The sequence below is a fragment of the Brassica napus genome, chromosome A3 (assembly GCF_020379485.1).
Source record: "Brassica napus cultivar Da-Ae chromosome A3, Da-Ae, whole genome shotgun sequence".
Classification (NCBI taxonomy): Eukaryota; Viridiplantae; Streptophyta; class Magnoliopsida; order Brassicales; family Brassicaceae; genus Brassica; species Brassica napus.
In genome coordinates, this window is record NC_063436.1 from 3,398,667 (window position 1) to 3,462,471 (window position 63,805).

Consider the following 63,805-nt stretch of genomic DNA (forward strand, 5'->3'; position numbering starts at 1 on the left):
TTGTAGCATTTGATTCATAACCAAGAAAAGAAAAGTTAAGTGTACTATGAATCATGGATTCATCGTTCTTTCTTTGGACCGTGGCCTAATTTTGAATAAAACAAATGCTTAAAAGTTATACTAACCACGCAAGCTCTCCATACCAAAACATTTTTATTTCCTTTTAATCACCAATAACAAAGCATTATTAAACCCAATATGAAATACTAAAGCAACTTTTACGTCGTTATTAGTCAAATAACATCTTTAATCCTTACGGCGGGAAATAAACTAGAAGGTAAAAAGAACTGCCAAATTCATTAAATCGTAAAGTACTAAAACATTATATAATTCAACAAAAAAAGTTTTCGAAAAGAACAAGCCGACTCTGTAAATATCCTTATATTAATCCACCAAAAAATCAATTTCAATCAACCCCTTTTATAGCTATGCTTTTTAAAGTGACTCATGATTCATGGAAGTAGGCCAGTCACCCAAATTGATTGCAACATACAGAAACAAATAAAGTAGGTAGGTATTGTGGATGTCACTATCAAGTCCTTTATTGATACCAACCCAAACCGGTATAAGCAAACCATATGCTTAATCGGAACAAAGTTATTGATCAGATAAATAAGTTTTAATTAAATAGTTCCATTTTAAGACCAAAAAATGCAGAAATTTATATCAGAACTGGAACAGCATCTCTGGAGAGTAACCAAGAGCTTCAAGGTTTGCAGCCATGGCCTTGTTCATGGGAGGTGGTCCACATCTTAGGATCTGCAATTCAAACATAAACCGTATTATAAGATTGCAACACCATCAAAGTTACTTTTTGTCACTGTTGGTTTTTGTTTCAAAACATTGAAGAATTGAATTGGTTGAGAAACAGTGATGATGGGTAAGTTCAAGATCAAAAACAGAGGAATTTTACCTGAATATCGGAGGCAGGTGCAGGGCAATGAGCCTGAATCATTTCCTTGGTTACAAATCCAACACCACCATCCCATACTTCCGGAGGCTAATCAAATTGCCACATAAGATATACCAAACACACAAAAGAGAATAAAGGTATCAGAATTAGTTTTTTCTTTTTGAAGGAACACCAAAACATTTGGATTATGTGGCTCACCTGGTTCAAAACATAGTAGATTTTGAATTGATCTGGGTAATTGGAGGTAAGACTATCCAACTCATCCTGAGAAAAAAAAGATAGTATTGTGACTCACATAATAAAATTAAGAGTTTGAAGAAAGTCTATGGAAACGCAAAGCTTGTTCTAGGCTCTCATAAGAAGCTTGTGTACCTTTAAGAGAATGTCATCGTATGTGACATTAGCATAAACGAGGTGCACCTTTGTCTTGTATGTTGGGTTTTCAAGTATCGCTCTTGCAACCTTTCACAAATGCGAGTCAAAACGAGTTTTAAACATATGCATTGGCTTTAAATAAATAAATAAAAACTAAATACAATGCAAATGTAAGAGACATACTTGGAACATGGGAGTGATGCCTGAACCTCCAGCAAGCATTCCAAATGCCCTAAACTGACCTGGCTGATACTTGAACCTTCCCTGGCAAGTAAAAAAGTAACAAAACAACACAAAGATTCAAGATTGAAGAAGTATTTAAATAAACATCAAAGTTAAAAAGTACCTTTGGTCCTTTAACAGCAAGATGGTCTCCAACAAGCATCTCCCTGAAATGATGAGACATCCTTCCTTGCGGATACATCTACTTTGGCAACGGGAATTTCCAGCAATTTTTAGTTGAATTAGTGCTAGTAATATATATATTTTTTTTAAAAGAAGAGTCAAGTAAAGCTGAGAGAGTAAGCATAGAGACCTTAATAACAAGTTCAAAACGTCCAAGGTCAGAATCTAAGGTTGTAGGAGTGTAAGGCTTAATAACTTCCTCTCCTTGAGCATCCTTTCCCCTGTGGATAAAATAAATTCATTATATTTCATCAAAGCATCCATCTAAGCTCTCTAAAATGAATTTCAACACAGGAAAAACCTAACCTAAAGTTTACAAAATGAGTATATGTTCATAGGTTTACAGTATCTAGCAACTTGCAGAAAGTTTAAATTTTGATACGAAAGTTCAGACCAAACCTGCAGCTGATGTGTTGACCAATGGGAAGACCCAAGACGGAGGTAGGAGTAGGAAGCTCAAATACGAACTTAGCCACATTGTGACTAAGTTGCTGCTTCTTAACTAGCTTAAATTCCTTGAACTTCTCTGGATCCAAACACCCTGTGAATCAACAAGGTTTAATTAAAAAAAAAAAAGGATCAATCTTTCATTTGATGTGACCTTCTAAACAGATTGAATTCTACACAATTTTTCCTAATTTCATACAAAATTCATGAATTTTTTTTGTAAGAGAATGATAATCACTCAGTCAGCTACGCATTGTGAGACTGGAACACAGAGAGGAGAATCGAAAGGTTGTGACTTTATGATCGAACCTCTGCGTTTCTTGGAGGAGGAAAGATAGTAAGCAGCACCGGCACCGATGGCGACGAGAGCCACGAAGACACCCAAGAGAATCTGAGGATCTAGTGTTCGGAGAAACTCAATATCCATGGCTCTCTTAACCCAAAATGCAATTGAAAGGAATAAAATAATCAAAAATAGCTCAATGAGAATTGACTAGTGTAAGAATAATATATAATACAGGAAGAAGAAGAAGAAGTGTGTTTGGTAGCAGATTCACTTCTTGTCCGAGTAGTCTCTTTCCCTTGTTGTCTATGGTATGTGATCTGGTAGACCTCACCTAACTCCCACCAGCACGTTATACTTGCCTTGTTTGCAACACTAAATCATTTATCCCATAAAACTAATCATATTTTATGTTGATCAAAATTAAAAAAAATTCTCTGTTTTAAAGTGAACCATGTTTTGATTTCATATATATTTTCATCACAGGTATAAAGTGTGTGGTTCTGTTTCTGATGCCTTGAGTAATTTTTTTGGTTAAGATGTTATCCCAAACTTAGAAGAGTAAGGACTGTTTGGTATGTGACTCATTCTTCTAAACTGAACCATACACACATGCTTAAATGGTATACTAGCTTCAAGAGTTAAGAAGGAAGCAGATGCCTTCTTCTAAGTTCAGCCTTACCTCTTTGTTTTGTGCAAGAGGAGAGATAATTCAAGAAGCACATCTACTTCTAAAGCATGCTTTCATTGCTTTTTAGATGCACAACAGAGTTTCTTAACCATCTGTGGAAGTGAAACTAAAAAACAAATAACAGAAATGGTATTGTAAGAATATTACTCTCAGCAAAAAATGTTATGCTACAAGGTTCATGTATCTCCTCTACGGGCTGGATCATGGTCCGTGATCGGAGGAGGATTTCTCTGCTGACGTTGAGAAGCTAGACGCCGTTCCAATGGAGTCTTCCTTTTGCTGATAACAAACCTATTCACTCCTTTCCTCATTGGCATTATCGACGGGAAGTCTTCGTCCGGGATCTGACTCAGCTCTGATATGTTTTTGATCTCAGCCACTCGCTTAAACCATCTCTCCGCTTTAGCTTCCTCTGACATGTCCAGCAAGTCAGGCTCCTTCACTAACGAACCCTCTAAGCTCTTCCCTGCCATTGGTTCCTGATTGTTGCTTAAAGGTTCTCTTGGTTCTTCTTCTACTACCTGAGAAGCATTTTTTGAAGCTGGGACTGGAATAGTATCTGCTGTTGTTGTTTCTTCCGGCTGTTTGCGTTTAGCGAAATAGTCAGGTGGGAAAGGGACAAAAGGGATAAAGTCTGAATCTTTTGTTTCAATGGAGATGCGTCTCTTGTTTGCTGGAGAAGTCAGTGAACGGTCTTTCTTCCTGCTCACCACAAACTGATTCTCTCCTTTCCGCATTGGCATTTTCTCAGGAGAAGTTTCTTCCTGTAGATCTGGCACGCTGTGCAGTTCTGTAATCCTCTTTAACCACCTCGCAGGTCTCTCCTCTGATTCCATCTCATCTCTTTCAGGTTCATCTGTTTCTTTGCCAACAAGACTTGCACTTGACCTGTCCTCTGAGACACCGGCCATCTGGTTGTTGGCGGTCAGTGATTCCTCCTTATCAGGCTTCTTGGCAAACATATCAGGCGGTAGTGGCACGAACGGGACAAAACCAGAGTTAACTACCTGAGAAGAAGCATTCTTATCATCAGATCGAGAAGCAAAAGAGGATGTAGAACCAAGAATCTCATTCAGGCTCCTATTCGTTTTAGTTCCATCTGTCTCAGCAGCATTAGACAACCTTCTCTCAAGAGGTGTTTTTCTCGTGTTCACGACATATCTGTTCACTCCTTTCCTCAAAGGCATAATCTCTGGAAAGTCTTCATCTGTATCAACACTGTTTGCATCAGAACCACCTTGTGCTACTTTACTAAACCACCTCTGTGCTTTCTCTTCATTTTCCACCAGTCTTCTCTCAAGTTCAGGATCCTTCGCAGAGTTGGCTGAATTGAGTGAGACGTCCCCGGGTCGCTTGCAGTCGCATCTTAAGCAGGCTATGTTCCTCCCATAGTTGTAGAAATCGCATCTGATGGGTGAAACAAACTGTTAAAACTCACTATTTGCGGTTGTATTGAGGATAAAGCAGCAGAGAAAAAAACATTAGTTGCTTACTGGGGACACTCCCATTCACTGCCAGTTAGCTGTCTTTTTGGTCTTGCTTCATCACACTGGAAACATTTGACATTTCTCGCAAAGTTCATACCACTGCACCTGTTTCAAGAAGTTCCCTCACCATATGAACAAGATGAAACAAAGACAGTTACAATTTACTGACTTCTAGCTCTAACGATACAATCTAACAACCCCAATTATAGCGTACAGTCAATCATACACCAACAGCAATCAAAAGGCTACTGAGAATCCAAGAAACTCATTCATACCTTGAGCAAATCCAGTCACCACGTTTCATCTCATTGTTCTTCTGAAAGGAACCGAGTCCTTGTCCATTTCCACCTGAGAACTGATGTTGCCTCGTACCATGAACATTAGACTCAGGAGTACGGAAGCTCATCTTCGCTATCTCTCTCAAAAGGTTTCGAACCGACGACTTCACATTCTCTCCCTCATGATGTTTCCTTCCCTCAGAAGAAGCAAAATCCACAACACAACTCAAAAGAAGCCTCATCAAATCCACCGTACTCGCCTTATCCACATCAAGCATCTAACACGCACAATCCCAACATCATCAACACGAGGTTATATTATATCTAAGCTGCCACGTCACCAACAAGTAACTAAAAGAGTAAAGCTTCTTCGCCAGGATATAGAACTTACATTACCACTTGTTAAGTAAAGACTCATCCTTTTGAGTGAATCTTGACCTTTCCTGAACAAGAACGGCTTCCCACTCTCCACCAACACTTCAACGTCTCTCCTCGAAACCATTCTAATTAACATCCACAAAAGAACTTGAATTACAGAGAGAGACATCAAGGACAAAATGGGAAAGAAGCTAAACTTACTCAAGTAACTCGGGCCGATCACGAGCTAGAGCTAAGCAGGCGAGAGCTGGAGTGATGAGTTCATCTGGAAGAAAACCAGGAAAGAACTCTTTTTGAGATTCGGAAGTTAGAGCAGAGTCTGTGAAGTAGCCAGCTTTGGAGAGAGATTGGAGCAGCTCCGCCCATTCAGGTAGTAGCTGGTTGTGATGAGAAAGGGCGGAATCGGAGGCGGAGAGACGGACTCGGTGAGTGTGGAAGCGTCCGAGAGGTGTCGTGTGGATAAACGGCGGCGGGGACACGGGGAGGCTGAGAGAACGGAGATTGGGCGAGGTAACGGAGGAATGAGGAGACGCTAAGCGGTGGAAGCGACGGAGATTGGTTAAGCGGAGGCCACGGAGGAGGAAGAGAGGAGGAGGAGAAAGAAGAGAGAGGAGTCTGGTGGAGCTGTTCATCGTCTCCGCTCTTCGACGGTGGCCGTTCTCCGCACGGCGGAAGATAGAGAAAAAAATGGGAGATGAAATTTTCAGTTGGGCCTATTTGGGCTCAGATAAGTTTAATGGGCTTGTCGTTATGTATGTTTGATTGCTTATTAGTCTTTTTTATCATTGTGAAGGTTTTAATTCAGGTAATCTGACTTTTGAAGAGCTCTTTGGACTGAACAGCATTACTGTTTACAAGTTATTGAAGGAAGCTGTGGGCATACACTTGATGCTCGGTGTTTATTAATAACCACGATCAATAAATGTGGAATCATCTAATTAGAATCCAGTGGGTACAACTTATACAGATTTTTTTCATAAATGTTTTAGAGAAACAATGTACGAAAACTTAGACCATCATTAACCGTGAACCTTAGTGGGTTTCTTAGGGGAAAAAGTGATTAAAATTAAATCAGAAAAAAAAGAAAATAGATATTACCGATCCTTAATTTGGGTGTTTGGTGATCGATTATTAATGGGGTTTTATACCCACGTGTCAGCGTCCTAGATGAAGTTTTTTTTTTCTTTCTTTTCTTCTCTCACTTCCTCGCTCTGTCTTCTCTTGTTCTCCGTTGGAAGGGAAATGGCGAAACCCATCGAAACCACCACCGCTCCTCCACACAGATCACCACCGATCGATCCTACACCGATCAAAACCACCACCGATCCTCCAAACCGCCACCGATCTTCCACCGATCCTTCTTCCATGACTATCTCCAGAGGTGGAACCCTCCCCTTATGCTTTGATCGAATCTGTTTGTTATGGTTTGTATAATCTGTTGTGAGTGAGATTCAAAAAGTTTTAATTTTTGTGTCTTTTTGTGGATCTTTTGTGGTTGAGATTCAGTATATAACAAGTAAACAGATCGAATTTGTTTGCTCGTTGAAAGCTGGTACTTATTTAATCATCTCTGGTTGAAAGCTTTGATCTTTTTGTGGCTCTGTTTACTTATTTCTTCTCTTCTTCTTCATGATATAGTTTCTGAAATTTGATTTGATGCTTTAAACAGGTTCAGGCGGAACGTGGTGTCTAGGGCGGCTGAGCTGAAGCAAGTGAAAGGCTGTTTAGTTTCTCAAGAACAATTCTTTGTTAACAAAAGCCTTTCTAGAAAAGTAAGCCCCTTTTGTTTATTCTCTGATTGTCTTTTCCTTTGGATTATGTCTTTGTTATATGATTTGTTCTCTTTGGTTTATTTGTTTTTTTCTTTGGATTATGTCTTTGTGGAGTCAACTATTATTTTTGTTTTTGGTTTCTTAGGGTAAAGGCTTCATCTTTGGTTTTAATGTTTCAATGTGGCATGTTAAGTTTGTATGTTTCAATGTTCATGTTTTATGTTCAAGGTCGTGTGATCGTTTGTTGTATGTTTCATGTTGTTGTTCTGTTTTGGTAATGAAATGCTGTTTTTGTTTCATGTTCTTCTTCTGTAACGACAAGCTGTTTCTGTTTCATGTTATTGTGTTGTGTTACCATTGTGAAGATATACCAAAGATTATTTTCATTGTTGTTCTTGTGTTGTGTTGGCTTTGGTTTCAGAGTGGAGAATTGGGAGCACTGGGCGTGATGATCACGGAGCATCTGTGTGTTGTGTTGTCTTGTGCTGTATTCTTGTGGTGAAGTCATAAATCATTACTTGTCACATGTTTTATATTCTTGTAGAAGTGGTCTTGTGGTCTAGTTTTATTGTGTCACGGAAGTGGAACAACGCTTGATTCATTGCAATGTTGATTTTAACAAGTTAATTTTTTGCTTTTTTAAGAACCCTTAATTAAGAAACTACCATTGAAACACAAAATCTAATAGTTTCTTAACTAGAGTTTTTAAATATAATTAATTATTTAAATAATCATTAAGAAACTCAAATGGGGTTATAGGGTTAATCATGCTCTTAACTCGTTTATATACTACTAGTAATTTGTTAGTTTCAGAACGTGTAAAATACTGTACTGTATAAGACTTTAAATTGATGATAAAAAAAATAACTTTAAACTGAAACATATCGTTTAAACTAAAGTAAACACTAGATATCCTAATACCCTATTTAAAATGATACTTTTATAAAACATCAATGATTCAATGGTGGTAATTAAAACGGAGAGAATAATTCTATTTTTCGACTTGGGAATCATTCTGGTGTGGATTAGTTGCCGATCACTGCCGTCAACTTTTGACTAATGTTTATTTTGATTTATACTTTTGCATACATTAAACTATTTACATTGGACTAAAGTATTGGTGAGTGCGTGGACAATTAACTACTTCGATAATGACGTTCAATATAGTCAGTAAGGTATATATATAACCTCATTAATTCGCAAAAAAAAATGTATTTTATCATAACGAATTACTATATATATTCACTCTGAATTAATATGTTTCTATGCCACAAGTGCAATAGACCAGCTAACAACTTTGACATTATTTACAATTAACTTATACAAAGAGAAAGACTTTATGTCATCACCTCATGAGATAAAGCCTTAAATTCCTCAAATTAGTTAAAAGTGACCTCTTTATTATTAATGAGGAAACTTTCTCTAAGTGAATGTAATTAGTGTAATTTCTCATGATTACTCAAACTTTAATTATATGATTTGTAGTTTCGAATTATCCTATCTCTGTTTCTACCTTTTGTTTTATTATGGTTCTGTAAAAAGATTTGTTAGGCTTCTAAGATAATATTTAGTCGATCGGTTTGTGATACCATGGTTCCTAAACATATCTTTATTGATCCATTTTGTAGTTTTATCTTTCATATTAGTAATTATTTTTACCCCATGTATATCAATATTCCAAATTACAGTTCCAAAACTTTCATGGTCATTGGACAAAGTTATTCCATGGTCGAAATTTTTATTTGTAAAATGTCATGAAACAAGTTTCTGAGTACTAGTATTATTCATGATTAAAAAAAAAGTTGAACTGGTCCATAACGGTTCAAGGATCTCTTTGAACTGGAAACAGAATTACGTGACACATGTTAGGTAGGAACACGATCCGCTCGTGTGTAACAGTTCATGATGTCGTCATTCCAGGTCGATACTAGACTCTCTTTTTTTGTTTGTTGTCAGCAGAAAGATTTTAAAACTAGCGAAACCGTTCCCATAACCGAAACTCACATAAAACAAGACACTATACTTTTCTTTTCGTTTCTAACGTTTCTTTGTACTATGTTTATTTTAGTCTTTGTTTTTTTGTTGAATTTAATTCCATGTTGGGCTTCAGTTACGGATTCCCCTCCGTTTTAATATTTTAAACGTACTGTTTTGGTTGCATACTCGTTCTAAACTGCTATGAAAAGTTATCGGGAGATAAATTTGTATAGAATTTGAGAATTTTAAGAGTTGATAGATTTTAAAGCTATGTGGATTATGAAAATTTATATACATTGACTTATAAAACTTGATCATAATTTTTTAGATTGGTACAAATTTTCATGAATTTGTATTACCTATTTTCTATCATTTTTTTGTAAAGTAAATATATATATTTTTTCTTTTAAATCATACAAAATGATTATTTATTTTTTTTCTTTCAAATTAAAATAATAATAATAGTGATACATACAAAATTAGACAATTTTCTTAAATAGTTTCTTTTAAGATCTATGCTATTAAAAGGGAAGTCCTAAAAAATCTACTTAAACAAGGTTGTTAGACTCTTTCGTTAGACTATTAATATTTTGGTCTTACTTTAAATTTAGACTAACAATATATTACTATATATTTCTCTAACAATAATATAGTCAATACTTTTATTTTAAATCTTATGGAAACCTTAGAAAATCTTAAATAATAGTTATTTAATATTTAATAACATGATCTATTGGTACATGTGTAGTCCAACTATTTTAATATAATAGAGTAAAATCTTTTATTAATCATTTAAGAGAAACATTATACAAAAAATATATATAAATATGCTAAAACACAAATATAAAAATTAAATTTCTAAAAAATGTAAAACAAAAAATATACCTGTCCTTTAAGGGCGGGTCTGAATCTAGTGTTTCATTAAAAATGTAAAGGATTATTTTACCCCTTGATTTATATATATATACATATAATAAAAATATTTTTTTTAATTTCGAATTATTTGTTTTTAAATTCAAACTTCTTATAAATTTTTTTAAATAATTTTCGATTTTTTCATAATTTTGTCAAATTATCTTTTAAAAAAATCAAAAATGCTTTTTGAAACTATTTTAAATTTTAAAAAATTTCAATATTCATAAATATAATTATATATTCAAAAATGATAAAACGATAGAAAATAATTATATATTCAAAAATGTAAAAGTATATAAAATGTAATGAATTATAGTTTTGGACATATAATTTGGATAAATTGCAATAGATGTTTGGTAAGTATAACTATTTTGTTTTCTAGTTTTTTTATTACATGGATTTTGAAAATCTCATGGATACAATGATATTTTGAAAGTTGAGTCTTATGAGTAAAAATAAATAGAATTTATCTCCTAATAATACTAGATTTAGTTAGAATTAGAAAAACAATAATAACTAAATTTTTTGAATAACAAATGATTTAAATGAATTTTAAAAATTCTTAAACCAATAACATTAGATTATTGTTTTGTGTCGACGACATATATATCAAGAATAGAGTCAGATTGTTGCAAAAGAAAAAAATTGAGTCAGCTGTGGCGCATAAAAAGACTTACATTCAAATATGTGACCATGCAGTTCTAATATATAACGAATTCTTTGAAACATGCGAGTATATAATATATTATATACACATTTATAAACGTTATAGAGAAAAGAGAAACTGAGAAAGGCAATTTATTTCTCGCCCTTTAAGATATTTTCTTGCTTTGTGTCCGAAACAGACAAAAATTGATTATGTTGTTTTCCCCGAAATTAACTCAAACACAGACGTTCGTACGATGAACACGTGCAATATATGTATGTATGTATGTATGTAATGGTAGAGCTACACGAGCGGTTCAAAAATGTTTTTGGAGTTTCCGAGACTGTTGAGCCTGTGGGGCCTATAGTCATCGAACCCTCAACATGCACGAGCGGTTCTCGTTTTGCATGCAACAACACCACACGTACCCACCGACTTTTTCAAAGCCTTACTTTTGCACGTGTGGAGAGAGTGTGTACTAACTAAATTTTCGTATCATGTTAACCGAAATTTTCGTTTTAAGTAGAAAATAAGATATTGATGAGAAAAAAGTGAGCATAAGTTCTTTCTAATGTATAATTTACAAGAAAAAAATTTAGCAAGCAGCTCCTAAAGATATTGATGAGAAAAATTTCATACTGCAAACGAATTTTCAAAACCCCCAACGACTAGAAGTATAGTACTTAAAATGACAAATCGTACGTAAATTATGAGGTCCATAAAGATTATAGAAAATACAACATTTGATTAATTGTATAATATGTGATAAAAAATTTCCTCTACACCTTTTGGTATGTGAATAAACCCGCTATTAATTTTCTTTTGTCTCAAGTGCTTTAAGAATAACAACTTAACGTCCATTGTTTTACCAAAAAAACTTAACGTTTTATTGTTAAAGTATTCTTATCTATTTTTTTTTCGAACAACAAAGTATTCTTATCTATATGATGTAAAAAATTGTATATTATTAACTTGTAAATAAATGTCACTCAAATTTCAATAAAAAATAGAGAATCTATCTTTCCTCTTCCACCATATAAACAGTGGAAAGCCATTCAATTGCTCTCACTCTTTCTCTCATTCTTGGTTTCTTTTCCTTTAATCCCTAGCCCCAGAAAGAAAGAGAAAAAAATGGATCCAAAACTCATTGAGAAAGTTCTAATAGGTAACAAAACCATCAAGCTCTCAAGAAGATTTGAAGAAGCAAACAACTTCGGATCTCCACCAAACTCGCACACTAACCTCTCTCTCGCTAGAAACCATCTCCACAACAAATCCTACTCAGTCTTGGAGAGGGGTGAAAACGAAAATAGTTTAAAAAGGAGGGGCAATAATGGAATGAACAAAAAATTATGCTCAAGAGGACACTGGAGACCAACAGAAGATGCTAAACTCAAGGAGCTTGTTACTCAGTTTGGTCCACAAAACTGGAATTTGATTGCTCACCACCTTCTTGGTAGATCAGGTACATTTATTTACTTTTATTTATCTGCTTATCATTACTTTCACTTTCTCTCAAAAAATTCCGTGAATGTAAGTATTTATATATTTTTTAGAATTGGATGAAATTAATTTTTGTAACAAAAAGTCCTGTTTTTTTTTTACAAATAAGTAGTTTTTCCACTTGACAAAAAGAAGATTTTCTCCAAAATTAATGATATTGACATTTTTTTAATGACTAGGAGCTAACGTCAGTGACATATTTGAAATTAACTAATTAAGTTTTTAAAGGGTAATTAATGTTGCGTATTTGATTTTAGGCAAGAGTTGTAGACTGAGATGGTGTAACCAATTAGACCCAAGGATTAACAAGAAAGCCTTCACAGAGGAAGAGGAGTCTAGGCTTTTAACTGCTCATCGAGCCTATGGCAACAAGTGGTCTTTGATCTCACGTTTCTTCCCGGGTCGGACCGATAACGCCGTCAAGAACCATTGGCATGTCGTCATGGCTCGACGGACTAGAGCAAGTGAACGACAACAGGCTCTTCATGCACCGTCAGGAAACGCAGAAATGACGGTCTCGTCTGTGTACCGCTATAATCGTGGTGGGTTCTTCGGTAGGGTTGCGGAGGGTACTTTGGTCAACGAAGCAGATGACGACGATGGTTCAGCTGTCTCTACTTGTACGACCGAGCTCTCTCTCACTCCGCCTTCTTCAACTCACCAGCCACGCTTCTTGCACGATGATAATACCCTTGCATCAGGTAACAATTTTATGTATTTGTTTGCTTGCTTTTTATTACGTTAGTACTTTGTCTGTTTTTAGAAAGAAATTATCTTATGACATTCTTGAGATATGAAAAGTATAGAAACTTTTTTTTTTTTGCAAAAGGAAAAGTATAGAAACTTGGAATGTTTTTTTTCGTGTTTTCTTGAGAAGCGTTTTCGTGAATCTAATTATCATCGATTATGATCGACTTATATACTTTAATCGATATCACTAAATGATAATTTGGCATACATGCTATACAACCGACAACGAGTGACCACTTCGATAATTTTCATGTATATGGCAATAATGCCAAATTTGAATGACAATAAAGAAAGAAGCAGTATTTTACATCGTAATAGTACCTATATATTAATATAAGAAACTATAGTACAATGTCAAGCTGCTATTTCAATACAACAAATTCACGTGGGGGTTAATAAGAAAATTATTTTGATAATCTTACAGGTAAAGATGGTCAGTGTGTGCAGAGAGCAGAAGTAAATGGCATATATAGTAAAAAGATGGACCATCAAAATCACCACACAACCACAGTCAGTGAAAGGGAGGTGGAGATGAAGACGAAGAGTGGCTTTTACTTCTTTGATTTTCTTGGAGTTGGAGCTTCTTAATTAATTATATGAAGAATTAGGGTTCATGTTAAGGGAACTAATTGTGCGATAAAGAAAATGGTTTAGTTTCTTCTGTTTCACCGGGTTATTTCTAGCCATGTTTGTTTAAATTTGAATTTGAGCTTTCGAAGAAGTTAGCTAGGGTAAGAGGGAGGGTGAAATCAAAAGCTCTGCTGCTTTACTAATTAAGTACTATCATTAACCCATTACAAAGCCTATATTTCTTAATACCCACCAAAATGCCCCTTGTCTGTTCGGCTTGGTTACATGATCAAATAGCTACTCTCAGACATGGCATATTCACATACTTCAAAATGTTCAACCAATGGAAGGGAACAACTAAGGGCATCTCCATCCCTACTCCATTTTTTCCTCTAAAATGGAGTAAAAGTGAATATGGAGTAAGTAATGCTCTAACCCAACTTCATATCTCACTCCATAATAAAATTTACTCCATAAATGGAGTAAACTATTTTTTGTTTGTTCATCACTCCATTATGGAGTGGAAAATAGAGTAGGGTTGGAGCAATTTTACTCCATTTTCACTTTTACTCCATTTTGGAGGAAAAAATGGAGTTTTATATTGGAGATGCTCTAAGGAGTTTTAGAATTCTGTAAATTGTGATGAAAAAATGGATACTATGTTATCATGCAAAGAAGTATGGTGCAGTTGTTCACCTGAAGGATGATAGACCTCAAACTTCTATCGTCACTTTGCATTGGCAAGTAGAATCAAGACCACAAACTTATCTGCCTTGCTTTGTGTGGGACCTCTTAATCTTTCATTTATTTATTGTAATTGCATTGCAAAACAAACAAACCAAATATTGAATTTTTATATATGTTTAATGATGACAAAGATACTTGACCAATATTGTCAATGCCACAAAATAATCGCATGAGAATAAGATACATCCTCCATATTAGACCAGCATATAGTTATGTTTTTCGAGAATTAAAACCGTAAATCCAATCCACGAAAAACCTTATTTAATCAGAAAAACCCAACAAAACAAAAAAATATTTAGAAACACAAATAAGATTTGAAACAATATGTTTCATATATTATAATGATCTCCACACTTGGTAGTAATTCATCAAATTCATTAGTTGAATCTCCTGCAGTTTCTCCTGATTTGACCAGCACTACCGGTAAGCACATCAACGGCTCCCATCTTTATCATTGCTCTAACAAACTGACGTTTGAAGTAAGCATTGTTGTTTGCATATCGAGCCACAACACCACGAGTCTGTCGGTCTGTCGCGAGACGCTGGTCAACCTGAAACACTCCTCTCTTTTTACGGAGCTGCTTGAAGAATTGGTTGTCGAACCTTAGTGGAGTCGACTGGTCTAGAGAAGCTGTCGCGCTGTTTGCACATGTGTTCCTTAAACTACATTACAAGAACACATTATGATTAGTATTTCTATGAGTTAAAATAATAATTTTTGTTTTGCATGCAAAACTAGCTTAAGTTACTTTTCAGGCAAACGTGCCAAACTAATTGATCAAAGAAAAACATGCAAAACTAATTTGCTAAAGTTTTCATGGAAAATTTAGTTTTCTAACTTTAATGAAAAAGATGTCCTTCAATTAAAGAACAACTATTTTATTACTTTACATATATATTATATAATGTCAACCACAGAAAATTACATATTTTAAAAATAATTAAAACTGGGTACATCTTGAAGATTTCAGAAGTTATAAAATTAACATTTTTCAACAATTAAACTGCTACATAACAGGATCAAAAAAATTAAAATCTTCTCAAAGTTAGAATTATGCTCCTTCTTATGTAATTTATTTATATTTTCAATAAATTCAATCTTTAATTTATTTCTTGTCAATACACTAAACTTAGTTATGGTGGGTAAATGATTGAACTGAGCTGGTTTAAAAAGTACCTGGAAACCAAAGCTGGGTCCATGGCCGGGTCAGGTCGTCCGGTTCCTTGGAAATTCGTGAACCTGTCACTGAACAGACCACAGTTTCCCTTACCAACGGTATGTGCACCTATAAGAGCCACAGCGTCGAACACGTTCATCCCTTTGTCCGTAAACAAACTGACGGCTCCGGCAACGGAGATTGTTGGACCCGGAAGGGCGACGTCAACATCGTTTGAGACCAAACCATCGCGCCTTCCCGTGGGAATGCTGTAGCTCGGGCCTCCGGCTAAGGCCACGGAGTCACGTGTCGCTAGTGTGATGATGTCAGCGCATGAGACCGTGGAGGGACATGCGGCCTCTAGCTGAGCCTTGATCTGGTCGATGAGGGCAAATTCTCTAACGCTTCCGTTTGGTCCGGCCGTTTTCTCAGAGTTGGGTGCGTCAATGAGAAGGGAAGCGTCGCAGCCCTACGAAGAACGAACAAAAAATATTAAAATAAGGTTAGCCAGACTAAACGATATGATATGAATCTTGTTGTAAACAAATGCGAATAAAACTCGAGAAAAACAAAAATAATTAGAAAGTAAAACTCGATTGAGGTAGGGTGTGTATATTAATTGTGTGAAAAAATAATTTATAAGATCTGTATTTATATAATATCCAAACCTTGACATTTTCTTAACGAAAACTTCTTTATCTACAAAACGTTTTTTCTGTTCTTAAAAATTATACTGTTTCAAGATGTAAAACACTTCCAAAATCAATAAACCTCGTACACATCATATTATGATAATGTTCTTTAAAATTCTCACTTTATATACAAATATGTTGCTTCCGAACAAACTCATTATCAAAATGTTGACATATAATTTATTGAATATGTTTGAGCCATATCAAAATGATATAGTAAATTCTTACCCTAACGAAACAGTCGTGGAAATGCATACGGAGCAAAGCGGCTGTGACGGTTGGGTCAACACCAAACCGTTGGCGCACAAGATTGCGTACGATGGTCTCGGCTTGAGGGCATGACCGGCTATAAAACCCGACCCGTAGTTGAGCAAATGCGATCGGGAAAATAAAGAAAAGCACAAGAATAGAAGAAAACTTCATCATTTTTGTAGATAAGAAGTTTTTCTTCTAATGGAAGGAATTGTAAGACATTGGAGATCAACCATAACGTATATATACTAAGAACTCAACCGACGTGAGAACAATTCAAATTTATAAAATTAATATATCTCTTCATATGTGCCGAATACATGTGAAAGTCAAAGGTTATAATATTATTGAGAGAATTAAACTTTTTCAAAGACGTGGGAGCAACTTTGTGAACATTCCTTTGCTATGTTATAATTTTTTTTATACTTTATATTACATGCTGAAAATTTGATCCAGCTAAGTAGATAATAGTATAAGTGTAATTCATTACATGGTCGATAAGGTGGCAGTATCATCGTAATCTATATCACTTTCAGTTTTTCTTTGCCGATTTCGATTTTCAAAGAGGTCAATAGAAATAAAAATTTATTTTAAATGATATATATGATAGTAAGTACTAGGAACGGATTTTCTTTAAAACCATTTGGCTTTATATTTAGTCTAAACTAATTGTATGTATATATTAATAAGACAATTATATGATGATTGAGAATGATTTGATGGACATACAACAGATTTAAGTTTTAGGCATTACCGTTAATTGTATCTGTTTCATTTAATTTTAGTCAATGGCACATGTACAACAACCGAATATAATTGCACCAGACCAACTTATGAATTGAGGCAATATTTAATTTCTTAAAACTCTTTTTAATGGATTTTGTTCTAATGAAAAGACGACTAGTTAACGAATATATATACATCAAAGCATACATACCACAACAAGTGTTCCATGTCATGTACCCACAACAATGCTTAAATTTTGGATCGGGGATGTTGTATCATGAATATTCTTATACAACTAAAAATCAGTGTAAGCGACTGAAATGAAATATGAAAATGTTAAAAACAGAAAGAAACTTGTTACTGAGAAAAGCGACAATGAGGTTTGGGAATAGTATTATTGATGCTTACATTATATGATTGTCATTATTAATTCAAAGCCGGTTTCGTGGCGAGTTGTGTTAAGAAGCTGTCACGGCTCAGATGATTTGCTTGTAATGATCTGATACATTATGTGAACTCGTTTTTTCAAAACTATGTGCAAGTATATAGTAGTTTTAGCTGAAATATTTTGAGTTAGCTAAAAATACTTGCACTTTGAATAATGTGATTTCAGGAAATTTACATCGAGAAGAGGAAATTTAATTATACAAAAAACGAGTTCACTTACAACAAAGTTCTTCATCTTTTCTTTTCTGAATTGTATATGGTTTGGATGGCTAAACCGAGTAACAGTTGTATATGATTGTTATGGTCCAAAAGGTCCAAAATTTATCTCCTTGGGTTCAAAACCTTTTTTTATGATTTTTTACAAAACTTCTCGACCTAAAATGCAACTGGTGCAATCTCTGAATATATGATCCATCCATAAGGATTTTACTCCTTTCAGCTGACTCTCAATGCTTTTAGAGATGTCAAATGGGCGGGCTATAAATGGATGACCCGTGTCCAAATCGATATGGTCCAAAATGGACAGACCCAGATTAAATCATAATTAAAATTTGTCCAGATGGGTGAACCCAATTATATTCATGGACAATATTGGGCTTAACCACTTGGACAATGGGCGGCCCAATAAACTTAAATGTCTAGGGTTTGAAAAATTGGGAGAAAACACAAATCACCTTTTTTTTCTTCCCGTCTCACTCTTGTGTTTTTTCTTCGTGTTTGATTCTTCCTCTTCGAATCATCGTCTTCGATTTTTTCTCTTCGAGTCCTCGTCTTCGATTCTTCCTCTTCGTGTTCGATTCTTCTTCCTCGTCTTCGTTCTTCTTCAATTTTTTTTCGATTCTTCACCAACTTCTGATTTCATCATCTCTTAAGATTTGATTTTTCGTGATTTGTGTTATGGGTTTTCACTATTAGCTACTGATTCGTATCATCTACTAATATTGTGTTATGGTTTATGTGTTAAATAGATCGGTGATTTGTGTTCATAACGAAGTTGGTGGCGAGTCTGGCGACTGTTTCTGTTTCCGCAAGTCAGACAAAATTACGAATTTTTTAAACTTATCTTGAATTTTTTATAACTTTGAAACATGAAGTTTAAAACTTAAAGTTTAAGTATGTGACATCTTTAAAATTGAAAACTTAATAATCTTTAAATTTTTAAAACTGAAATTATGTTGTTTACATTAAATGGGCGTATGGGCCGCCCATGGATAGCCCAACAAATCATGGTCTTATTTGGTTATGGTCGCATTTGGACATGGTTCTATTTGGGCTTCGACCAAAAATATCCAGCAAAAAAATGAAACCCATTCGGACACACCCAAACCCGCCCAACCCGCCCATTTGACATCTCTAAATGCTTTCATCATCCAATACTTCGGGGTAATATCTCACTATCAAATTGGAGGAAGAAGAATCAAAACGGCTTTAGTATGTTACCTCAGGGGAGAGTTTCTTGGGCTGCTGCAATGATGTGTATTGGGTTACTATGTAGCTTATTCTGAGGATCCATATAGCCATAACTCTTACAACACAATTCCAAAACATATTATGCGACAAGATATAGAAAAGACAAAAAGACTAGCTGAGTGCGAGAGAAAGAACATGAAATAACATACACAAGAACATATCAAATTAATACAAGAAAATACCTTTTTATTGCTTTTCAATTTCACTGTGGCTTTTTCAAGCTTGAGAGTGGATGTTCTTCAGCTTCCTATGCAAAATGCACTTAGAGAAAGAATGTACATACATAAGTGAAACGACGACTGATTCAATTCTCATCCTAACTCTACTTTACTTTCTTTCCCTCAGTTTTCATTGTCTATATCTGAATGCATAAACAATCAAAATAGCAATAGAAGAGAGAGGGATAACTTCTGATTTAGTCACAGCCATTTAGGAGATAATTTTTTATACAACAATAGAAAGATGAATTTAGTCTTTTACAAGATTGTGGACTACATCAGTACATGAACACAAATCTATAAATGGAACTGACAAAGGTAGGATTCTGCAATAAGATCAGAGAAGGCACAACTTATAAAAGTGGCAAAACAAGTAAAATGAGGACAAAACCATGACTAAAAACAAAGTGAAACTTGGGGGTCGTTAATGGCCCAAGTGACCACGCCCGCCACAACTTTTACACATAATGTTACCACTTCCACCGCAACCTACATCAAAACAATCAAATTGGTTAATACATAACATTATATAACTTGAGCAACATAAGAAGAAAGAAAAGCATGATAGGAGAATTGACCTAAGCAACGGACTTTAACAATGATGCCTTGGCTCTCCATAATGGAGTCAACGTATAGACCAGTTCCAGAGCAAGTGGCACAAAGCAATGCACCTTTCGCTTCACAACAAATGCAACGCTTATTATCACCAATCTCTCTCTCGGACATAGATAATCCAACTGGCTCATCGATGATCTCTTCAGGTATGGGCTTGTCGTAACAGAACATTGACTCGAGACTGCTTAACTGTCTGTTCACATCTCTTTTTACACATGACTCAGCCTACATAATTTAAACAAACAATGATTCTTATTAATGCTAGTACTCGTAATCATCATCATCATCATCAAACAAGTCATGACATTTAGAATCTGCATCATTTCAGATGCAGATAATTTGAAATAATTTGAAATTACTGATGATATTAGTTAATTCGTAATCCAAATTGAGTGTTCCACATGAATGAAACATAAATCTCAGCAGAAGGAGAGATATTAACCTTGAGAGACGAAGAAGGAGGAGGAAGAGAGCACACTTTTACGCGGGAACCGAATAATCTAGGAGAAGGAATCACGCGTCGAGTTCTTCCGCCGATAAAACTCGGTTTCGCCGGAAAAGCAAAATCTAAAGCGGTATTCATCGTCGACGAGAGCGAGATTTCGAAATCGAATAGAGAGATGAAGAAGGTGAGTGATGATGATTAGCTTTGGAACCATCGCCGGTCATAGGTCTTGTTGTTCGCAATAACCGAACTATACCGACAATGGTATCCGGTTATCTAAATCGAGCATATATCGCTACTCGTAATATTATTTAAACCGAACGATAATGGGCCGTTGTAAATATGGGCTATATCTTCTGGCCCAATAGAACCTGCGATAAAACGAAAACTTGGAGAAGATATGGTAGCTCCTTCTCTAATCCGAAGCTAGAGGCTCTCATACTCACTTCAACTGCAAGCAGAAAGATAAGGCGAAACAATGTCTGTGTCAGCGATCTTTGGCACCGGAATCGCCACAGTCGGTTGTTCCCCGGCTCTCCGCCAGTTTCAAGTTCCGAAACTGGGAAACGGAGGAGGAGTGGGAGGAGGATTGGGGATGGTGATAGAGTGTTCGTCGAGGCCGCAGAAGAAATCGACGGCTCATCACAGGAAGACGAGGCCGAAGAAGACGCAGCCTTGGGACATTAAGAGGAAGCCCACCGTTTACGCTCCTCTTCCTCCTCTCCCGCCGGATTGGTCTCCTCTCGCTCTTTCTTCCGACGACGCTGGTGTCACTAGCGCCACCGCCGGGGATTTGGTTTCAGGCGGTGCCGCCTAGTTATGAGATATGTACTGGTCGGGTGTTGGAACCTAGTTGAGAACTTATGTTGCTGTCCGTTTCTGTCAGTGTGTTTCTGTTTTCATGATGTCTGTTTCCTCTTATCAACTTTGTGTTTGAACGGTGAATGAATGTACCAAACTGCTAAATTTTAAAGCTTCAAGCTTTTTCCTCTGTTTTCTTTTGGTTTAAATGTCTCAGCTTTTATGCCTATCACCGTGTGGTATGGAAATGATGAAATGAGAGGAATGATGAAGACCAAACACTAAATCAAAGTAGATAAGGAGCAGTCACAGTATGACAGTTGCATAATTTTTACTTTGTGGTTGCTTGATTGCAGTAAGCTTTGTGCTATTCAGTATTTGCTTGCATAAAAAAAAGCACTTATTTTTGCTGGTTAATTCTTGCCGTAGTAATTTGTTACCTCAGTGGTTGCTAATCAAACGTAAGAGTATAGCATTTGTTCATTCAAGTGATCTGTTAGCTGGAACGGTTTTGGTTACTACAAAAACAAACAATGGGAATGGTTTTGAATACTGAAGAATTCGGTGGTGATTACAGGAGCTGGACTTGGACTCATATTCTTGGACTTGCAACAGAGTTTGCCTCCGGGAATGGAAATAAGTAAAAGCATTTTAATAGTTAACCATTTTCAGATCGAGATGTTATATTGAAGGCCCAATATAAACAAACATATTTTTAAAAGGCCCATTAAAGCCCAGTAGAGCTTCTAATAGTATTCGCGTGGCATCGTGTTTTTTAGTTATCGTTCTCCGGTCCAGAGACCTCCTCCACCGTCTACTCCCTCTCCGTCACGCCACGATCCTTAGGGTTTCTGTCGCACAGTTTCGTTCGGATTTTAAATCCTCCCCCTTCCGATTCATCTAGCCTTCTCCAAATTGGTAAGTTTCGTTCAATTCTCTCGTCACTTTCTTCCGTAATTGATTTATCTACGTGTGAGAATGTGTTTCTGTACTCACGCTAGATTCAGAATAGGTTTGAGATCATATACCTATACGCACATACATATCATTGATCTCGATTTATTACAAAAAAAGCTTGAATCAGATCTTTTTTTTGCAGAAACAAATAAACGATGTCTGTTACAGCGGGAGTGAGTGAAGCCGCACTCGCTACACGCGCCAAGCTACGAGGTGGAATCGGCCAGACCAAAGTGAAAAGATACTGGCCCGGTAAAGCTCCCGAGTGGGCCGACGAACCCGAGGAAGATGAGGATGTCAGGATGCAAAAGGTTGATGCTTTAGATCGAAAGCATGATGATTTAGGTGTTGCTAGAAAGGACGATTCGAGACTACGTCGTTTAGCTCAGACTAGAGCTGAGAATCGCGAAGAAGTTAGAGCTGATCATCGGCGTGTGAGACAGGCTGAGATTGTATCTACTGAAGAGGAAGAGCTGAGGAATCAAGAGGAGGAAGAAGATGAGGATGCATTGGAAGAGAGGAGGAGGAGGATTCGCGAGAAGAATCTCAAAAGAGCTCAAGAGGAGGCTGACTTACTCCCCGTGGAGGAAGAAGACGAGGTGGAGGAGGAAGAGGATGAGGAAGAGGAATCCGAGTACGAGACTGATTCTGAAGACGACATGCCCGGTATTGCAATGATCAAGCCTGTTTTTGTACCTAAAGCTGAGAGAGATACCGTGGCGGAGCGTGAGAGGCTTGAGGCTGAAGAGCAAGCTCTCGAGGAGTTAGCTAAGAGGAAACTCGAGATGAGGAAGATTGAGACGAAGCAGATAGTGGTCGAGGAAGTGAGGAAAGACGAGGAGATACGCAAGAACATGTTACTCCAAGAAGCGAACATCGGAGACGTGGAGACGGACGACGAGATCAACGAGGCCGAGGAGTACGAGGTTTGGAAGACGAGGGAGATCGCTAGGATCAAGAGGGAGAGGGACGCGAAGGAAGCGATGCTGAGAGAGAGGGAGGAGGTTGAGAAGCTGAGGAACATGACGGAGCAGGAGAGGAGAGAGTGGGAGAGGAAGAATCCTAAGCCTTCGTCAGATAAACCGAAGAAGAAGTGGAACTTCATGCAGAAGTATTATCACAAGGGAGCTTTCTTCCAAGCGGATCCTGATGATGAGGCGGGGTCCGTGGGGACTGATGGTATATTTCAGCGTGACTTCTCTGCTCCGACGGGTGAAGATAGGTTGGATAAATCGATTCTGCCTAAAGTCATGCAAGTTAAGCACTTTGGTCGCAGTGGGAGGACTAAATGGACTCACCTTGTTAATGAGGATACAACAGATTGGAGTAACCCGTAAGTCTTTTTTCTTTTTTTACATTTGGTTAGTCATAGGCTTCTGAAGACCTGACTTATTTAGGATTGAGTAGAAACATTAAGCTGAGAACTGAACTGAGTTATGTTAGGGGCAATCTTGTGTCTGTTTATTCGTAGATGGAGCTGCAGATTGTGAATTATTATGGGTAGTCATAGGCTTCTGAAGACTGGCTTAATAAACATTTGAGTAGAAACATTAAGCTGAGAACTGAACTGAGTTATGTTAGGGGCAATCTTGTGTCTATTTATTCGTATATGGAGCTGCATATTTTGAATGATTATTTTGACGTTATGAATGATTGTGCAGGTGGACTTCTAATGATCCTCTACGCGAGAAATACAACAAGAAAATGGCAGGTATGAATGGTCCTATTGAGAAACCAAAGGGGAGCAAGAAGATGAAAGATTGGGAGAAATAAACAGCATCAAGAACTGTTCGAGTTTAAGCCAAAACTGAAACAAAGTGGTATGTTCTAGTTAAAATAAAAAGAATCTTGCTCTGTTATCGCCGAGAACTTTATCTAAATCGCAGTAATTATTTAATATTTGCTTTGTTACTACTCCTGGACAAGAGACATCTGGTTGTAGGAGCGTCTCTTGTATTGGGATCAATCAAGATAACTTTTTATGATTCCGCTTGTATCACGAAAGCATTTCTTATTTTCATCATATAACATTCTGAATACATTAAAGAATCCAGAATTTTGTGTCTTGACCTCATCAAGATCAAACCCAACTTTCCAACTTGCACAGTTGCACCATGTCAACATTAAATCAGCACAGCAGATTCACCGAGGGCGAGGTGGTCCAATGGAATGAGCAACTAACTAGTGTAGCCAGTCTCAAAGGCACGTGAAAAAGAATGGGATCACAAACCATGCTCAAGATGCCTATCAGTTAAAAATGGGATCACAAACCATGACCAAGAGTCTGGTATCATGGTCAGTGTTGGCTTCAGGATTGAGGGGAGCATTGAAATGGAAGCTCATTTAAGTTCTCGTTCAAGTATTTGACCAAACAGACTCACCAATCAACTTCTAGATACAATAAAACAGACAATCTTTTGTTGCGTGCTTCTAGTCTTCTACTCATAACTAATTATTTTAATTTTGAAATAATAATCAAATCTGTATTTTTCTTTATAATTAATTACAAAGAAACAAACTATGTTTAGTATGATTAAAATAATAAAATGGAATAATTGTAGGAAAAGTAGGGGCGCCACCACTACGGCACCAGCTTAGTAACAAAAGAGCCCAACGAAGAATTGATCATTCGTTTTTGCTGTAAAGAAAGCTAAAAACAAACAACAGAGCCCACTCTTCTTCTTCTTCTTCTTCATCATCGTCCCTAACGATCGTTATAGTCAACACTTTTTTTGATTCTCCTCTCTCTCTCTCTCTCTCCAATTCAATCTCCGCGTACGGTACGTCTCCGACTTTCTATCCCTTCCCCACGTCTCTCTCCTCCCTTTCTCTTTTTTTTTTTCATTTCATTTTCCCTGTCCACGCGCCATGTCTAGTTTAGGGCTAACGAACTGATGAGAAATTGTTGAATTATCGCATTTGATCTCTTTTTTTCTCCACGATCGGTTCCCTCCTACCTGTTGATTGAGCTCACCAATCACCGATTAGGGTAATCTTCGATTTATCGATCCGATTTGGAAATGATTTACCTTTTATGGGCTCGTGTGTGCCTTAGATCCGATCTTAAATGTTGCATGTGATTTGATCTAAAAGTTTCTCCCTTTGAATCAAAGTTGCTAACTTTATCTTTAATTTGAATGTTTGTTCTTACAGAAACAACCTGGAGACGAAGAAGAGGAAGAGGAAGAAGAAAAAAAGATGATGAGTGATCGGTCGGAGCTCAGAGTCCACCTACGGAGATCGTTTGACATTATGATCAAAACCTCCTACAGATGGATCTGCAATCATCCCTTCCTCCTCGGCTTCGTCGCGTTTTTGTACCTTCTCCACAGAACGTGTCCTCTTCTGTTCTCCGCCTTGGTGGTTGCATCTCCCGTCTTGGTGTGCACTCTCGTTTTGCTTGGAACGATTCTGAGTTTCGGAGAGCCGAACGTACCTGAGATCGAGAAGGAGAAACCGGAGACTGTCTACGAGGCTGCTCCTTTCAGAACCGAGGTCTCGAGGGATCCTTTTTCTACTGTTGTTGTTGAGAGAGGTGGTGGTGGTGGTGGGGAGAGTTTTAACGTGGAGAGGTTCCTGGGGAGGGAGAAAGAAGAAGAAGATGTGGTTTTGGATGGGAAGGATGTTGCTGATGGTTTAGTGGAGAATCTTCTGAGTGAGGTTGATGACGATGGGAGACCTTTTGATTATAGGCCTTTGGTTGATGAGACTCTTGATGAGGTGAAACGTGGTGGTACTCATGTGAGGTTTGAGGAGAGAGCTTTTGTTGTGGACGTGGATAAGAAGAGAGATGGGGTAATTGGAACTGAACAATCATTAGATGCAATGATGGACGATTCAAAGGAAGATCAGATGGATGTATCTCCGGTTTCTCCTTGGAGACCGATGAGGCACGAGGAGGACGAGGATGATGATGCTGATGACTCGCTGGACTCTGGTTCAGACGGTGCGGAAAGCTCTTCGCCTGATCCTTCTATGACTGACATCATCCCCATGCTTGACGAGCTTCACCCGCTTTTACACACGGAGAATCCAGGTCGTGGCGTTGCGGATCTTGATGGATCGGATGCGGCTTTAGAAGGGCCGCATAGGAGTAGTAGTGATGAAGGGATGGAGTCTGATGTTGACAGCGAAAGTAATGGAGAGGAGGGAGATAACGAGAACGAAGAGGAAGAGGAGGAGGAAGACGAGGATGAAGAAGAGGAAGAGGAGGAGAAGAAGGAAGAGAAGGATGATGAAAGCAAATCAGCTATCAAGTGGACAGAGGCTGACCAGAAGAATGTTATGGATCTTGGAACTCTCGAGCTCGAAAGAAACCAACGGTTGGAGAATCTCATCGCTAGGAGAAGAGCTCGCCACAATATGAGAATGATGGCTGAGAAGAATCTGATTGATTTCGATAGTGCTGAGATTCCCGTTAATATGCCGCCAATCTCAACTGCAAGGAATCCATTTGATCTTCCGTATGATCCGTACGATGATATGGACATACCAGGCTCTGCTCCGTCCATTATGTTCGCTAGGAAGAATCCATTTGATTCTCCATTTGATCCGAATGAAGAAAAGACAGACGTCAAGGGTGACGGTTTCGAGGAAGAGTTATCTTCTCAGCAACCGAAGGATCAAGTGTTCAGAAGACATGAGAGTTTTAGCGTTGGTCCATCGATGCTCGGAGGTCCCAGGCATGATAGGCTGCGTCCTTTCTTTGTGCTGGAAAGATTAGCAAACGAGGGAACGAGCTATTATCCATATGAAAGGCAGCTCAGTGAAGTTAGTGAATCAAAAGTCAGTTCTGTTCCTGATACTGAATCTGTGTGCACAATCCTGGAGGATGACGAAAAGAAGGTGGATGAACAGGATGCTGATAGAGATACAGAAAAGGCTTCTGACCGTGATGAAGAAAAAATGCATTCCGCTTCTGACCATGATGATGAAGAAAAGAGCCATTCAGGTTCTGACCGTGATGAAGATAAAAGCCATACGTCAGAAGATTCCGATTCTGATGAACAAGGTGATAGCAGGAATCTTCATCACGACGTGGCTGAGATTGTACTGGGAAGTCCAGAGGCAAATCATGAGGAATCAAACGTGACGGACGGAGAAACTTCTGATAAGTCAAAACATGATAATGAAGAGGATTCCAGTGATAGTGATTCATCCTTATCAGAGACAGAAGAAGAGATAGGGGATGTTAGTGAGAATGAAGCAACGATGGTCTCTGAGCAGAAAGTTGATCTTCATGAAGAATCAGAAGCTTCTTCTTTTGGAGGATTAGAAATCCATGTTCCAAGAGGGGTGGATGATGATGATTATCACCATGATCATGATGTAGCGCCTGCTTTCATTACTGCACGCCCCTCGCTGGAGGACTTAGCAGCTCATGATCTTAGTGTGGATGACCACCACGTAGAACCTGTTTACGATACGAGTCCTCGTTCTGGCAGTAGGTTCCCATCGTTTTCTTCGGTGTCGTCTGATTACAAACCGGATCTACCTGAAAAGAGTGTGGAAGAAGTACAGGAAAATGCAGACAATGAAGGTGAAAATGCGGAAATTCATTCCACTCCTGATGAGACTGAGAGAAGTACAAGGGAAGTAGGAGAGAGTAGCTCACATGTTACAGGAGAGGCAAACCTTCACACCGGGGAGGTTGGCGGAGTTGAAGGTCACGAAGATCTGCATGAGGAAGTAAAAGAAGTATCTTCAGGGATGCTTGAACAACATCTCCCAGTTGAGCATACAAGTTCACCTGATGTGGTACAAGACATAGCTGAAACTTCAGTTAACAGATCAGTATCTGAAGGGATAATGCACGAGGAACAGGATAAACAAAAGGCTGAAGCAATTCTTCAAACATTCAACGCAGACATCCCAATAGACAGTTACTCCACTTTGTCTTCTGGAGCAGTTGAGTATGCTGAGACGCATTCATTTAATGATGAAGATGTTCAGCAGTCGGAGCAAGATTCAGTTCAGTCATCAGTTTCTGATGCCAAGGAAGAAACACACCCCAACCAAACTATGGATATTGAAGTAGACTCTGTGAATGCTAGTGTCCAAAATGTGGGATCCGAGGAAACGACTCCTTATGAATCAGATAGAGAACTGACCTGGTCTGATAAATCTGTGGTCGAACAATCATCACCTGGACCTGGTGAAGATCAAGTAAGTCATGAACTTATCTTCTCTCGTAGATGCACATCATTATACATTTATCTGATGCGTTTGGTATACGAATTTATACTGCTCTCCTCTAAGCTTGAAATACTCTGTGATATACTTAACATCACAACCTACAAAATAATAGAGGGAATATACGAGATCAGTTACTTGATGCTGCATTGATATTATTTTCATCTAGATTTGTTTTTTAGCTGGAAATGGATATAATAGCAGGCAAATACCTCAAAACTATTTAGAGTTCTCTTTTGTTCTTTCTGCAATTTATTAAGCAAGAGATCTGTTTCTTACCGTTGTGATGCGTTATTGCAGGCACCAGCTCGTGCAGCTCCTGTTAGTGTGGTATTTTCCCGCAACATCACTTTCCACGAGTATCATGATGCTCCTGAGGATACAGCCGATTTATCTTGTTTGACATCTGACACATCCTCATCTCCAGCAGAGTCTCCTGAGTACAAAACACCTATGGTTGGTGAAGGCTCAAGGGCGGAGTTCTTCCAAGAGACTGTTTACGACGAGCTTGACCATGTGGTGGAGCGGTTAGATCAGCTTACAGATTTACATGCAATATCTGAAACTCCTCCTGAAGTTATCAACGAAGAGGCAGACGAGATCAAAGAGATTGATGAAGGATTGTTGTCTGAACTCGACACGATTGGAGACTTCAGTGTTAAGGAAGTTGTGACAGATTCTGAACCTGGGCCATCTTCGATAGGATCAGAGACTGCCAACGAACTGACGGAAGCTCTGCCTGTTTTGGAAGCGAGATCGGTTGAAGACATAGAATCTGCTTTCCAGCAGATCAATGAAGGATCTGAGGTTGAGGATGTTATTCTTCCTAGTACCGTTCAAGACCAGTTGGCTCAAGAAAATTATGGAACCGAGTCAGATTTGACAGTTGTGGAAGCTACATCGAAGGATGATCTAGATACTGCTATGAACCAGGCTGTTGAAGAGAGCATGGGCAAGCAGCCAAAGTCACCAGAGCCAGAAGGTGGGTCTGGAGATGTCAAGAGTGCAGTAGAAACCGAATCATCAGGGTCTTCAGTTGAAGAAAGGTCTCTTGATGAGACAAATGTTCATCTGAACAACACACCTGTGAAAGAAGAAAAGAAAGAGGAAGAGGAAAGTAGACTGAAAGAGGAGGGAACCACATCCGATGTATCGTCTATCGAAACTCGATCACTGGAGGAAATCCCAAAACCTTCTGAACCAAAAGAGGAGATGGCCATGGAAGTAATCTCTGAAAGAGTGGTGAATCCTACAGAAAATGTAACAGTCAGTGATGAAGTTGTGACTGAGGAAGCAAAAGCTGAGACCTCAAGCAATGCTGATGCGATTGTACAGAGTCATGATTCCAAAGAAACTCCGGAAATTTCAGGGGAAAGCATTGCAGAGCAAAAAGAGAAGACAGAGAAGAAGAAGGACAAGAAGAAGAAGGACAAGAAGAAGAAGGAGAAGAAGAGTAAGTCCAATTCTTCAAGCTCGAGCTCGAGCTCAAGCTCTAGTTCAAGTGACTCAGATTGAAAGATCGAAGGGTAACACATCTGAACTCAAGTAAATATATGTTTGTTACGTGGTAATGATAGGCACTTCTGGGTTTTGTGTTTTTCATCAGACTGTGTGCTCTGTTTTAAGAGGGGCAAGAAGAAGCCGCTAATCTTTTTTTTTTGTACCGAGTTTTCTCTTTTTTTGCTGGTTTTGTGTGTCTGCGTTTTCCTTCTCTCCTATTTCAGCTTTCATATTTATTGATTCGATTGATTTGTATCTCTTCATCAGACTGTGTGCTCTGTTTTTGGTTTGTGACTTGAAATATGCAGCTCTATAAATTGGATTGTATTGAACATGGGAAGTGAGAGCTGAGAAAGTGTATTGCTGTTTGGATTTTTCTTTGAACGTGTTGAGTTTGAGTTGCTAGTAGTGTAAGCACTGTAATCTATAAGAATGGACTCTTACCTACTACCTAACAAGGGTTTGGCTTTTCGTTTTCATTATATACTCGCTCGCCTGTTAACAAGAAGCCTTGTGATTGAGATTCAGGTGAATAATTTCTGAATTCTATTTATAAATTATTATCTTCTTTCTGAATCTTGAGATTATTCGAAATTGCTTAAATTAACAGCTTTCAAGACAAATGATGATGTATACGTATGCTTATCATTATTAACTCACATGGCTAAAAGCATACCTTTATCACAAAAGCTTATAAACCAGCAATAAGAATGTTTTTGGATCTTGTGATTCGTTTATTATTTTAATTATACGATCTACCAAACTCAAGATGACGCAAAAAAAAAAAGTGAGATATACTAAAAAAATATGGTTTTTATATGTAATTTTCACAAATACGCGTACGGGTTAATTCAATAATTTCATAAAATACATCACAAAACTTCTTTTTGCGTGTGAGCTGAATCAGCTGATTACTCCTGTTTAGGATTCAAAACAATAAAATGAAAATAAAAAATGATCATTCTCATTAAATGCTCGTGTGAATGTTGCTATTTTTATAATGGTAGATCTAGTTCTAAATCCACCGACAAACCAACCTTAAGGATGCATATGCCTTGTTACTTGAAGTCTCATCTCATGTAACTGATGTTCAACTTATTTGCTGTGATTGACAATTACTCGTAAAATAAACAGCGCAGAATACAAATCATATAATTAACCTATAGTTTTTATCCATATTGTGTCAAACACTCTTCAGTAAACATTTTGTTGACGTTGATTAAGGAAGAATCACTACTTTGTCGACTGAGGTATGACTGGTTTTCCCGCTACCACCCGCAAACGCAGCTTTTGCGATTGGTAGCGGTTGTTGGCGTTTTGCAACAATCGCTCAAACCGTTCCAAACCGCTCCAAATCGCTCTGAACCTCATAAATTCAAAAGCTGGTTTCAGCTAGCGTTTGCGGTTGCGGGCAGTTGCGGGAGAAAAAAAAAATTTCTTTTTTTCCAAAACAATATAAATACAAAAATAAAAATATTCAATAAAAAAATTAAATGGGAATTATAAAAAAGCTAAAATATATCTATTATATTTTAATTAATATTATAAAACTTTAAAATAAAAAATATTTTCTATAGTTAAAAAAAAATTAAACTATAACTTTCTAAATATAAATTTTATATTTATTATAATATTATTATTTTTGATATTTTTATAATTGTATAAAATGTAAATATTGTTAAGTTATTATTTAACCGCTACTGCATTTGGTAGTTAACCAGTCATAAGTATCTCGCAAACGCACCAATTTCTAACCGCATAACCAGTCGTACGAATCTCTTAAAACCGCTAGAAACCGCAACCACCCGCATCCGCAAACTCCCGCAACCGCAACCGCTGCGGTTGAACCAGTCAGGCCCTGAATTGTCGGTTTGGAGCAGCATCACCATCTTCTACATTTTATTATTTTTTAAACTCGAAATACACACCTACACAGTTTCCGATACAAGAGAATGGTACTCAAAAAGTCCAACCTAGTTCTTGAACTTGGACCATACTCACGACTCCCTCTACAAGAGCTTATACATTAATAAAGTAGTGTATGTACTATGGTTAGACTTCTATAAACATTGAACTACATGATAAAATTAAGGATCAATGATTGGTATGAGAAAAACCATATCGATCCCACTATGCATAGATTTCTTAGACTACTAGTATGTGATATAGACTTTTAGTCCTTCGAATGTCCTAACGCAAGCTTGAGAAACAGTGAGGTTCTTAAGATGTCTATACAAAGTTTATTTTGCAAGCGTCAAAATTTTTTTGCTTATCATTAATATTCAAGATTTAACTTCATAAAAACATAAAGAAAATTCAAAATAGGATTAGAAGGAAAAAGTAAGATGTAATTAAGGGAAGCGATGAAGATAATATAAGTTAAGAATCAATATACGGTGGCCAAATCATCAGCAAACAACAACATCAAGACCACTCATCACTTTGCTTATGAATCTTAAACAATTACATATATATTGTGGGGCCACAATCCTTCTCCACCAACTATAGTCACCAACCATAATATTTTTCTCGGCCAGTTCTATAAAAACATAAATATCATGATTATGACTATTGTATTTACTAACCTAAAATGTATTTTTAGTAGTCAAATTATGGGAATTTATTTTTTATTTTATCAAAAATAGTCAGCTTCAACCTCCACATGGTTTCCAAAACGCTGCCGAGCACGAGCAGCGCTCAATGTCGATACTCTTCGTGCTGAATGCTAAACGCCGTCGTATTTAGCAGAAACTTCACTGTGAAATGTGAATCCCCACCAACCTCCGTGGGTCCCATGCCACCTACTAATCGCTCCACGCACACCACCAACTCCCCTTCACGTTTTAATTCTCTATTTAATTTCTTAATACGACTAACTAGATGATTAGGATTTACTACAGTAAAAATAAATAGATTGATCTTTACTAATCCAAACTACTAATACAAATTTGAAGCTAAGATATTTCTGTTAATTAGTTAAGATATTATCTAAAGATCCGTTTTAGTGAACCATATATTACTTTGTTCATATTTTTAAATTTCAAGCCAAAATACATACGCAACTAAAATACATTGAAGAACATAAATTACTAATAATTTTTTTAACTAAGTTTTATATGAATTTATTTTATTTAGTATTCGAGTATATATATGATTTAATTATAAATAATATGTGGTGAGGGAGACAAATAAAGAAAATTAGTGACTGTTTTTTTTCTGAAATCAAAACATATTGTGGGAAAATAAAATGAAAAGGTGATAGGTATGTTGTAGTACTGATAGAATCGTATTTACTAGCTTTATTCATACTTATTAATTTTCCACACTTTTGGTAAGAAAATATATTGTAGGAAAATAAATGCAAATAAATAGCCGTAAAAAGAAAATAAAATGAAAAATAAATGATAAATGCCGAAAATATCAACCACCAGATCTAGACAATAATGCAGAGAGCCCAACGATCTATCATTATTTGTTTTTGCTATAAATAAACTCGCAAGCCCACTCTCCTTCCTCGCCTTCTCTTCTTCGTAGCCAACCCTTTCTTCTTCTCTTCTCCGATTCTTCCTCCGTGAGGTACGTCTCCGAGTTTCTCTACCTTCCCTACGTTCTCCCTTATTTAGCTAGCTTCCCCCTTCGTTATTCATTTCGTTCTTCGTCTCCACGTTGTTGTTATTGTTATTACTACTCTCTCGACTGTGATTAGATTTGAATATCATATTTGGTTCTATTTCTCCGCGATCTGTTTGTTCGTAGTGTATATCTAAACGGTGAGAGACTTCATCAGTCACAGATCTGAGTTTCTAGTGTTATTCGATTCGTAGATCTGGTTCTCGATCTGATTTGCGATCTATTGAAAATGGTCGTCGTTATGAGCTCGTGTGTGTTAGATCCGCTTTAGATCATCTCCTAGTGATAAAATGTTGCATGTGATCTGATCTAAAACTTTTCAAATTCCACTCTGAAGTGGACTCGTCTCGTTTATCTCAATCATATAATACGACAAAAAGCTGCTACACTTTTCGATATTTTTTTTTTTTGCGTACACGTGAACTGTTGTTGGCTGCTTTCTTGGAGTCAGTAACTTAGCCTTATTATTATATATATTAATAAATCTTTTATTTAAATATGAGATATTGATCTTGTTTGTTTTGTTTGTTGCAGTTAAAGAAAATCAAAAATGGCGTCGCACATTGTTGGATATCCACGTATGGGCCCCAAGAGAGAGCTCAAGTTCGCGTTGGAGTCATTCTGGGATAAGAAGAGCACTGCTGAGGATCTTCAGAAGGTGTCTGCTGATATCAGGTCGGGTATCTGGAAGCAGATGTCTGAGGCTGGGACCAAGTACATCCCAAGCAACACCTTTGCTCACTACGATCAGGTTCTTGACACCACCGCCATGCTCGGTGCTGTTCCACCCAGATACGGTTACACCGGTGGTGAGATTGGGTTGGATGTTTACTTCTCCATGGCTAGAGGAAATGCCTCTGTTCCCGCCATGGAGATGACCAAGTGGTTTGACACCAACTAGTGAGTCTCGTCTCCCTTGCAGCGACATTGTTAGTTGGGCTTTTTTTTTTGAATATTGGACTAATGTAATGATGTTTTGTTGATGCAGCCATTACATCGTCCCTGAGTTGGGCCCTGAGGTTAACTTTTCGTACGCATCGCACAAGGCTGTGAATGAGTACAAGGAGGCCAAGGCTGTACGTATTATTCTTCGCTATTTTCAATTTCTTATGAATTTTACAGTCTGCTTTAGGACTAATCTATTAGAGATAATAGGCTTTGGTTCCAGGATTTACTGTTTGAGCTTAGATTCACTGAACGCTGTTTCACATAATCACATAGACAAGTGATGAATTAAGAATATACTCACTTGCACATTCATAAACACCAGTTACTTGATAGAATAGCTGATATAAATTAATTTGACTCTGGTTGTGTTTTGACACCTAAAGTAGTTTCTTGTTCTTCTGCTAATTGTCGTTTGTACACTTAAAGTAGGTTTCTTTCTTTCATCTGCTAGATTGCTATTCTGAAGTTCTGATCCTATAAAACTTTATGTTATGCAGCTTGGTGTTGACACCGTCCCCGTACTTGTTGGCCCTGTCTCTTACTTGTTGCTTTCTAAGGCTGCCAAGGGTGTAGAGAAGTCTTTTGACCTTCTTTCTCTTCTCCCCAAAATTCTCCCTGTCTACAAGTAAGAAATCACTTCCTTTTTATTTTAGTTATGAATGATCGTCTAACATGTCACTGATATTATGACCTTGATTTGTGTACAGGGAAGTGATCACCGAGCTTAAGGCAGCTGGTGCCACCTGGATTCAGCTCGACGAGCCTGTCCTTGTCATGGATCTTGAGGGCCACAAACTCCAGGCCTTTACTGGAGCCTATGCTGAACTTGAATCAACTCTTTCTGGTTTGAATGTTCTTGTGGAGACCTACTTCGCTGATATCCCTGCTGAAGCATACAAGACCCTTACTTCGTTGAAGGGTGTGACTGCCTTCGGATTTGACTTGGTTCGTGGCACAAAGACTCTTGATTTGGTCAAGGCCGGTTTCCCTGAGGGAAAGTACCTCTTCGCTGGTGTTGTTGATGGAAGGAACATCTGGGCTAATGACTTTGCTGCGTCTCTCAGCACCTTGGAGGCACTTGAGGGTGTTGTTGGAAAGGGTAATATGTCCTTCCAGAATCATCTGCTTTTCACCCTTGTTACCCAACAATACTCTCAAAAACAGATATTTTAAATTTGATCTTTATCTTTCTCCATTGATGCAGATAAGCTTGTGGTCTCGACCTCCTGCTCTCTTCTCCACACCGCTGTCGATCTTGTCAACGAGACTAAGCTTGACGATGAAATCAAGTCATGGATGGCCTTTGCTGCCCAGAAGGTCGTTGAAGTGAACGCATTGGCCAAGGCTTTGGCTGGTCAGAAGGATGAGGTATTCTTCACTTAAATTTTATCCACCTGCCTCTTTATTGGATCCTTGAATAATCTGCAATTTAATATTGTATTTTCTTTCAGGCCCTTTTCTCTGCCAACGCTGCTGCTTTGGCTTCGAGGAGGTCTTCCCCAAGAGTCACAAACGAGGGTGTGCAGAAGGCTGTAAGTTTGACGTCAAAGCTCAGCCATGTTCAGTCACTGATTTATTTTTTAATCTTTTATTAATCGAGGTGGTTTATGATTCTTGTTATCTCAGGCTGCTGCTTTGAAGGGCTCTGACCACCGTCGTGCAACTAATGTTAGTGCTAGACTAGATGCTCAGCAGAAGAAGCTTAACCTCCCAATCCTGCCAACCACCACCATTGGTTCTTTCCCACAGACCGTAGAGCTCAGGAGAGTTCGCAGAGAGTACAAGGCGAAGAAGTAAGTCTCCCTCAGTTTAATCCCTGGTATTTCCTTCAACGGTATGATACTAATGGTTTCACTTATCTCTATTTAATTAGGGTTTCTGAGGAGGACTACGTTAAGGCCATGAAGGAGGAGATCAAGAAAGTTGTTGACCTCCAAGAGGAACTTGACATCGATGTTCTTGTCCACGGAGAGCCAGAGGTGAGCTTTTTCTTTTTTAATTTTCTATGTTATCGCTGAGAATGCAAAGCTATTGTCGAAGTCCTTGTTAATGTTTCTGACGAGATATTTTTCAACAATTTTGTAGAGAAACGACATGGTTGAGTACTTCGGGGAGCAGTTGTCTGGTTTTGCCTTCACTGCTAACGGATGGGTCCAATCTTATGGATCTCGCTGTGTGAAGCCACCAGTTATCTACGGTGATGTGAGCCGTCCCAAGGCAATGACTGTTTTCTGGTCCGCAATGGCTCAGAGCATGACCTCTCGCCCAATGAAGGGTATGCTTACCGGCCCTGTCACCATTCTCAACTGGTCCTTCGTCAGAAACGACCAGCCCAGGTACATACAAAACCTTTAGCCTGAAACGAACACAGTTTACAAGAAAGAGAACGAAGTCCCTAAAACATGTATTTTAAATTACTTTGCAGGCACGAAACCTGTTACCAGATTGCTTTGGCCATCAAGGACGAAGTCGAGGACCTTGAGAAAGGTGGAATCGGTGTCATTCAGATCGATGAGGCTGCACTCAGAGAAGGACTACCACTCAGGAAATCTGAGCACGCTTTCTACTTGGATTGGGCTGTTCACTCCTTCAGAATCACCAACTGTGGCGTCCAAGACAGCACCCAGATCCACACTCACATGTGCTACTCCCACTTCAACGACATCATACACTCCATCATCGACATGGATGCTGATGTCATCACCATTGAGAACTCCCGATCTGATGAGAAGCTCCTCTCTGTGTTCCGTGAGGGCGTGAAGTACGGTGCTGGTATTGGTCCAGGTGTCTACGACATCCACTCCCCAAGAATACCATCTTCTGAGGAAATCGCAGACAGAGTCAACAAGATGCTTGCTGTCCTTGAGCAGAACATCCTTTGGGTTAACCCTGACTGTGGTCTCAAGACCCGTAAGTACACAGAGGTCAAGCCTGCCCTGAAGAACATGGTTGATGCGGCCAAACTCATCCGCTCCCAGCTCGCCAGTGCCAAGTGAAGAGAATCTTGAAAAAGGGATGAATGATTTGAACAAGGAAACGAGTTCTTTTTTTTATCTATAATGGTTGTGTTTTTGTTTGGGTTGATTACTTTTTAAAAAATATTTTAGTCGAAGTTAGATTCGATGCATATGGTTTTCTTTGGATTTGCTGCAATGTCTGTTTTCTTTTAATCTCCTTTATTTCTCTGATGGAATGTCTTTTTGTAAGGTCTCTTGAAAGGAAATAAATGATCGATTCTTATACAAATATTGAACTGTTTCTAAATAAGTATTCGAATTTGAAGTACAACTAATCCTCCTCATTGACGTCAAATGCAATGTACATCCTCATTGATGTCAAAATGCACATAAATTAGATGACGTTTCAATGTATTTGCTTATTACCAGATGTTATTGATTGAAATGTGTTTTAAGTATTATTAATGATGTTTATGTTTCAATTTATGTGTTAAATTAAAAAATGCCAAATAACAAAAATGGAGGGAGCATTTTTTCTTGAAGCTGCTGAAACTTTGAATTAAATAGAATACACAAAAGTTTCAGTGGAGAAAAAATGTGTACATAAGGGATGAACTAAAACCCTGGCAGATCTAATCTGCGAAGTTTCTCAAGTACATCAATGTAGTCCTCACTACTCATGAGGGGTGAACAAAACCCAGCCAGAACTGTTGGACCTTAAACCCTCTCACTGTTAGAATTTATGAGTATGCCTTTTAAAATTAGATTGTCTTTTATTAATATTATTGTAAAAAAAAATTTATACTTTTGATGTAGAAGTTCTTTTAAATTCATTATAAAATTAAATTTATATTAACATGAATCATGTTGTATGTTGTGTACATAGCATAAAATTGCTATCCTCTATCTACAAGGAACAAAATCTATCTCTAACTCGAAGAATAATCATCACTGAAGCCGAGAAGTCACGTTGATGAAAGTATCTTCAGGACAAGGGATTGTTAAGCCACCCATTGGATGAGCGAACCCAAATTCTTCTTCAGATTTGCTCAGAAGAGCTTGAAACGAAGGTTGGCTCAAGTATGAGATTGGCACCACAAATCTCTTCTTCTGGCTCTCTCCTACATACACCGCAAGAAACCCTTTTGGTGCCGATGAGGTCGCCCTTTTGCTTGTTGTGGCTCCAAGAATCTTCTTGGCACCCAATAGATTTCTTACGAAAGCCATTTCTTGTTTCTCTTTTTTTATGAAAGTCTGAATCCTTTTGAAGCCTTTGAAGATGTATGAAAAAGATTCAAGTTACTGGAATAATGCTTGTGTGTTGGTTGATGATATGGAAAGAATCGGTAATGTTATGTGTATATATAGAAAGATCAATGAATAACTTTGAACTTCTCTGAAACTTGTGGTCTTGAAGAAGTGGACAAACTAGATCAGAGTTTCACATGGTTTTGTCTTTACAGCCTGGAAACTAATTGAGTGTGGGACTAGAAAATAAAAATGAAATGCGATTCACAAGGGCTTGTTTTCTCAATGTTTGTTTAGATAAGACATATGCTATTGTCAATAATAAAGACCAGTATGTTTCTGTTCTTCATGTTCTGTGGTGATCATATTTTCACATCTCTGCGGTCTAAATATATTTTAATTAATGAGAATTTAAAGTGAGGACATGAAGTTTCTCAACAGCAGAACAACAAGTCTCTGTCACAGGTTAAGTTGTTCTTTGATTACATCCACAAATATGATCACATTTATACGTAAAAGATTGAATACTTAATTTCTTCTGTTCATTTATTATACAGACATGAGAAAACAAAGAGTTAAAGCACGTTAGCTTTCATTACTTGTCTTCTATCATATCTAAAAAACAGAACCATGTGATTAGAGTACATGTCCCATTCTTTCAATGGTTCTAGTGCGGTTTAAAGTCTTTCATCAATCTATATATACATCTTAAGGCAGAGAACCAACTCTTCAATACAAACCTTCAATCTAAGCAACTATCCATTTCTTAGAAGCTTCAAATTTCAATTTAAAGACACAAGAAATGTCTTTGTTTAGAGGTCTCTTGAGTGCAAAGAGGATTATTGGCCTCTCTGTAGCGGCTACAAGCAAAAGCACAGTTTCAGCGCCAAAGGGGTTTCTTGCGGTGTACGTTGGAGAGAGACAGAAGAAAAGATTTATAGTTCCAGTCTCATACTTGAGCCAGCCTTCTTTTCAAGCTCTCCTCAGTAAATCTGAGGAAGAATTTGGATATGACCATCCAATGGGTGGACTAACGATTCCTTGTCCTGAAGATACCTTCATCAACGTGACTTCTATGCTTCAATGATGATGTTCCAGAAGAAGAAAATACTGACATTAGTCAGAGCTAGAATCATTCAATGTACATATGTTAACTGTTTTCCTTATTCAATGTGAATATGACCATTTGAAAAATGAAGTTCTTTGATTTATTCTCGTTGATGATATGAATCGTTGGAGATATCATATTATAATAATAGTTTTGTGAATGAAGTATGAATCCATCTTTTAAAATAAAACAGGAACACATGACAACAGAGTTTCTTAATGTTTTGTTTTCCAAGATAAATGCATGTGAAACCAAAATAAAAAACAATGAAAGCTAACAAGCCTCTTCTTCAAACAGAGAACAATTCACGGACGATTTCAAACCGGATCTAAGAGTTTCGGTTAAGTGAAATTAGATTACCAAACCAAGAGAGTTTCCAAGTATAAAGCAAAAGACAAAACCGGAGGTAAAAAAAAAAATTCCGGATAATGTTCGGGAGTTTGAACCCGACGTGAATCGAACACGCAACCTTCTGATCTGGAGTCAGACGCGCTACCATTGCGCCACGGATCCGGATGTTATAGAATCTGACTTGTATAGTTATCACATGATTTGTTATAAGTTCTTCAAATGTATTATGATCGTTCCAAAATGTATTCACATGATAGTGCCTATTGCATAAAAATGGCACTCACTTTCTAAACTTTAGAACAAATATTTGAAGAAGAGAGAGAAAAAGGTCATCTATTTACAATGAATGTCGATTTCTATAACTCCCATAACAAAACTTGATAGTCAAGTAATCATCACTGGAACCGAGAAGTCACATTGACAAATGTATCTTCCGGACAAGGAATCGTTAGTCCACCCATTGGATGATCAAACCCAAACTCTTCTTCAGATTTACCGAGTAGAGCTTGAAAGGAAGGTTGGCTCAGGTATGAGATTGGCACTACATATCTCTTCTTCTGACTCTCTCCTACGTACACCGCAAGAAACCCTTTTGGTGTCGCAGAGGTTTCCCCTTTGCTTGTTACCGCTCTAAGAATCTTCTTTGCACCCAGTAGACTTCTCATCAAAGCCATCTCTTTCTTTAAAGTTTGAAATTCTTTTTGAGGCTCGTGAAGATTTATGAAAAGATTAAAGTAATTGGATATATTGCTTGGTTCTTGTTAATGATAGAAATAATAGGTTATGTGTATAGTATATATAGAAAGATCAATGAATGAGTTTGAACCCTCTTTGAAAATTGTTGTCTACAATTGTGTGGGACAGGCTAGAACAAAGCACCACATGGTTCTGTCTTCACCGTCTCAAAAAGATGCATTAATGCAATTTGTCTACTTGGATAATCGCCATAGTCAATTCACAAGGGCTTGGTTTCCAAATGTCTGTAATCCTATTTTTAAATATAATCAAAGAACAACTTGAATGGTGACACAGACTTGTTGTTCTGTTGTTGAGAAACTTCAGGTCCCCACTATTAGTTCTTATTAAATCCATTAAGACTACGTAAATGAGAGAATAAGACATATAATCAACCATAGAACATGAAGGACAGAACCATGTGATCTGCTCTAGTCTGTCCCACGATCCAAGACCACAAGTTTCAATGAGAGATTTTAACTCACTCATCGATCTATCTATATATGTACACATTAGCCATTCTTTCTATCATCAACCTAAAGCAAGCAATCCAATAACTTTAGTATTTTCATACATCTTCCAAAACATCAAAAGAAATCAAACTTTCAGTTTAAAAGATGGCCTTGGTGAGAAGTCTATTGGGTGCAAAGAAGATTCTTGGCCGCTCTGTAACAGCAGCTTCTACGAGTAAAAGAACAACCTCGGCGGCACCAAAAGGGTTTCTTGCTGTGTACGTAGGAGAGAGCCAGAAGAAGAGATATGTGGTGCCAATCTCATACCTGAGCCAGCCTTCGTTTCAAGCCCTACTAAGTAAATCTGAAGAAGAGTTTGGGTTTGATCATCCAATGGGCGGCTTAACAATCCCTTGTTCTGAAGATATATTCATCACAGTGACGTCTCGGTTCCAATGATGATTATCCAAACATATTGTTAGTCTAGTTAGATATAGACTTTCCCTGTAGATAGATGAGATTTTTTTAACCTCTTTATTGTTTAAAGAGTTATTCTATAATCTTTTGAAAGTGAATGTTATAGACACGATAATGATTCATGTTAATACATTTTGGAGCAACCATTCAACAAGAAAGTGCGACACCTATCTGATTCTTGTTTTTTTTCTTCTTCTCGTCTTCTTATTTGATCATTACTTTTGGTGTGCCTCTGCATACTACTGTAATGACATGTGTTTTGATATTTATGAATATGAAGAAAAACTCACTAGAGAATCATTACAGAGAATGAAGAACATGTTGCATGTCCTACAGTCAATCCAGATTTAACACATCTGAATTACACAACCATCTGAAACACACAATCATGTGAAACTCTGTTCTCTGTACTCAGTATAACGTATCTTGGCTCCAACATAATGTTATTGTTATAAAACAGACCTAACCAGTCTTTGTAAATAGATATACACCTTTTTCTTTTACTTCTTCAGAGAGTTTGTTGCAGCGTGTGTAAAGAGTTAACCGAATGATTATTATCTTATTTATAGCTTTTGTCATTTGATCCAATGAATCCAAAATCACTGAGCTGTTCAAACCATCTGTCTTAAGGGAGGTTATCCTCTGCAGGTCAGCGACCTCGGGGTAATTTGATTGTGTAGTGAGATCACTGGGATGGTAATCTTCATATTAAAAGATAATTTGTCATAAGAGAAGAATCTTAATGAAGAAAACATCCTCCCCGTATAATGGTTTGTGTCTATCAGAAACAAAAACATGTATGGGTCTCATAACATTCACGTGCTACAAATATAGATACATAGACAATTGTGAATGCAAGAATGATGACAAATTTCTCAGAAAACTTTTTGCAATTTGTGTAAATGAAACCATGGTCTTTACATAGAAATATGGCATAAAACATTTTGAGTTACGTAACCTCTTGAAACAACTCTCTTTGACAAAGAAAGAGGAAAGGGTTAACATATATACATTGAATGATTCTATCTCTAACTAATGTCAGTGTTCTCTTCTTGTGGAACATCATCACTGAAGCGGAGAAGTCACGTTGATAAAGGTGTCTTCAGGACAAGGGATGGTTAATCCACCCATTGGATGATCATATCCAAACTCTTCCTCAGATTTACTTAGAAGAGCTTGAAAAGAAGGCTGATTCAAGAACGATACTGGCACAAGATATCTCTTCTTCTGGACTTGGTCTTCACCAACGTACACTGCAAGAAACCCCTTTGGCGCTGAAACTGTCCTTTTGCTTGAAGCCCCTACAGAGAGGCCAATGATTCTCTTTGCACTCAAGAGACCTCTGAACAAAGCCATTTCTTGTGTCTTTAAATTGAAATTTGAAGCTTCTGAGAAACAAATAGATGCTCAGATTCAAGGTTTGTATTGAAGAGTTGGTTCACTGCCCTAAGATGTATATATAGATTGTTAAAAGACTTTGAAACCACCTTAGAACCATTGAAAGAATGAGACATACGCATACCTCTATTCACATGGTTCTGTTTTCTAAGATATGATGATAGAAGACAAGAAACGAAAGCTAGCGAGCATTATCTCTTTTGTTTTCTCATGTCTGTATAATAAAAGAAGAGAAGACATGAGTTATTCAATCTTGTACGTATAACTTGTCATGTGTGATACATATCTGTGGATATAATCAAAGAACAACTTAAACTGTGACAGAGACTTGTTGTTCTGCTGTTGAGAAACTTCATGTCCCCACTTTAAATTCTCATTAACTAAATCTATTTAGACCACAAAGATGAGGGAATATGATCACCACAGAACATGAAGAACAGAAACTTGCTGGTCTTTATTATTGACAAAACAAATGTCTTATCTAAACAAACATTGAGAAAACAAGCCCTTGTGTATTACATATGGAGTTTGTTTTAGTTTATTGTCCTACATTCAATTAATAATCTTATCACCACAAACTGCATTGACCTATAACTTTTTCAAGTTGGTTCAGACAATACCATGTGAAACTCTGCTCTAGTTTGTCCCATTGTTCAAGACCACAAGTTTGAGAGAGGTTCGAATTCATTCATTGATCTTTCTATATATACACATAACATTACCGATTCTTTCAAAATCATCAACCAGCAAACAAGCAATATATCCAATAACTTGAATCTTTTCATACATCTTCGAGGCTTCAGAAAAAGAAACTAGAAATGGCTTTCGTGAGAAATCTATTGGGTGCCAAGAAGATTCTTGGAGCCGCAACAAGCAAAAGAGCAACCTCGGCGGCACCAAAGGGGTTTCTTGCGGTGTACGTAGGAGAGAGCCAGAAGAAGAGATATGTGGTGCCAATCTCATACTTGAGCCAGCCTTCTTTTCAAGCTCTTCTGAGCAAATCTGAAGAAGAGTTTGGGTTCGATCATCCAATGGGTGGCTTAACGATCCCTTGTCCTGAAGATATCTTCATCAACGTAACGTCTAGGCTCCAATGATGATGATCAAACATATTGTTCTTCTAGTTAGAGATATACTTTGTTCCTTGTAAATAGAGGATAGTTTGTTTTTTTTTCCTCTCTTTCTTCCCGGAAGAGTTCTAAAATTTGAAAGTGGAATATAATTTTTATGCTATAAACACAGCATAATTCATGTTAAAGTTATTCATTTTTGATCAGTCATTGAAAAAAAAAATATCATTACAACTTTAAAATAACCCAAGTTAAAATCATGCTCAAGTTTACATTTCCAAGGGAATGTGTGGATCCTCAACTTTCGATAATCAGTCCTTAAAACATGTTTTACCATCAGTCTTACCGCTCACGTAACTGTGAAAAAATGATTTAATATATCAAATCTCAAAGACCGGAATGTTTCTTGTTCTCTTGAAATGGTAAGGTGATAGACACTTGTATTTTCGTTACTTCGACGAACTGACTTAAACAGTGAATATCTGTTCACAATCAATCAGCCAATTCTTGAATAATATATGAAAAGAGCAACATGGTAAACCTGTTAGTGTAGACAAACATGTTTCAACTCATTTCATTGATTCACACTCGAGCAATCCAAGTTTTCAAGATGAATTATATTTTTAAAAACCTTTCTTCAATTAGCATAGAACACTTTTACAACAGAAAATTCATTTACTTTGAGCTTTGTAACCTCTTGAACAACTCTTTTTCTCAGGAAGAACGAGGGAAAAGGTTGACCTATTTACATTGAATAATTTATCTCTAACTCAGGAGTAGACAACGTTAAATCTCTCTATCTCCTCGGATCATCTTCCCTTTAGCCCAGAAGTCACGTTGATGAAAGTATCTTCAGGACAAGGAATGGTTAAGCCACCCATTGGATGATCAAACCCAAACTCTTCTTCAGACTTACTGAGCAGAGCTTGAAACAAAGGCTGGCTCAAATATGAGACAGGAACTATATATCTCTTCTTCTGGACCTGGTCCTCGCCAACATACACCGCAAGAAACCCTTTTGGTGTAGTAGCCATCACAGAGCGGCTCAAGATCTTCTTTGCACCCAAGAGACCTCTCATTAAAGCCATTTCTAGTCTTTGAAAATTTTAATTGAAGATGTGTTGAGGATAAGAAGTTAAGTTCTGAGAGTCAAGCTTTTGCACTACTTGGTGATGTGAAGAATTGGTTCTGTTTCTGGATGTATAAATAGATCAATGAAAGAGTTGAAACCACCCTGGAATTAATGAAACTGTGGTCTAATACTACGAGCGTGGGACATGCAAGAACAGAGTTTCACATGGTTTTGTTTTCAAGATATGACAATCAATGAAAGCTAATCAAAACATTATATGTATTTCACAAGGGTTTGTTTCCTCAGTGTCTTCATAAATTTATAAAAACTGAGATATTGCAATCTTCTCTCTCGTCTATAATAACCGTTAGCAGGTTTTGTTTCTTAATGATGTAGTGGTAGTGTGGGACCTTCAGTAGCCTACCAAGAGAACAAGAAGGACACAATAATTTTCAAAGGACATGATCCCATGGAGTGAAACTTTAAATTGATTGAAAGGTAAGCGAGACTAACCTGTAAGGCTGTCACATTCATGTGAATATCTTTGCCAAAACCTAGCCACCAACAGAGTGATTATCCCATGGGGCGTTATGAGATCAAAATGTTGAGCTAACACTTGACAAAAAGGTGTCCAGTACATATTAGCTGAAATCTCTGAGCCTAAAAGGACGGATCAAGATATCTTCAAGTGGTTTGTATATCTATAAAAAGAACTTCTCACATCTTCAAGAAACAGGAAGATTTGATGGCTTTCAGAGTTCCTCGTGTGCTGCAACCAATGCAAATCTTCAGGGAAGCGAAACTGTTTGCAACCTCCAAGTCTGTTTATGTTCCAAAGGGCTAAAAGAAGAGAGCCAAAAGAAGAGATACCTAGTTTCAATATCATTCCTGAGCCAACCATCTTTTCAAAAAGACAATGGATGAATGAGTGGACTAACAACCCCATACAGTGAAGAAACCTTAGCTGATCTCACCTCCCATATCCAAAACACACATCTCATTCTACAGATTTAGTTTCTTCTTGTCACCATTGTGGTACATATAAAGCTCTCTTCCCACTATAGACTAGTGTAACATTTCTCTTTGCAATTTAGCCAGTTGTTAAAAGATTATAGCTCCTAATGTGCAATGAGCATATATGTCTAAAAGATGAGATAGTGAAGGTGTGTCTCACATGAACTGTCTTTAATTCTAAAGAACGCCGATCTGTTCATCGGACGGTCATTATCGAAAGAAGAGAGAGAGAAGACACGTGGAGTATATAGATAAAGTCAAATAAAAATGCTTCCTTTACCTTTTCTTCCCACTCTCTCTCTCTCTCTCTCTCTCTCTGACTCTCTCTAGCTAACGAACGCCATGGACGAGACCCAAATCGCCTCCCTCCTCAAATCATCAGACCTCTTCCCTCTCCCTCAAAGCCTCAAACTTTCCTACGGAACAGCTGGATTCCGCGGCGACGCAACGCTCCTAGCCTCCACCGTCTACAGAGTCGGCATCCTCTCATCTCTCCGCTCCCTCAAACTCAAACCCTCCACCATCGGGCTCATGATCACAGCCTCCCACAACAAAGTCTCCGACAACGGCGTCAAAGTCTCCGACCCATCCGGCGGAATGCTCTCCCAGGAATGGGAGCCCTTCGCTGATCAGATCGCAAACGCGTCTTCTCCTCAAAAGCTCGTCTCTTTGATCAAAGAGTTCGTCGAAAGAGAAGAGATTTCAATCGGAGACGGTGAAGGAGAGGTGTGGTTGGCGAGAGATACTAGACCTAGCGGTGAAGCCCTCCTCCGAGCTGCGGAGATCGGAGTCTCCTCTGTTTCGGGATGCGTGGCGGTTGACTTGGGAGTGTTGACGACTCCTCAGCTGCATTGGATGGTGAGAGCTAAGAACAAAGGTCTCAACGCAACTGAGAAGGCTTACTTCGAGAGTCTAACGACGTCGTTTAAGTGTTTGATTGATCTGATCCCTTTTAACAAGAGTAGTGGTAGCAAGTTGGTGTTAGATGGTGCTAATGGTGTGGGAGGGGAAAAGATGGATGAGTTATTAAGAGGGTATTTAAGTAATTTAGATATCGAGATTCGTAACACAGGGAGAGATGGTGGTGTGCTTAACGAAAGTGTAGGTGCTGACTTCGTTCAGAAGGAAAATGTTGCGCCTTTAGGGTTTGGGGTTAACGACGTTGGCGTGAGGTGTGTTAGCTTCGACGGTGATGCTGATAGGTTAGTTTACTTTTACGTCTCTTCTGGTGAGAAGATTGAGTTGCTAGACGGTGATAAGATACTCTCTTTGTTTGCTCTCTTCGTCAAAGAGCAGCTAAACGTTCTTGATAATGGGTGTTGTCGTCTTGGTGTTGTGCAGACGGCTTACGCGAACGGTGCGTCGACGGATTACTTGAATGGTTTGGGTTTAGATGTTGTTTTCGCGAAGACTGGTGTGAAGCATTTACATGAGAAGGCGGCGGAGTTTGATGTTGGGATCTACTTCGAAGCTAATGGCCACGGGACTATACTCTTCTCGGAAGATTATGTTTCGTTGTTGGTTGATAAGCGGAAGGGTCTGAGTGAAGGGTCTGATGAGTACAATGCGGTTTCTAGGCTAGTGGCGGTGAGTAAGCTGATTAACCAAGCGGTTGGTGATGCTATAAGTGGGTTGCTTTTGGTTGAAGTGGTGCTGCGACATATGGGGTGGTCGGTGCAGAAGTGGAATGAGCTGTATAAGGATCTTCCTAGCAGACAGGTTAAGGTTGAAGTTCCGGATAGAACAGCGGCTGTGACCACGAGGGAAGAGACCGAGGCGCTGAGACCTTTGGGGATACAGGATGCTATTAATGGTGAGATTAGGAAGTACAAGCGTGGCAGAGCTTTCATAAGGCCATCAGGTACAGAAGATGTTGTGAGAGTATATGCAGAGGCGTCGACACAAGAGGATGCTGATTCTTTGGCTGATTCTGTGGCTCAGCTTGTCAAAAGCTTCCTTGGTTCAAGCTAAAGCTTCATTTGAGTTCTGTTACTTGAGAGTTACTTTTTGTTTCTCTTGTAGCTCTTCTTTGTTTCCAATAAAGTTATGAAACTGGAATGTATCTTCTTCTCCTGGAATAGTACAAGTGAGAGATTGTTGTTAAGGACTCAGTACCCACGTACTTATAGTAAGATCATAACAATGGTGTACTTGAAAAAAGTTTATGCCTTAATCTCTAGCTTAAGAAGGGAACTTAGCACATGCCTTTGTCCTCCTGTCTTATCTCTCAGCAACTTTGTCGCCGACTGTGACTTCACACGAACCAAAACACTGACCCCTCTAGTGGAAGATTAATCTTTGTTGAATTACAACTATAATGTGTGATCATATCTGTGTATATAATCAAAGAACAACTTGACCTGTGAGAGAGACTTGTTGTTCAGTTGTTGAGAAACTTCAAGTCCCCACTTTGAGTTATTATTAATTAAAATACATTTAGACCACAGAGATGAGAGAATGTGATCACCATAGAACATGAAAAACATAAACTTGCGTGTCTTTATTATTGACAATAGCATATGTATTATCTAAACAAACAGTGAGAAAACAAGACCTTGTGAATCGCATATGGAGTTTGTTTTTAGTTTATTGTCCTACACTCATCAAATCAAGTTGCATTAAACTAAACTTTTCCAAATGCTTAAGACAGAACCATGTGCAACTCTGTTCTACTATGTCCCACGTTTCAAAGACCACAAGTTTTAAAGATTTTTCAAGAGAGGCTGCAACTCATTCACTGATATATATACACTTTAACCATTCTATAATTCATCAACCAACAACAAGCAACACAAAAACTTGAACTCTTTTCATACATCTCTTCAATATTTCAGACAAAAAACTATAGAAATGGCTTTGATGAGAAGTCTCTTCAGTGCAAAAAAGATTTTTAGCAGAGCAACATCGGCAGCGCCAAAAGGGTTTCTTGCGGTATACGTAGGAGAAAGCCAGAAGAAGAGATATGTGGTGCCAATCTCATACCTGAGCCAGCCTTCGTTTCAAGCCCTACTAAGTAAATCTGAAGAAGAGTTTGGGTTCAATCATCCAATGGGCGGTTTAACGATACCTTGTCCTGAAGATACTTTCATCAATGTGACTTCTCAGCTTCAATGATGATTGTCTACCATTTTTGTTCTTTGAATTAGTAGTAGACCTATTCATTGTACATATATGAATCTTTTCCGATAATGTAACAGATTGTGTTCCATGTTGGATCATGGCAATACATGTTGGATCAATCTTTGAAAACGTAATACCACAGCACTGAACCGTAACTATAGTTTAATCTTGTCTAATACATATAAGTGTGGCTTTAAAGCATCCGGATCCGTGGCGCAATGGTAGCGCGTCTGACTCCAGATCAGAAGGTTGCGTGTTCGATTCACGTCGGGTTCAAACTCCCGAACAATTATCCGGATATCTATTTTTGTCTTTCGCTTTTGCTGCGTTTCAACTTTCATCCATTCCACTCATTTGGATCGGTAATCTAATTTCTCTTAACAGAGGGTTTTATTTCCGGTTCGAATCTATTTTTGGCTCTTAACCAATATACATTTCAATTTAATCCAATCAACATCACATCAGTTCCCAAAATAAAGAACCGATGGAAGCTCATGGGAAAGGTAATCTAAGAGCGGTGGCTCCTTTTTAATATCTAAAGAGATATTTGTATGCTCCAAGCCTCCAATGTCACTCACTATGTACAAAGTAAGCAGTAGAAGTTTAAAGGTCAAATCTCAAGAGTAACCATTGTATCTAGTTTTCATTTAGTTGTCTCGTCAAGTACACCGTTCTTAGGTTCATGCTGTGCTCTATTGATGATGTTATGAAACAAGAATCATATGATTTTTTGGCGTTGTTACCGTGCAGAAGGACACTAGCTTCGCAAATCAACAGGAAAGTAGGCAAACGAGTCATAATAATGTAAAACCAGTACGTGAGCTCAAGTTTTATTTGAATCATTATAGTTTCAAACAACACTGCAAAGTGCAAACCATTTGAAGGTCACAACAATATCTAGAAACAAGAAAACGATATGATTACACACAAGTAGAGAGGATTTTCAATGCTGAGATCGTAAGCCATTGATACTACCGGAAACGGGGGTTCAGTCCATACGTCTTCCCAGGTTGCAAGAGAGCTACCCAAATCTTTCTCCACATCACGTGTCAGACTTTGAACCTATCTATCCTCTCATCCATGTGTTCCTGTAAGAGGAGTTGTCGCGAAGAGAAGCATCGTGTGGCTTGTATTCCATAACATATGAATGAGGTAGCTTCAAGTGCCGCTTGATTGAGTCTCTCAAACCCATCACCGCCTGTTCACGGAAGAGATTGCACTGTCTAATTACCAGCCAAAAGAGAGATCTTATAGTGGATAGTAGTTTTCTCACCTGATGATCAGAAGCATTGCGATTCCACACACTAATAATGTCCTCGTTGAAGCGGACACTCAGTACTGCCCCACAGATATTGTCAGCATCATCAAGCTGGTCGCCTACCAACGCAAGAAGCTGAAGAAAAACAAATAAATCGAACAGGGGCATACAGAAACATGAAAGTGGACAACTTAGGGAAAAACATTTACAAAAAGGTTCCTTTTGAATGATGTCAATGCTCAATAGAAGTGCCAACCACAAGAAAAACAAACTAACCAGATCCTCCCAGAAGCGAGCAGAGACAACTTTGGAGAAACGTATGATCCACTTTCCTCCATTGCAGTTGGCAGAATCCTGATGGAGATGAACTTATCTTAGGACATGCAACTTTTGATGTGTATTCCTATAACATATGGAAACACATACGTACCTCCCACAAGGGGCGAATGCCATCTTTAAAGAAATGAAGATCTGTAGGACTAGGCAAGAGAGAAGAACGAGCAAGGTGACAGTAGCATGCCCAAAACCCTTCAACCTAAGTAACCAAAATTTATATCTCAGTAAATCAACAAGATAAGAATGCAAAACAGTTTCAAGAATGTTACTTTCATTAGAAATGTTTTCGAGCTGCTGCTTACCGTGCTGAAATCAACAATCTTCTTAATGTTATCCTCGTAAGAAGTCTGGCTCCTGACCCCTGGTGTTCGCCGGGTGTACCAAATCGCAAACTTGTACTGCAAAAAAGTTTCCAAAATGAAAACAAAATGTATACTTTAACTTAAGCAGACTCAAAAAAGTTAGCAAAGATCTCATATTCTCTAAAATCACTATCGAATCATCTATTGCAAAAACCTAAATTTCACAAAAAAAACCTCAAGAAATATAGATTCAGAATAGGAAACTTCGATGCAGCAAAGTTTCAGCTAGGATCAGATTCAAATTTAGAATCAAATGGATGTAAAGAATTAGAGGACGAACCCGTAGAGGGTGAAGACCAGCTTTGAGGTCGCGAGAGTAGCGTTCATCGGAAAAAGAGTCTGACTTTATGTTCTCCATGTTTCCAGATTCTCTCATCTCCTCGTCCCTACGCTCCGCAATCTCCATTTTTTGCTCGATTTTAGTAACTTCAGGCGTTCGGCTTCAAAGCCCTAAATATCTCTAACCAAGGAGGAGGAAGAAGACAGAGCGTGTAAGAGGAAGAACCTTTTGACTCTACTTCTCTGGTCAAAAGTATTACTAATGGGCCTATTAAGTATAACTAATGGGCCTTAATTGGGTTTCGTTGAATAATATGTCAACGTAATTGACTTTGGCGGGTCCGATCTGTTATTTCCGCAACCAAAGAAACAAACAAGTGGCAGGCAATAAAAACTTTACGACATTCTCCCCGGATCTGAGACTTCCCCTTTTAGATATTTTCAGACAAGTTTTTTTATCTCCTGTTCTTCTCTTTTCAATTTTTTTTTGTTCTTCTTGCCGTCGTTGTAACCTTTGTTTCTCTGTATCATTTGCTTCAGCATTTGTGCTCTTGTCCTTAATCGGTGACCCTAATCAAAGCTTAGCGATTTAGGAAATTCGATCTCTCTCTTTTGCCCTAGATTTAGATTTTCTTTCTTCTTGGTCATAAGTTAATGAATTTCCGGGTCTCCATGCTCCTCCTCCTCCTCTGTGTGATAGCTGGGACATGCTTACCTTCCCGGTTGGCTTCCTCCGTTGACGTTTGCGATCATCATGATGAACTCGAGGTGTTCCGATGCGGAATCGAGAGAAAGTGTCCTCTTTTTCTCTATCCCAGACCTCCTTTAGAGGTACGTTATCATTTTCTACTTTAATGTTCCAGATATTTGTTTGATAGAGGATAGATATGTTTGATGAGTGTCGGGCTTGTTGCGTTTCTGTCTTAAGAGTTTGATTATGTGCTTCGAGTAGAATAAGCTGCTGCTGCGTAGACTTACCATCTCTTGAAGCTCAGATTATAACTCTTGGACTAGTGTGATATGCAATGATTCAACTTTTGCTTGCTTTGTCATGTCTCTGACAACACGTCTCTTTTTCAAAAAAAAAAATTTGTTGTAGCTTTAATTTAAGAGAAACTGTAGGTTCATACAAGTTCACACTATTCTTAAGAAAAACGGTATAGGCCTTGTAGATTAGCTTCACTCATGCTTAACCTTTGCCCCACTTTTAACTCGAGGTCTCTGATTGTCTTTTTCACTTTTCAAATTTTTATGAGCTATTATTCATAAGAGAGGAGATCTTTTAGTGGTCTACCTGCAGTTAAATTGCCCTTAGAAAAATAAATTGTTAGCTGGAGTAGAATAATCAACTTAAGTCGTTGGATTGTTCAGGAGGGACAAGTCTAAATAACTATTATGTCTTTTTGACTTATCATGATCACACTGTCTTGTTTCTTTAATATTTAGGATCTCTTTTTTCTCAAGACCGCAATATACTTAAATGTTCAATGCATTCCCTTATTTGTGGAGCAACGAGTTACCAACAGAATTCAAACATGTCCTTTGCACAATATTAGGTTCAAAGTCTTAACTTTTAAATGAACCAAATGTGACATAGCGAAATTAATAAACGTGTGTGTTCTTATCCATATGGGTATGGACTTGGATGTGGGCTTGATTTTGTATCTTAAAAAGTATCTAAATTTATGTTTCTGGTAACGCAGGTGGATGGAGACTTGCTAGACAGACTCGTGGATGTACATAACCATGGAAATGCTTATACTTCCATACTATTTTATTCCCCTCGGTGCCCGTTCTCAAGTTTAGTACGCCCAAAGTTTGAAGCTCTGAGTTCAATGTTTCCCCACATAGGACACCTGGTTGTTGAGCAATCTCAGGCTTTACCATCGTACGAACCAACTTCTGCTATAGAGTATTATTTTTGGCATCTTCTTAGGTCCTTGTTAACTGATCTCACTATTGGCAGGGTCTTTTCTAGGTATGGTATCCATAGCTTGCCTTCAATCCTGATGGTGAACCAAACACTGAAGATGCGATACATTGGTCCAAAGGATCTTGCATCCCTAATTCAGTTTTACCAACATACAACAGGTAAGACCTGAAGGCATGGACAAAACAATCAGTTCAAGTTCTGCTGTAGTAAGCTCATTTTCGTTGTATCTCTCTGGCTTTACAGGTCTTAAACCCGTTCAGTATGTGGATGAAGCTGAACCTAACTTGATCAAATGGCTACACAACGGTTCATCTATCAGAGAGATAGCAGAAAGAGATCCATATTTGGTACTTGCACTGATGTTTCTGTCTTTGAAACTGGCAATTTTGATCTTCCCCATCATGGGAGCGCGCTTGAAAACGTTATGGGCAGCTCATGTTCCGCATCTGAGCTTGGGAATACTCGGTGAGACTAGCCTGCTCTTTGGCCGTGCGCTGCACATGATCGATGTGAGGAGGCTGTGGATTAAACAGAGGCTTACCAAAACAAGGGACTTCCAAGAAAGAGCAAAGAATGCACTTGCATCTGTCTCGCTAGGGAAATCTACTTCACATTCAGCTTAAAAGGGTACTACTGATGAGCTTAGTTTAATTACTTTTCTTTTTGTGGACATGTTTTTTTTTTCAACTTTGGAGTTCTTGTCTCTGTATGTAAATCATGTTTTGCTTATTTGTGAATATTAATCTTCCGTTCTTGAATATTCTTGTTCTCGTTCCACTTCGTTTTCCTTACACATTTTTTCTATATGGATTGATATATCAACGGTCTGGTTTAATTGGTGCTAGAGGTTGACACTTGGGTCGGTATTATATGTGAAAGAAACCTGTCGACTTGTGGATCACTCTGGTTCACATGTTGAAGTTTTGTTTCCATGTCGTTTTTTGCGTATGTGTGTAGAGAGTTGAATCGTTCTCTTAAGATCTTTTCCACTTGGGAATCTTTTTCAGTCAACAATATGCAATTCTGAATCTATTTTCTATAATAGTTTTATGATGGCTTGCGATTTAGCTTTAACTAAAGGTTAAAGTTAATTTCAGCTTTAAACTGATTTATTTTAAAGCCCAAAATCAAGGGAAGTAACCTCCTGATTCTCCCATGTTTATAAAGTAGGCAACAGAAGACAAAAGCAGAACAATAAGGTGAAGCAAAATAAAATATAACAAATGGGGTTGGTAAAAAAAACTATGGGAAATTAAGTCAATAACACTAAAAAAAACTATGATTCACTAAAATAACCAAAATTCCACTCTCTCTCCTACTTTCTCTTCCTATCTCTCTCTACTCTCTTTCCCAAAATCTAATTTCCAAAATTTTTTTGCTTATTTGACAAATAAGCCCAAAAAACTAATAGATGTTAGTGTTTGGTAGATTTAAAATTATCTATTTAAATTTTGTATTATAGATATTTCAAAAGTGTAATTCAATGTATTTTTCAGTAATGAAGTTTTTAGTTCACATTTATAGATGTACTGGTTTTGTGAAAGAAGACTTCACCCAAAATTTTCTACCATCTCTTCCTGTAATTGCAAGGAAGCAACCTCCAGTACTGTCCTATTATCCTCTTCTCGCTTGAAAAACAATTTAAATATGTGACTTGTATCACACGTAATCTCTGCTTCCTTTTTCATTGGAAGTGTTAACTACAAAAGTTTGTTAATGTACTTGAAAGTTTTAGAAACTTATTCAAAAATACGAAAGCTTATACTTGAAGTCTCTCGTCTTCTCTAGTCCTCTAGAAACACGTCTCAATCTATAAATTCAAAACTACCATCCAATTTTTATTAGTAGAACTTAGTACTACTGAAAGATTCTTCATGTCTAATTAAAACATGATTTGATCACTGAATATTTTTCTTAAAACCAATGGTTGAGAAGTAATCTCGTCAAAGAAGACAATCGATACTTCTTAACGTGGGTCCAAAAACAGTAACATCTTCTTTTGTCACTTCATGTGTAAATAGATAGCTCTAGAAGACTTTACCTCAGCGCCCAAACCTACAAAAAAACATTTAAGTACATCTACAGTTTCACCTATATTCTTTTAGTCTCTTCTTCTTTACTCTATTAAAGGATCTAGAAACCTCCTTCACAACAAAGAGAGAGTGTGAGAGAGAGGTCTCTCCCAAAACAGATCTTTTTTTACTTGTTTATTTTTCTTACTCGGAAGGGATGGATCTAGAAGATTGGGAACTACTCCCCAAAGATCCCTACAAGGGTCTCGATCATGAAGAGGATCATGAGGCAGCGATGAAGATCATTAGAAATACCGAAAACAACTTCGACATGGAGGATTACTTCATCTGCCCAACACAAGATTCTGTCGGAAAAACAGTCCATCGAAGAGTGGTCCCCACTCAGCTCCTCCATGTTCCCGTAACTTGGGAACCCGTGTCCACCGTGGACGACACAGACCACAAGAAGAACCAGGACTCTGTTCCGTCTCCGAGGATAACCTTCAAAACAGAGAAGGAAAACGAATTTGTCGACATGAAAGTAGACTTACCGGAGAGGTGCACAAGTCCTCTGCCTCTGAACGATGAGAAACACTCTGTCTCGGGAGGAGAGTACCATGATGAGATGGGAACAGAGGTTGAAGAAAGTGGTGGCTTGAGGCGCAAGAAAGAGGTTGATTGGGATGAAAATGAGAACATATGTGGTGAAAGAACGAATCTATGGAAGATGAGTCTTCATGGAATAGGAGCTATATGCTCATTTGGTGTTGCTGCTGCTGCAGCCACCCTCTGTGTCTTCTTCCTTGGACACAACAATAGCATCAAAGGTTGCCGGAACAAGAATAAGAACCAGATCCTCAGGTTTCAGATTTACTCTGATGATAATAAGGTAAATATTTTAATTTTTAATATATGATTCTGAATCCATAGCGTACTGTTAAAGAACCAAGTGCATCTTAGGTTAGTGGTGCTTTTTACCAGATATCATTAGTTTCAATTTCAAATTACATTGAATCTTGTTCCATGAATTCAAATTAGAAAATGGTTTGAGATTTTGATCTTTTGGATATATTAAGACTATTTACCAATGATTATTAGGTTTGGTATGCTTCTTTCATTAGTTAAGTGTTTAAAGGTCAAATTAACTTACACAACTTTACTTTGTTAAACTGGAACCTTTTGATCTGAAAAGTGGTTTGTGTCTTTGATTCGACCAAAGTGATAAGGATGGTTTTGGGCGGTGTTGGCTAATTACGTGTCTAAAGTGAATGAACAATAAATAATTGTAGAGAAGATACTTATTTTCTCTTTACACGTTTTGTGTTTATCTTTTCCTGCGTCAGTGTCACACTAGAATCCGTTTTAGAAAACGTCATTGTTCCTTAGACGTTAGAGATATTTTATTTGAGATCGAGCTGGTATAGATTAATGGGAGATTTATGCATGTAAGAACACTAATCAACCATCTAAATTAGTCAAGGAACAGACTCTTTCTTCTTTTAAATTTCCAAACTCGTTGTGATTGTATGACTGTTTTTGAAGTTAATTTATATGACTGAATTCATACTTTCTAATTATATTATGTTACACTATTGCAGCGAATGAATGAAGTGGTGAAGCATGCAACAAAGCTAAACGAAGCAATCTCTGTGATGAAAGGTCTTCCAGTGGCAAGAGCTCAGATATCTTTTGGAGGATACTATGATGCACTTTGAGATCACAAGCCATATCTGTTTAGAATAATAAAAACATCAGATCCAAAATGTCTAGTGCTGTTTAAATTACCAAACAGGCTCTTATATATACTGTATGAATGTAGGAAATTCAATAAATAATGTTTATAAATTCTACATTGTTTTTCGAATGTAAATTTTGTGAACGATGATGTACACGAGATTATACAATTACTGATTGGTTATAAAATCGACCATGCATTAAAATGTTCCTGATATGATCAAAGTGTATAGTTCCTACGAAGTGACTATTCCTTATAAAAGCTTTTTTCTTCCCTTCCATGACTCAATATCTAAGTGCCTTAATTCTTGGAATGCAGTGTAAACATCAACCGGTGTAACCTTCATGAAGATGCCATGAAGTATCATTTACAGCTGGTCTACATGTGGAGTGTGGTGGTTCTTGTAATCTTGTGGTAGTGGCTATGTGGGTTGGCTCCAATTTAGCTAGGCATGCTCACCCTCCTCTACATGTCAATAATCAAGCTCCAAGTAGACGCAAAAATGAAAATAATTAAGACGCACATGCTGTATATTGCTTGTTTATTGCAATTTTTATGATCTGATGATTGAATAGTAAAGAGAAGAGATTGGTTGAAAGTTAGTACAAACTTTTGATTAATTTTGTTGCCAGATTTACAAACACAAGTATCAAAATTACAAAAAAATTCAGGGTGAGTATTAGAACAAAACAGAGGGTTACTTTATGAACTCATCTAAACATATAATATGAACCTTCTTCTTTAACTTTCTGCACAAGGAAGACATTTTGAACTAAATCGCTTTCTCGCTCATCAGCTTGAGATTCCTCCAAAGGTATTTGCCGCTGGCCATGTCGACGAACACCCAGAACCCTTTCTCCATCTTCTGCTTAAAATCGAATGAAATAAATTAGAAAAAAACCCAGAAATTTAGAAAACCAGAATTCTCAATGGAAAGCAATTACCTTTTTGAAACAGAGTCCTTGTTTCTCATTCAATTCGACCGGTGAGCCGTCGTCGTCGTCTGAGATGATTTCAGGCGAAGAGCTCACCGTCTTCCACGCGAAATATCCGGCGAGAACCGCAGAGAAGAACACCAATAGGAATCTCAACGGACACATTATTATCAAGAAGGAAAAGGAAAATGGATTTGATCTCAAGGAGTCAAAGAAGAAACGTTGAACAATCTTTAAGGGTTCGTGGAGATTCTGGGAAACGAAAGAGAAAGCCAAAGAAAGGAGAAATTTAAGGAGCTGAGAGATTTACATCATGTCTCTCCCTCTCACCGCGTTTCTGAATTTTTCAGCAATAGGGGAGGAACATGACTTGGTATTCCGACATATTTAATAAGTCCACATTTTATAAAACAACCCCGATATTTTTTATTATTTAAAATAAGTCCTTAGATTCGATGAAATTATCTTAATGTGAAGAAATTTCTGAATTAAATATTCTAATTACCAATTAGAAAGAGTAGTAGATATCAACCAAAAAGGATTAAAACAAAATTTGATAGACTGAACTGAAAATAGAGGGTGTGTTTGATATAAACATCCAAAAGTAAAGAGGTCTATGTGTAATCGTCACTATTTATGGGGCAAAATAAGTAAATAGATATAAAAGTGGGGAAAGTGAACGAAAAGATATATATAAGAATGGGGGAAAGTCTACAAGGGGATGACTTCAACTACCTCTTGTAAACTATTTGTATCATGTTCATGTATGATTGATATAAGTTTTGTCAACGCCACGCAATTATAGAATTGACAATAGCTCTTCATACAAAGTCTCAAGTCGTTTTGTTACGCATCTTTGGGATTGTGATTTATTTTAAATAAAACCTATTGATCATTAATTTTCAAAGATTATCTATCAATAAAATTTCTTGCTATTCTAATTTCTAAATCACAATCTCAAATCTACAATATTCCTTGATAAATATGATAACTTTCTAAATATAATAATTTTTTAAAAAATTATTTTAAAATACGATATATTGATCAATTTTTTTTTAAAAAATACGCTTATCATAGTTGAGTATTTTTTTCAAAAAATTTCATCAATAGGTTGTATTTTAAATAAATTTTTTAAAAGTCGTTATTTTTGGGAAGTTTTTGTTTTTGAAGGAAATATTGTATATTTGAGTTTATGATTTAGAAATTAGGATAACACGAATATTTGTGGATAGTTGATTATTCTTTCAGAAATTTTCATCAATAGATTGTATTTTTAAATATTTTTCTTAAAATTAGGATAACACGAATATTTGTAGATAGTTGTAATTTTATATATTTTTCTTAGAAATTAAGATAACAAGAGTATTTGTGGATATTTGAGTATTCTTTAAGAATTATTCATCAATAGGTTGTACTTTTAAATAATTTTCTTAAAACTGCTATTTTTAGAAAGTTTTCATTTTCTTAGAGAAATATTGTAGATTTGGGTTTGTGGTTTAGAAATTAAAACAACAAGAATATTTGTGGATATTTGAGTATTCTTTCAGAATTATTCATCAATAGGTTGTATTTATAAATAATTTTCTCAAAACCTGCTATTTTTGGAAAGTTTTCATTTTTAGAGAAATATTGTAGATTTGGGTTTGTGGTTTAGAAATTAAGATAACAAGAATATTTTTGGATATTTGAGTATTCTTTCAGATTTAATCATCAATAGTAGGGGTGGGCGTTCGGGTACCCGTTCGGGTTCGGGTCGGGTATTTCGGATTTTCGGGTATTTCGGTATAGAGGTGTAGAACCCGTTCGGGTATTTCTGTACTTCGGGTCGGGTTCGGGTATTTTTAGTTCGGTTTCGGTTATTTCAGATCGGGTTCGGATATTTAGATTTAAAAAAAAAATTAAAATTTTCATTTTTCAAATTTCTTGTATTTAAATATATAACTTTCACTTAACTATTTTTTGTATTTTTAATAGATTGAATGGTTAATAGATTTGGACATAACATTTTCAAACTAAAAAGACATTAATTTGGTTATTGTTTTTAAATTTTGGATGTAACTTTTTGTTAATTGTTGAAATAAAAAGTTTGACATGTATTTTAAGTGCATAGCAAATCATCTTCTACGTAATTGTATGTATATCATATGAATTTAAAATATGTGTAGTATCAATATAAATATTTTATATAAAATGAAAGATGTAAATTAAAAATATAAGGTTAATTATACATATGTTCGGTTATCTTCGGATATCCATTCGGGTTCGGATATTACCCATTCGGGTTCGGATATCCAATCTCTCCTAATTTAATACCCGTTCGGATATTTTGCTACTTCGGTTCGGATTTCGGTTCGGGTTTTTCGGATCGGGTTCGGGTGCTACTTCGGATTTCGGGTAAAGTGCCCACCCCTAATCAATAGGTTGTATTTTTAAATAATTTTCTCAAAAACTACTATTTTTGGAAAGTTTTCATTTTTTAGAGAAATATTGTAGATTTGGGTTTGTGGTTTAGAAATTAAGAAAAAAAGAATATTTGTGGATATTTGAGTATTCTTTCAGAATTATTCATCAATCGGTAGTATTTATAAATAATTTTCTCAAAACCTGCTATTTTTGGAAAGTTTTCATTTTTTAGAGAAATATTGTAGATTTGGGTTTGTGGTTTAGAAATTAAGAAAAAAGAATATTTGTGGATATTTGAGTATTCTTTCAGAATTATTCATCAATAGGTTGTATTTTTAAATAATTTTCTCAAAAACTGCTATTTTTGGAAAGTTTTCATTTTTTAGAGAAATATTGTAGATTTGGGTTTGTGGTTTATAAATTAAGACAAAAAGAATATTTGTGGATATTTGAGTATTCTTTCAGAATTATTCATCAATAGGTTGTATTTTTAAATAATTTTCTCAAAAACTACTATTTTTGGAAAGTTTTCATTTTTTAGAGAAATATTGTAGATTTGGGTTTGTGGTTTAGAAATTAAGACAACAAGAATATTTGTGGATATTTGAGTATTCTTTCAGAATTATTTATTAATAGGTTGTATTTTTAAATAATTTCTCAAAACCTGCTATTTTTGGAAAGTTTTCATTTTTTAGAGAAATATTGTAGATTTGGGTTTGTGGTTTAGAAATTAAGATAACAAGAATATTTGTGGATATTTGAGTATTCTTTCAGAATTATTTATCAATAGGTTGTATTTTTAAATAATTTTCTCAAAAACAGCAATTTTTGGAAAGTTTTCAGTTTTTAGAGAAATATTGTAGATTTGGGTTTGTGGTTTAGAAATTAAGACAACAAGAATATTTGTGGATATTTGAGTATTCTTTCAGAATTATTTATTAATAGGTTGTATTTTTAAATAATTTTCTCAAAAACTGCTATTTTTGGAAAGTTTTCATTTTTTAGAGAAATATTGTAGATTTGGGTTTGTGGTTTAGAAATTAAGACAACAAGAATATTTGTGGATATTTGAGTATTCTTTCAGAATTATTTATTAATAGGTTGTATTTTTAAATAATTTTCTCAAAAACTGCTATTTTTAGAAAGTTTTCATTTTTTAGAGAAATATTGTAGATTTGGGTTTGTGGTTTAGAAATTAAGACAACAAGAATATTTGTGGATATTTGAGTATTCTTTCAGAATTATTCATCAATAGGTTGAATTTTTAAATAATTTTCTCAAAAACTGCTATTTTTGGAAAGTTTTCATTTTTTAGAGAAATATTGTAGATTTGGGTTTGTGGTTTAGAAATTAAGATAACAAGAATATTTGTGGATATTTGAGTATTCTTTCAGAATTATTTATTAATAGGTTGTATTTTTAAATAATTTTCTCAAAACCTGCTATTTTTGGAAAGTTTCAATTTTTTAGAGAAATATTGTAGATTTGGGTTTGTGGTTTAGAAATTAAGATAACAAGAATATTTGTGGATATTTGAGTATTCTTTCAGAATTATTCATTAATATGTTGTATTTTTAAATAATTTTCTCAAAAACTGCTATTTTTGGAAAGTTTTCATTTTTAGAGAAATATTGTAGATTTGGGTTTGTGGTTTAGAAATTAAGATAACAAGAATATTTGTGGATATTTGAGTATTCTTTCAGAATTATTTATCAATAGGTTGTATTTTTAAATAATTTTCTCAAAAACTGCTATTTTTGGAAAGTTTTCATTTTTTAGAGAAATATTGTAGATTTGGGTTTGTGGTTTAGAAATTAAGATAACAAGAATATTTGTGGATATTTGAGTATTCTTTCAGAATTATTTATTATTAGGTTGTATTTTTAAATAATTTTCTCAAAAACTGCTATTTTTGGAAAGTTTTCATTTTTTAGAGAAATATTGTAGATTTGGGTTTGTGGTTTAGAAATTAAGACAAAAAGAATATTTGTGGATATTTGAGTATTCTTTCAGAATTATTCATCAATCGGTAGTATTTATAAATAATTTTCTCAAAACCTGCTATTTTTGGAAAGTTTTCATTTTTTAGAGAAATATTGTAGATTTGGGTTTGTGGTTTAGAAATTAAGAAAAAAAGAATATTTGTGGATATTTGAGTATTCTTTCAGAATTATTCATCAATAGGTTGTATTTTTAAATAATTTTCTCAAAAACTGCTATTTTTGGAAAGTTTTCATTTTTTAGAGAAATATTGTAGATTTGGGTTTGTGGTTTAGAAATTAAGACAACAAGAATATTTGTGGATATTTGAGTATTCTTTCAGAATTATTCATCAATAGGTTGTATTTTTAAATAATTTTCTCAAAAACTGCTATTTTTGGAAAGTTTTCATTTTTTAGAGAAATATTGTAGATTTGGGTTTGTGGTTTAGAAATTAAGACAACAAGAATATTTGTGGATATTTGAGTATTCTTTCAGAATTATTTATTAATAGGTTGTATTTTTAAATAATTTTCTCAAAACCTGCTATTTTTGGAAAGTTTTCATTTTTAGAGAAATATTGTAGATTTGGGTTTGTGGTTTAGAAATTAAGACAACAAGAATATTTGTGGATATTTGAGTATTCTTTCAGAATTATTCATCAATAGGTTGTATTTTTAAATAATTTTCTCAAAAACTGCTATTTTTGGAAAGTTTTCATTTTTTAGAGAAATATTGTAGATTTGGGTTTGTGGTTTAGAAATTAAGACAACAAGAATATTTGTGGATATTTGAGTATTCTTTCAGAATTATTTATTAATAGGTTGTATTTTTAAATAATTTTCTCAAAAACTGCTATTTTTAGAAAGTTTTTATTTTTTAGAGAAATATTGTAGATTTGGGTTTGTGGTTTAGAAATTAAGACAAGAAGAATATTTGTGGATATTTGAGTATTCTTTCAGAATTATTCATCAATAGGTTGAATTTTTAAATAATTTTCTCAAAAACTGCTATTTTTGGAAAGTTTTCATTTTTTAGAGAAATATTGTAGATTTGGGTTTGTGGTTTAGAAATTAAGATAACAAGAATATTTGTGGATATTTGAGTATTCTTTCAGAATTATTTATTAATAGGTTGTATTTTTAAATAATTTTCTCAAAACCTGCTATTTTTGGAAAGTTTCAATTTTTTAGAGAAATATTGTAGATTTGGGTTTGTGGTTTAGAAATTAAGATAACAAGAATATTTGTGGATATTTGAGTATTCTTTCAGAATTATTCATTAATATGTTGTATTTTTAAATAATTTTCTCAAAAACTGCTATTTTTGGAAAGTTTTCATTTTTTAGAGAAATATTGTAGATTTGGGTTTGTGGTTTAGAAA

At 36.7% G+C, this 63,805-nt stretch overlaps 22 protein-coding genes and 2 non-coding genes across 28 annotated transcripts; 13 read left to right on the forward strand and 11 right to left on the reverse strand.

Annotated features, from left to right (window-relative positions):
- Positions 1–517: 517 nt before the first annotated feature.
- LOC125595204 (NADH--cytochrome b5 reductase 1-like) lies at positions 518–2,792 on the reverse strand. Of its 2 annotated transcripts, none has more exons than XM_048771100.1 (10): positions 2,659–2,792; positions 2,450–2,573; positions 2,093–2,234; positions 1,824–1,914; positions 1,635–1,712; positions 1,472–1,552; positions 1,286–1,375; positions 1,112–1,177; positions 914–1,000; positions 518–759 (listed from the first exon to the last, which is right to left on the reverse strand). In XM_048771100.1, the coding sequence occupies exons 2-10, from the start codon at positions 2,565–2,567 to the stop codon at positions 667–669; spliced, it is 846 nt and encodes a 281-aa protein (XP_048627057.1). In that variant the 5' UTR covers positions 2,568–2,573; positions 2,659–2,792; the 3' UTR covers positions 518–666. The 2 variants fall into 2 exon arrangements, with proteins under 2 accessions (XP_048627057.1, XP_048627064.1); XM_048771107.1 differs by having other exon boundaries at positions 2,698–2,740.
- Positions 2,793–3,149: 357 nt separating this feature from the next.
- On the reverse strand, positions 3,150–5,958 carry LOC125595195 (zinc finger protein VAR3, chloroplastic-like). Its single transcript, XM_048771094.1, has 5 exons — positions 5,459–5,958; positions 5,271–5,382; positions 4,877–5,157; positions 4,608–4,706; positions 3,150–4,521 (listed from the first exon to the last, which is right to left on the reverse strand). Exons 1-5 carry the CDS (start codon positions 5,887–5,889, stop codon positions 3,291–3,293), a joined length of 2,154 nt encoding a protein of 717 aa, XP_048627051.1. The 5' UTR covers positions 5,890–5,958; the 3' UTR covers positions 3,150–3,290.
- Positions 5,959–11,614: 5,656 nt separating this feature from the next.
- LOC106385613 (transcription factor MYB56-like) lies at positions 11,615–13,541 on the forward strand. The gene is made up of 3 exons (XM_048771114.1): positions 11,615–12,032; positions 12,328–12,771; positions 13,245–13,541. The coding sequence occupies exons 1-3, from the start codon at positions 11,699–11,701 to the stop codon at positions 13,406–13,408; spliced, it is 942 nt and encodes a 313-aa protein (XP_048627071.1). The 5' UTR covers positions 11,615–11,698; the 3' UTR covers positions 13,409–13,541.
- A 681-nt stretch (positions 13,542–14,222) lies between these two features.
- Positions 14,223–16,460, reverse strand: LOC106433547 (peroxidase 57). Its single transcript, XM_013874376.3, has 3 exons — positions 16,215–16,460; positions 15,315–15,763; positions 14,223–14,800 (listed from the first exon to the last, which is right to left on the reverse strand). Exons 1-3 carry the CDS (start codon positions 16,410–16,412, stop codon positions 14,515–14,517), a joined length of 933 nt encoding a protein of 310 aa, XP_013729830.1. The 5' UTR covers positions 16,413–16,460; the 3' UTR covers positions 14,223–14,514.
- A 2,849-nt stretch (positions 16,461–19,309) lies between these two features.
- Positions 19,310–20,410, reverse strand: LOC106433556. Its single transcript, XM_013874387.3, has 3 exons — positions 20,157–20,410; positions 19,678–19,939; positions 19,310–19,588 (listed from the first exon to the last, which is right to left on the reverse strand). Exons 1-3 carry the CDS (start codon positions 20,295–20,297, stop codon positions 19,524–19,526), a joined length of 468 nt encoding a protein of 155 aa, XP_013729841.1. The 5' UTR covers positions 20,298–20,410; the 3' UTR covers positions 19,310–19,523.
- Positions 20,411–20,637: 227 nt separating this feature from the next.
- Positions 20,638–21,154, forward strand: LOC106433574 (50S ribosomal protein 6, chloroplastic). The gene has a single exon (XM_013874405.3). It carries the CDS (start codon positions 20,638–20,640, stop codon positions 20,974–20,976), a length of 339 nt encoding a protein of 112 aa, XP_013729859.1. The 3' UTR covers positions 20,977–21,154.
- A 569-nt stretch (positions 21,155–21,723) lies between these two features.
- Positions 21,724–23,902, forward strand: LOC106433583 (microfibrillar-associated protein 1A-like). Its single transcript, XM_013874414.3, has 3 exons — positions 21,724–21,878; positions 22,060–23,250; positions 23,579–23,902. Exons 2-3 carry the CDS (start codon positions 22,073–22,075, stop codon positions 23,688–23,690), a joined length of 1,290 nt encoding a protein of 429 aa, XP_013729868.1. The 5' UTR covers positions 21,724–21,878; positions 22,060–22,072; the 3' UTR covers positions 23,691–23,902.
- A 580-nt stretch (positions 23,903–24,482) lies between these two features.
- Positions 24,483–30,088, forward strand: LOC106433593 (protein IWS1 homolog). Of its 3 annotated transcripts, XM_022711886.2 has the most exons (4): positions 24,483–24,697; positions 25,071–28,082; positions 28,410–29,635; positions 29,918–30,088. In XM_022711886.2, exons 2-3 carry the CDS (start codon positions 25,116–25,118, stop codon positions 29,622–29,624), a joined length of 4,182 nt encoding a protein of 1,393 aa, XP_022567607.1. In that variant the 5' UTR covers positions 24,483–24,697; positions 25,071–25,115; the 3' UTR covers positions 29,625–29,635; positions 29,918–30,088. The 3 variants fall into 3 exon arrangements, with proteins under 3 accessions (XP_022567607.1, XP_013729877.1, XP_013729884.1); XM_013874423.3 differs by having other exon boundaries at positions 28,410–30,088; XM_013874430.3 differs by having other exon boundaries at positions 24,537–24,906; positions 28,410–30,088.
- Positions 30,089–32,998: 2,910 nt separating this feature from the next.
- Positions 32,999–37,433, forward strand: LOC106433609 (5-methyltetrahydropteroyltriglutamate--homocysteine methyltransferase 1). The gene is made up of 11 exons (XM_013874440.3): positions 32,999–33,185; positions 33,774–34,139; positions 34,228–34,315; positions 34,685–34,812; positions 34,895–35,286; positions 35,392–35,555; positions 35,639–35,719; positions 35,814–35,980; positions 36,061–36,166; positions 36,273–36,523; positions 36,613–37,433. The coding sequence occupies exons 2-11, from the start codon at positions 33,790–33,792 to the stop codon at positions 37,181–37,183; spliced, it is 2,298 nt and encodes a 765-aa protein (XP_013729894.1). The 5' UTR covers positions 32,999–33,185; positions 33,774–33,789; the 3' UTR covers positions 37,184–37,433.
- Positions 37,434–37,973: 540 nt separating this feature from the next.
- LOC106433626 (auxin-responsive protein SAUR19) lies at positions 37,974–38,521 on the reverse strand. The gene has a single exon (XM_013874460.3). It carries the CDS (start codon positions 38,369–38,371, stop codon positions 38,093–38,095), a length of 279 nt encoding a protein of 92 aa, XP_013729914.1. The 5' UTR covers positions 38,372–38,521; the 3' UTR covers positions 37,974–38,092.
- LOC106443175 (auxin-responsive protein SAUR24) lies at positions 37,974–42,871 on the reverse strand. The gene has a single exon (XM_048771157.1). The coding sequence runs from the start codon at positions 42,869–42,871 to the stop codon at positions 42,581–42,583; it is 291 nt and encodes a 96-aa protein (XP_048627114.1). The 3' UTR covers positions 37,974–42,580.
- On the reverse strand, positions 37,974–45,071 carry LOC106445316 (auxin-responsive protein SAUR21-like). Its single transcript, XM_022688571.2, has one exon. It carries the CDS (start codon positions 45,069–45,071, stop codon positions 44,793–44,795), a length of 279 nt encoding a protein of 92 aa, XP_022544292.2. The 3' UTR covers positions 37,974–44,792.
- LOC106433617 (auxin-responsive protein SAUR21) lies at positions 39,195–41,685 on the forward strand. Its single transcript, XM_048771159.1, has one exon. It carries the CDS (start codon positions 39,195–39,197, stop codon positions 39,477–39,479), a length of 285 nt encoding a protein of 94 aa, XP_048627116.1. The 3' UTR covers positions 39,480–41,685.
- TRNAW-CCA lies at positions 39,942–40,013 on the reverse strand. The gene has a single exon. It is a non-coding gene; the product is annotated as a tRNA-Trp (tRNA).
- Positions 40,052–40,525, reverse strand: LOC106443172 (auxin-responsive protein SAUR21). Its single transcript, XM_013884759.3, has one exon. It carries the CDS (start codon positions 40,523–40,525, stop codon positions 40,247–40,249), a length of 279 nt encoding a protein of 92 aa, XP_013740213.1. The 3' UTR covers positions 40,052–40,246.
- On the forward strand, positions 41,204–41,685 carry LOC106443173 (auxin-responsive protein SAUR21). The gene has a single exon (XM_013884760.3). It carries the CDS (start codon positions 41,204–41,206, stop codon positions 41,495–41,497), a length of 294 nt encoding a protein of 97 aa, XP_013740214.1. The 3' UTR covers positions 41,498–41,685.
- Positions 43,517–44,171, forward strand: LOC106443176 (auxin-responsive protein SAUR21). Its single transcript, XM_013884762.3, has one exon. The coding sequence runs from the start codon at positions 43,732–43,734 to the stop codon at positions 44,008–44,010; it is 279 nt and encodes a 92-aa protein (XP_013740216.1). The 5' UTR covers positions 43,517–43,731; the 3' UTR covers positions 44,011–44,171.
- Positions 45,072–46,195: 1,124 nt separating the features above from the next.
- Positions 46,196–48,173, forward strand: LOC106433637 (phosphoacetylglucosamine mutase-like). The gene has a single exon (XM_013874468.3). The coding sequence runs from the start codon at positions 46,412–46,414 to the stop codon at positions 48,038–48,040; it is 1,629 nt and encodes a 542-aa protein (XP_013729922.2). The 5' UTR covers positions 46,196–46,411; the 3' UTR covers positions 48,041–48,173.
- A 636-nt stretch (positions 48,174–48,809) lies between these two features.
- LOC106443177 (auxin-responsive protein SAUR21-like) lies at positions 48,810–49,344 on the forward strand. The gene has a single exon (XM_013884763.3). It carries the CDS (start codon positions 48,920–48,922, stop codon positions 49,181–49,183), a length of 264 nt encoding a protein of 87 aa, XP_013740217.1. The 5' UTR covers positions 48,810–48,919; the 3' UTR covers positions 49,184–49,344.
- Positions 49,345–49,393: 49 nt separating this feature from the next.
- Positions 49,394–49,465, forward strand: TRNAW-CCA. The gene has a single exon. It is a non-coding gene; the product is annotated as a tRNA-Trp (tRNA).
- A 521-nt stretch (positions 49,466–49,986) lies between these two features.
- Positions 49,987–51,673, reverse strand: LOC106433656 (eukaryotic translation initiation factor NCBP). The gene is made up of 6 exons (XM_013874486.3): positions 51,426–51,673; positions 51,086–51,181; positions 50,878–50,982; positions 50,724–50,801; positions 50,463–50,582; positions 49,987–50,387 (listed from the first exon to the last, which is right to left on the reverse strand). Exons 1-6 carry the CDS (start codon positions 51,549–51,551, stop codon positions 50,256–50,258), a joined length of 657 nt encoding a protein of 218 aa, XP_013729940.1. The 5' UTR covers positions 51,552–51,673; the 3' UTR covers positions 49,987–50,255.
- A 115-nt stretch (positions 51,674–51,788) lies between these two features.
- On the forward strand, positions 51,789–54,134 carry LOC106433661 (5'-adenylylsulfate reductase-like 7). 2 transcript variants are annotated; one of them, XM_022711917.2, is made up of 4 exons: positions 51,789–52,255; positions 53,128–53,312; positions 53,403–53,515; positions 53,601–54,134. In XM_022711917.2, exons 1-4 carry the CDS (start codon positions 52,079–52,081, stop codon positions 53,978–53,980), a joined length of 855 nt encoding a protein of 284 aa, XP_022567638.2. In that variant the 5' UTR covers positions 51,789–52,078; the 3' UTR covers positions 53,981–54,134. The 2 variants fall into 2 exon arrangements, with proteins under 2 accessions (XP_022567638.2, XP_013729945.2); XM_013874491.3 differs by having other exon boundaries at positions 51,808–52,255; positions 53,391–53,515.
- A 1,298-nt stretch (positions 54,135–55,432) lies between these two features.
- On the forward strand, positions 55,433–57,320 carry LOC106433669. The gene is made up of 2 exons (XM_013874497.3): positions 55,433–56,258; positions 56,968–57,320. Exons 1-2 carry the CDS (start codon positions 55,587–55,589, stop codon positions 57,082–57,084), a joined length of 789 nt encoding a protein of 262 aa, XP_013729951.1. The 5' UTR covers positions 55,433–55,586; the 3' UTR covers positions 57,085–57,320.
- A 372-nt stretch (positions 57,321–57,692) lies between these two features.
- On the reverse strand, positions 57,693–58,565 carry LOC106433679. Its single transcript, XM_013874506.3, has 2 exons — positions 58,049–58,565; positions 57,693–57,969 (listed from the first exon to the last, which is right to left on the reverse strand). The coding sequence occupies exons 1-2, from the start codon at positions 58,202–58,204 to the stop codon at positions 57,877–57,879; spliced, it is 249 nt and encodes an 82-aa protein (XP_013729960.1). The 5' UTR covers positions 58,205–58,565; the 3' UTR covers positions 57,693–57,876.
- Positions 58,566–63,805: the final 5,240 nt, after the last annotated feature.

Bases quoted from the DNA above. Each gene is read 5' to 3' on its own strand.
- LOC125595204 (XM_048771100.1), bottom strand. From the start codon at position 2,567: ATGGATATTGAGTTTCTCCGAACACTAGATCCTCAGATTCTCTTGGGT. The intron at 2,235-2,449 runs GTTCGATCATAA...GTTGATTCACAG, and splicing joins CTCCTCCAAGAAACGCAGAG to GGTGTTTGGATCCAGAGAAG. The intron at 1,376-1,471 runs GTATGTCTCTTA...CATTTGTGAAAG, and splicing joins GCATCACTCCCATGTTCCAA to GTTGCAAGAGCGATACTTGA.
- LOC125595195 (XM_048771094.1), bottom strand. From the start codon at position 5,889: ATGAACAGCTCCACCAGACTCCTCTCTCTTCTTTCTCCTCCTCCTCTC. The intron at 5,158-5,270 runs GTAAGTTCTATA...TGTGCGTGTTAG, and splicing joins TTTACTTAACAAGTGGTAAT to ATGCTTGATGTGGATAAGGC. The intron at 4,707-4,876 runs GTATGAATGAGT...TTCTTGAAACAG, and splicing joins GGTGACTGGATTTGCTCAAG to GTGCAGTGGTATGAACTTTG.
- LOC106385613 (XM_048771114.1), top strand. From the start codon at position 11,699: ATGGATCCAAAACTCATTGAGAAAGTTCTAATAGGTAACAAAACCATC. The intron at 12,033-12,327 runs GTACATTTATTT...ATTTGATTTTAG, and splicing joins CCACCTTCTTGGTAGATCAG to GCAAGAGTTGTAGACTGAGA. The intron at 12,772-13,244 runs GTAACAATTTTA...ATAATCTTACAG, and splicing joins TGATAATACCCTTGCATCAG to GTAAAGATGGTCAGTGTGTG.
- LOC106433547 (XM_013874376.3), bottom strand. From the start codon at position 16,412: ATGATGAAGTTTTCTTCTATTCTTGTGCTTTTCTTTATTTTCCCGATC. The intron at 15,764-16,214 runs GTAAGAATTTAC...CGTTCTTCGTAG, and splicing joins TCCACGACTGTTTCGTTAGG to GGCTGCGACGCTTCCCTTCT. The intron at 14,801-15,314 runs GTACTTTTTAAA...CTTGTAATGTAG, and splicing joins GACCCAGCTTTGGTTTCCAG to TTTAAGGAACACATGTGCAA.
- LOC106433556 (XM_013874387.3), bottom strand. From the start codon at position 20,297: ATGAATACCGCTTTAGATTTTGCTTTTCCGGCGAAACCGAGTTTTATC. The intron at 19,940-20,156 runs GTTAATATCTCT...TAAATTATGTAG, and splicing joins CTCCTTCTTCGTCTCTCAAG to GCTGAGTCATGTGTAAAAAG. The intron at 19,589-19,677 runs GTCAATTCTCCT...GTTTTGATGTAG, and splicing joins TGTTAAAGTCCGTTGCTTAG to GTTGCGGTGGAAGTGGTAAC.
- LOC106433574 (XM_013874405.3), top strand. From the start codon at position 20,638: ATGTCTGTGTCAGCGATCTTTGGCACCGGAATCGCCACAGTCGGTTGT.
- LOC106433583 (XM_013874414.3), top strand. From the start codon at position 22,073: ATGTCTGTTACAGCGGGAGTGAGTGAAGCCGCACTCGCTACACGCGCC. The intron at 23,251-23,578 runs GTAAGTCTTTTT...ATGATTGTGCAG, and splicing joins ACAACAGATTGGAGTAACCC to GTGGACTTCTAATGATCCTC.
- LOC106433593 (XM_013874423.3), top strand. From the start codon at position 25,116: ATGATGAGTGATCGGTCGGAGCTCAGAGTCCACCTACGGAGATCGTTT. The intron at 28,083-28,409 runs GTAAGTCATGAA...GCGTTATTGCAG, and splicing joins CTGGACCTGGTGAAGATCAA to GCACCAGCTCGTGCAGCTCC.
- LOC106433609 (XM_013874440.3), top strand. From the start codon at position 33,790: ATGGCGTCGCACATTGTTGGATATCCACGTATGGGCCCCAAGAGAGAG. The intron at 34,140-34,227 runs GTGAGTCTCGTC...TTGTTGATGCAG, and splicing joins AAGTGGTTTGACACCAACTA to CCATTACATCGTCCCTGAGT. The intron at 35,287-35,391 runs GTAATATGTCCT...CCATTGATGCAG, and splicing joins TGAGGGTGTTGTTGGAAAGG to ATAAGCTTGTGGTCTCGACC.
- LOC106433626 (XM_013874460.3), bottom strand. From the start codon at position 38,371: ATGGCTTTCGTAAGAAATCTATTGGGTGCCAAGAAGATTCTTGGAGCC.
- LOC106433617 (XM_048771159.1), top strand. From the start codon at position 39,195: ATGTCTTTGTTTAGAGGTCTCTTGAGTGCAAAGAGGATTATTGGCCTC.
- LOC106443172 (XM_013884759.3), bottom strand. From the start codon at position 40,525: ATGGCTTTGATGAGAAGTCTACTGGGTGCAAAGAAGATTCTTAGAGCG.
- LOC106443173 (XM_013884760.3), top strand. From the start codon at position 41,204: ATGGCCTTGGTGAGAAGTCTATTGGGTGCAAAGAAGATTCTTGGCCGC.
- LOC106443175 (XM_048771157.1), bottom strand. From the start codon at position 42,871: ATGGCTTTGTTCAGAGGTCTCTTGAGTGCAAAGAGAATCATTGGCCTC.
- LOC106443176 (XM_013884762.3), top strand. From the start codon at position 43,732: ATGGCTTTCGTGAGAAATCTATTGGGTGCCAAGAAGATTCTTGGAGCC.
- LOC106445316 (XM_022688571.2), bottom strand. From the start codon at position 45,071: ATGGCTTTAATGAGAGGTCTCTTGGGTGCAAAGAAGATCTTGAGCCGC.
- LOC106433637 (XM_013874468.3), top strand. From the start codon at position 46,412: ATGGACGAGACCCAAATCGCCTCCCTCCTCAAATCATCAGACCTCTTC.
- LOC106443177 (XM_013884763.3), top strand. From the start codon at position 48,920: ATGGCTTTGATGAGAAGTCTCTTCAGTGCAAAAAAGATTTTTAGCAGA.
- LOC106433656 (XM_013874486.3), bottom strand. From the start codon at position 51,551: ATGGAGATTGCGGAGCGTAGGGACGAGGAGATGAGAGAATCTGGAAAC. The intron at 50,983-51,085 runs GTAAGCAGCAGC...TTGGTTACTTAG, and splicing joins AGATTGTTGATTTCAGCACG to GTTGAAGGGTTTTGGGCATG. The intron at 50,802-50,877 runs GTACGTATGTGT...CATCTCCATCAG, and splicing joins GCATTCGCCCCTTGTGGGAG to GATTCTGCCAACTGCAATGG.
- LOC106433661 (XM_013874491.3), top strand. From the start codon at position 52,079: ATGAATTTCCGGGTCTCCATGCTCCTCCTCCTCCTCTGTGTGATAGCT. The intron at 53,313-53,390 runs GTACGAACCAAC...CACTATTGGCAG, and splicing joins CAATCTCAGGCTTTACCATC to GGTCTTTTCTAGGTATGGTA. The intron at 53,516-53,600 runs GTAAGACCTGAA...CTGGCTTTACAG, and splicing joins GTTTTACCAACATACAACAG to GTCTTAAACCCGTTCAGTAT.
- LOC106433669 (XM_013874497.3), top strand. From the start codon at position 55,587: ATGGATCTAGAAGATTGGGAACTACTCCCCAAAGATCCCTACAAGGGT. The intron at 56,259-56,967 runs GTAAATATTTTA...ACACTATTGCAG, and splicing joins TTTACTCTGATGATAATAAG to CGAATGAATGAAGTGGTGAA.
- LOC106433679 (XM_013874506.3), bottom strand. From the start codon at position 58,204: ATGTGTCCGTTGAGATTCCTATTGGTGTTCTTCTCTGCGGTTCTCGCC. The intron at 57,970-58,048 runs GTAATTGCTTTC...GATTTTAAGCAG, and splicing joins AAGGACTCTGTTTCAAAAAG to AAGATGGAGAAAGGGTTCTG.